This window comes from Urocitellus parryii, chromosome 8 (genome assembly GCF_045843805.1).
Source record: "Urocitellus parryii isolate mUroPar1 chromosome 8, mUroPar1.hap1, whole genome shotgun sequence".
In the NCBI taxonomy this organism is placed as follows: domain Eukaryota; kingdom Metazoa; phylum Chordata; class Mammalia; order Rodentia; family Sciuridae; genus Urocitellus; species Urocitellus parryii.
The window spans coordinates 53,858,427-53,930,515 of NC_135538.1; the positions used below are offsets into that span (position 1 = coordinate 53,858,427).

A 72,089-nucleotide genomic window follows, 5' to 3' on the forward strand; every position below is an offset into this window, starting at 1 on the left:
TGGTGAAACTCAGGCTCATGGCCAGATTATCTGAGGCATTAAAAACTACCTAGAAAGGCATTTTTAGGGGTTCACTGTGGAGCGGTGGGAATGTCAGCTCATGGTTGGATAAGTTTTGTTTACATTTGCGGTCCTACCGCCCCTACCTTGCGGTTTAACTTTTGCCCCCAAACCTCCAAGACCGCTCAGCCCGTTTCCGGCGCCCAGCGACCCCCGCGCCCGGTCCAGACAGGCACCAGGAAACCGGAAGCTCCCGCCCCCGGGCGTCTGGCCCTCCAGCATGCGGGCCCCTCCCGGCGGCGCGCTCGCCCGGTGCATTGTGGGCACTGTAGTTCGTTTGGAACCTGCTCGCTACACGTCCCGCGACGCTGCTTGTACTCAACCCCTTGCGGGCAGTGCCCCTCCCGGTCCTCAGCCGGGCTTCCCGGGCCGGGACGCGGCGTTCCGGCGGGTCAGCTGTTTTTCCCTAGGCACAGAGGCGGAAGCTGGAGGGACGTGGGGTGGAGCTTCGCGAGCGGGGTGAACGCCCGTTCTACGTGCTCGTTCGCTTCGCGACCGCTGCGCGCGAGCCCCGGGTCCCCGCGGCGGGCGGCAGCGGCGGCGTCTGTGGAACGCGGAGTGGGCGGAGGGAGCCCGCGGCGGCTGCGGCTACAGCGAAATGGCGGAGACCGTGGCGGACACCCGGCGGCTGATCACCAAGCCGCAGAACCTGAATGACGCCTACGGGCCGCCCAGCAACTTCCTCGAGATCGATGTGAGCAACCCGCAGACCGTGGGGGTCGGCCGGGGCCGCTTTACCACCTACGAAATCAGGGTCAAGGTGAGACCATCTTTCCGCTCAGCCGGGGGACCCCTCACACCCGCTCAGGTCGCCCCCTCTGGATCAGGAGCGGATCCTCTGGGCTGGCCACTGCCGCCCAGGCCAGGACCCCAGGGAGACGCAGTGGTAGCCTTGCGTGTGGGCTGGGGTCGTAAGCCCGGGCCCCAGTTGTATAGGTTGTAGGGGGGCTGCGGCACTCGAGAAGGTGCTCGAAGAAGAGGGAGTGGGTTGAGCTCTGCTTGCCCCTCTAGCAGCTGATCTGGGAGTGACATTTGAGTTGGAAAGGGGTAGATCTTTCCAGAACACAGTCCTTCACTGGAAAGGGAGTTAGGTGTGACTAAGAAAGGGGTTTGCGTAAAGTTGAAGCGTTTCCTTTCGTTTTCCTGGAGACTTCCCAGAGATGACCAAGTCAAGCTGGTTGTTCCAGGGCCTCCTCAAGCCCAACCATAATAACCTAGGTTGCACACTACTAGTAGAACTTGATGATACTTCACAAAAACCTGACAAATTTTTAATAGGACTGAGCCAGGCATGAACAGTGATGGGAAATGGTTGACCTTAGCATTCTTGGCTGTCAATCCTGCTAAAGGCTGAGGTGTGAGAAATGTCGCCTACCTCATGTCCAAAGCACAACTGCTTTAAGAAAAACCTGTTCATTTAGGGATCTTGCTCTCTTAATTTCAAGATTTGCACTTAACTGAATGAAGGAATCAATTGAAGTAGAAACACACACTTATAATTTCATAACTAGTACTTGTTGGGAAAAGTAATTCAGATGATTTGAAAGATGCTAATTGAGAATAACGCTTCAATTTCACTCTGGTTCAGGATTAAAGATATTGCCCATGTGTAGAAGTGTATTTAAAAATTAATTACATTACACTAATACAGCTGTTAAAGACAACAACAAATTATTTAACATTAAGCATAAAATGATTGTGCCTTTAGATTAACCAAAATTTACATAACAAATTATTTAAATTTAAGTGGAGTAATTTCTTATTAACATCTGCAACTTATTGTGTGTTAAAAATACAACATAAAATTTATCATCCTAACCATTTTTAAGTACCCAGTTCTTTAGTGTTGAGATAGTCACATTGTGAAACTTAGGGTCTTTTAAAAAATGATTATTATGCTGTTAGTGTTGAAAAAAAGTTAATCATCAACTTTAGCAAAAAGATATGAACTAATGGTTGAATGTTACAAACCCTCCTTATCTCTTTGTGAATGTAAAATATGAACCATAAGCTGTCTTGTTAAGGGAAACCGAAAAATTCGAGCTCCAGTATACCCAGAGAAATAGTTGAAAATAAACCCAATGAAAAAGTGAGTATTTTTTTAACTTTAGAAATAATTTTGTATTGTTTTTATAATATGGCAGATGGTTCTCTAAAAAGAACTTCCTCTTTTGCCTTTATTCACTAGCACATTTTCCTTTTTTTTTTTTCTTGAGCTAAAACAAAACTTGGTATTCCTGTTTCTAAACTTCATAGCTAATACTTCCTGTCACACAATTGAGTTAGAATCTCCTGCCTACACTTCCTTCAAGTAATAACTTTGTGTTTATCTTGGTAAGTGCATTATTAAATAGATTCTAGTATGATAATTTAATCCCCTCTCTCTTTTTTTAGTACCTGGGATTGAAGCCAGGGGTACTTAACCACTGAGCCACATTTCCAGCCCTTTTTATTTAGAGACAGGGTCTTGCTAAGTTGCTTAGGGCCTCACTAAGTTGCTTAGGCTGGCTCTGTATTTTGGCAACCCTCCTGCCTCAGCCTCCTGATTTGCTGGGATCACAGACATGCATCACCAGGACCAGCATACCCCCTTTCTTTTTAAATACATCTGACATCTTTTTTTTTTTTTTTTTTTTTTTTAATATTTATTTTTTAGTTCTCGGCGGACACAACATCTTTGTTGGTATGTGGTGCTGAGGATCGAACCCGGGCCGCACGCATGCCAGGCGAGCGCGCTACCGCTTGAGCCACATCCCCAGCCCACATCTGACATCTTATTACCAAATAGTTGATATGACAAATATAAATTGTTTATAAGTGCCATTCTTATGGTTTAGAAAACAATTCTGAGACTCACTAGTGAGTTAGAGAATTAACAAATTATACACTTACTCTGGTATTTTATTTTTATATAAACTAGTTTGCCTGATAATGACTGTTATAGTCATAAATACACGCGCCTCCAAAAAAACATAATTGAGTTTTTAATGCTTATGAAATGTGAGTTTTTCTTAGTATGTAATATGTTAACTTAAAACTGAGGGCACCATGTAGTAAGACATGAGGCCTTACTTAAGCAGCATGTGATTTTTGAGAGTAATTATAGTCTTGTATTAAGGTAGAATGGCCATGAGTTGAATAGGTTAATCATTTTGTAATTTTATTTATTGCTGCTTTTTTAAAAAACTATTGCTGTTTTCCCTAGTTCCTACTGCCTGCCTTTTTCTATTGAATTTGCCACGTGGAAAACCATTTTATTCTTCAGAGTTTGGGCCCTTGAGCTATCTTACAGTTATTCTGTAATTCTGGTCTTGAGAAAAATGTTCAATTTTACAGGATCTGATTGAAATTACTCTAATTCACAGGGTAATTTTATCTGGATGGTGGCACTTTAGAATGCAAGTTTCCCAATCTCCATTTATCTTTTTTGGTTTGAGAATAGTGTTTAAGACTATTAGGATCACTTGATTAGTATCTCTGGGCTTTTGAAAATAATTGGCACTGTGTTAATGTTTTTTTAAATTGTTCTAATGGGTAGGTACAGCAGAGCGCACCATAAATGATTAAAGGTTTAGGAAAGCTCAGGGTCTAGAATTATTTTGGCATATTAAAGAGAAGGCTGAAAGAGAGATATAGTCACTGTTTATGAAGTTTGTGCTATAATTTTAATTTTCTGGGGATTTTAAATTAAGATGTACTGTTGTATCTCGAGACAACAATTTCAAGCAGAAGTGGAGGTAAAAGTCCTTCTTGAGCTTTGAGATAGTCTTGAATTCAGAGAATAGATTTCTCACTGACTAGCAGGGCAAAGTACAGAATTAAAGCTCCACTTCCCCTTCTATGAAATAGATTTGATAATAATAGTACCTGCCTCATAGGACTAAATGAGATAATAAACATAAAACCCTTTGTAGCTCGGTGACTAGCACATAGTACCCATTCAAAGGCTAGCTCTTTGTAAATACTAATATATTTTGAACTTAAGGCCAGTGATCCATTTATATTTTCTGTGTGTTAATATTCAGTTCAGTTACTAAAATTTTCTTTCCATGAAACCTACTTGGAGCCAGGTGTGGTGGTGCACATCTGTAATCCCAGCTACTCCAGATCCTGAGACAGAAGGATCTGGAAAGTTCAACACCAGCCTAGATAACATAACGAGACCCTGTCTCAAAATAGAAAATAGCTGAGGTTGTAGCTGAACAGCAGAGTGCTTGCAAAGCATGTGCAAGGCCCAGGATACAATTCCCAGCACTCACGCACATGCACACGCACCATAAAAAAAGAAGAAGAAACCTACTTGGTATGGAAGTATACCTTTCTTTTTTTCTTTTTTTGGTACCAGGGATTGAATCCAGGGTTACTTAATTGCTGAGCCATGTCCCCAGCCCTCCTTATTTTTTATTTTGAGACACTAAGTTGTTTAGGGCCACTCTAAGTTCTTTAGGGCCTCACTAAGTTGCTGAGGCTGGCTTTGAACTTGCTATCCTCCTGCCTCAGCCTCCTAAATTGCTGGGATTACAGGCGAGTGCCACCAGGCCTGCCTGGAAGTCTGTCTTTCTTGAGGTAAGTGTATAAAAAGAAGCCATCTTGTTTAGTAATTAAACAAATAGTCTTTTCAAGTTGAGCTTCAGGCCAGGCATGTTGGTACACACATGTGATCCCATTGACTTAGGAGGCTGAAGCAGGAGAATGAAAATTCAAGACCAGCCTGGGCAACTTAGTGAGGCCCTGCTTGAGAATAAAAAGGGCTGGGCATGTAGCTCAGTGGCAGAGCACCAGGGGTTCAGTTCTCAGCACTATATAAACAGAGTACGTTGACCTATATTAAAGTGTAAGACTAAATAGTAAAAATGAATTTAAAAAAAAAATTTTAAAGAGAGAGTGAGAGTGAGAGAGAATTTTTTTTTTTAATATTTATTTTTTAGTTTTCGGCGGACACAACATCTTTGTTTGTATGTGGTGCTGAGGATCGAACCCGGGCCACACACATGCCAGGCAAGTACGCTACCACTTGAGCCACATCCCCAGCCCGAATAAAAATTTTCATAGGGAAGATTCTGTTCTAACCCAAGACATTCCCTAAAGAAATAGGGTGGGTATTGGTAATTAAAAAGTAGCCTTGGGCTAGGGATATAGCTCATTTGGTAGAGTGCTTGCCTCTTTGCATAAGGCCCTGGCTTTGCTCCCCAGCACCACCAAAAAAAAAAGTAGCCTTGTTCTTTTATTTATTCATTCACTCATTCATTTTCCTAGTCCTAGGGATTGAACCCTAGTACTAGGGATTGGTCCTCTTTCACTGAGTTATAGCCCCATTTTGAGAAAGAGTCTTGCTAAATTGTGAGGCTGGTCTTAAACTTGTGATCCTCCTGCCTCGGCCTCTCAAGGATCTGGGATTACAGGCGTATGCCAACATGCCCACCTAGCCTCTTATTTTGAGTTATTAAGGGTTCTGTTCTATATTGTTCAGTTTAACAGAAAGGAACCAAGGCACAAAAGGTTTTCTTACCTAGAGTAACTTACCTAGTTAGTGTGAAAGCCAGGATTAAATTGAAGTTTTGGTTCAGAAGTGGTCCATAGCTGCTGTTTATTTAATTAAAAATCAAATATTTTTAAAGCATTTGTATTAAAGCGTTTGTATCTACAGCCTTATGTTGAGGCACTTTCAACTGTCTGAAACTTTTTGAAAGCAATATCAATGTTGGCACCCTGAGACTTAGGAGTTTACATCACAGGTTAAGGTGCACCCAGGAAAAATTGCTAAAGAAGAGTTTACTTATTTGTGCTCTGATGAGTGTGTTAACAGTTTGCTAGTGATGCTTATAATAAAAGGTGAGCTTTTTTTTCTGCGTAAAGCCAAGTGGAAGTGTCTTATCGTTTTGAGTACCTGTTATGTGCAAGGCACTGTACATTTACATTCTTTTGCACATTCTCTCCCTCTATATATATATAATTCAGTCTTTGAGGTAACCAAGCAGAGTAGATAGATCCCTATTTTGCAGATGTGGAAGCTGAGGTCTCATTCATATCCATCCTCAACTCTTGTCTCCCTAATATAGAATCAAACCCAGAGTACTACCACTGAGCTACATTGCACAGCGCCACGCCCCCGTGAGTGAGAGAGAGAGAGAGAGAGAGAGAGAGAGAGAGAGAGAGAGAGACACACAGACCGAGACCCACACCCACACCCACACCCTGGGTCTTGCTGAGTTGTCATTGCTGGCCTCAAACTTGGGATTCTCCTGGCTAAACCTCCTGAGGCAGCAGGAATATAGGGGTGCACTACTGCCCTGGCCTCCCTCCCTCATTCTTACTTTCTGTTCTGGTCCTGAACTACTTTTATTTATCAACTAAGCTGAATTGGTTATGTCCAGGTCTTGTATACACTTCCTCCTTTGTTCCTTTAATAACCTCATCTAACTACTACTTTTTTTTTTTTACAGCACTCGGCTTTTTTTTTTTTTTAATAGAGATCGAATTTTTATTTATTTTTTAGTTTTCGGCAGACACAACATCTTTGTTTGTATATGGTGCTGAGGATGGAACCTGGGCCGCACGCATGCCAGGCAAGCGTGCTACCACTTGAGTCACATCCCCAGCCCAGCACTCAGCTTTAATGTCCTCTTTTTAGAGATTTTGCTGATCCTTTCATTCTAAATTGAATTTGCTTCCTGTATGCCTTCATAGCCCTATTAGGATTGAGGTGCTTGTCTGTGTCTTCCTGTAGTTCCTGTATCTTCCATTAAAAGCTCCCAGATGACAAGGGATGTCATAATTATCCTTACTCAACACCTGATACTGTGCTTGACACATAGTGGACACCTATAAATAAATAAAGTTTAGAAAATTTAATTAGTCCAAGGTTACAGCTAGTAATGGCAAAACTGGGATTTAAATCTAAGTTTTCTGACCTTTAGAGCCCATATGTTTTTGTCCACCCTCACTGAACATTCAGATCACTTGGGGAGATTTTGAAACTGTTAAGATTCTTTTAGCCGGGCATGATAGCACATGCCTGTAATCCCAGTGACTTGGGAGGCTGGGACAGGAGGATTGCAGGCTTACGCAATTTAGCAAGACCCTGTCTCAAAACATAAGGCCAGGTGTGATAGTGCACCTCTATAATTCCATCTATAATCCTTGGGAAGCTGAGGCAGGAGGATAGAAGGTTCAAAGTCAGCCTCAGCAACAGGGAGGAACTCAGCGACTCAGACCTTGTTGCTAAATAAAATAACAAAATAGGGCTGGGGATGTGGCTCAGTGGTTGAGTGCCCCTGAGTTCAATCCCTGGTACCGTAAAAAAGTAAAGAAATAAAAATAAAAGAAATTATTAAAATAAAAAATAAAACATTTTTAAAAAAGAGCTGGGAATGTGGCTCACTGGTTAAATGCCCCAGGGTTCAGTCCTGCTACAGGGGTGGGTGGGGTAGCTCTTTTAATTGGATAAGATGACTTTTGGATAGTAGGAGTTTAAAAAGTACTCGAGCAAGGGCACTTTACTATAGTTAGAATATCTCCTGGTATGCACTATGCTCTCTGTCTCACTGAGAAATATATGCAGTAGAGAAGAATGAGTAAAACATACAAAGCCCCAATTATTGGTAGCCTTGATAGGGTTAAAGAAAAAAGCAGATTCTAAAATAATAATAATAAATACATGTTAAAAAAGCAGATCCTGACAGTAAAGAGGAAAATAATGAAGTTTATCAAAGATGGAAAACTATTTTTGGAGAGGAAACAATTTAAATATTTAGCCGAAAGCACACTGACTTCTGTAGTTTTAAGTTTTGGGGAAGAAGGAGAAGCATGGACTATACTCAGCTGAGCCAAATATTTTTGCTCTTCTTGCGACATGCATGTCTGTGTCCCTGTATAACCATTAAAGTAAACCAGAAGTTGAGGAAAGAAAAGAATAAATCAATCCACTTAAAAAAGGAATCTTTTTATATTTTATGAATATTCCCACTCTGTGCACTTTTGGAGGTGAATACCAGAGATTGAACTAAGGGGCACTTGATCATTGAGCCACATCCCCAGCCGTTTTTTGAATTTTACTTAGAGACAAGGTCTCACTGGGTTGCTTAGCACCTCACTTTTGCTGAGGCTGGTTTTGAACTCGGGATCCTCCTGCCTCAGTCTTCCAAGCTGCTTTGATTAGGGGTGCGTGCCACTATGCCCAGCTGGGCTGTATACACTTTTAAAGGAGAAAGTATAAAATGAGAATGTCTCAAAACGCTTAACTTTTAGCTATCCTGGTGATAATACAGGTTTTCCTGTACTGCACTATTATTAGACATGCTGCTTCCATATAAGCAGAGCCAACAATTTTTTAAACATCACATAAGAAAGATGGTGTCCAAGAAAATCTTGGAACTGCTGTTTATTGATTTGATTCCTGAAGTAAAACACTTAAAGCTTTGAGCCAAAATTCTATTTCTTTAAAGAAATATTTAACTTAGAACCTAGCAATTTGAACATGTTAGTAAAATTTGATATTTACTGTGGCTTGCCAGAAAAGGTCCTGTCAATTAGGATACTGGCTAAATGTGGTGTAGAATGCCTGTAATCCCAGCGACAGGAAGGCTGAGACAGGAGTATCACAAATTCAAAGCCAGCCTGAGCAATTTAGTGAGGCCCTAAGAAACTCATTTAGGCCCTGTCTCAAAGTAAAAATTTTTAAAAGGGGCTGAGAATGTGGTTTAGTGGTTAAAATGTTCCTGAGTTCAATCCCCTGTGCCAAAAAATAAAAAAGTAAAGATTCAGTTTGGGTAAGTCTCACAGAGCACAAATTAAAAAAGAATTTTTCCCTCCCTGTGCCCCATGTGGAGAGGCCTCAGGCACAGACCAGGGCTGGTACAGCTTGACTGACTCCCCCAAAGTAACATCCACATTCTAGCCAGGGGAAGGACTTATTCTTGCACTGGAAGGACACAACCCTAGGAGTTGTTATCATTACTACTTTTGTTCCATTGCCATGTGTTAACTATAGAGGAAAGTTTAGGCTAGCTGGGCAATCGAAGAAGGGAAGAAAAGAAGTTGTTTCTTGTCACAACAACAAATCTTTGGGATTTGCTCTTTTAGGATATTAGCTACATTCATATTATCTATACTTTCCCTTTATTTATTTATTTATTTATGTTGGTGCTGGGGATTGAACCCAGGGACCCTTAACCATTGAGCAACATCCCCACCCCTTTTTAAAATTTTTTATCTTGAGACATGGTCTTACTGACTTTTTTAGAGCCTTGCTAAATTGCTAAGGCTGGCTTTGAATTTGTGATACTCCTGTCTTAGCCTCCCAAATCACTGGGATTACAGGTCTGCACCACTGGGCCTGGCTCTTTCCCTTTATTCTGATATCTACAATTACAGTATAGAGTAAGTTCATTGAATTTGGGAGAACTTGAATTGTCATAGTTTTGGTAATCTTAAATATGAATAAGTTTGATCCCTTCCTGAGAATTAATTTTGATAAGAGAAAAGAGTGTGTGAAGACATAGCATATCTGATAGGAGCATTCAGTAGTATTTAGCTTTGGCCCACAGGTACCAAAAAATAGAGAGTTAACTTTTTTGTCTTAAGTGTTTTAAACTATGTTGGGCTAGGTGTGGTGGTAGGTAGTCTCATCTACAATGGTGGCCGAGATTAGAGGATCACTTGAGCCTACTAGTTTGAGACTAGCCTGGAGAACAGCAAACTCTTGTCTCCAGAAGTTTGCCAGTTCCTGGTGCAGAGTTTATGTAGCACTGAAGTACAGTAGTAGCTAGGTATGGTGGTGCACATCTGTAATTCCAGGTTCTAGGGAGATTGAGACAGGAGGATCTCAGCTTAGAGGCCAGCCTTAGCAATCTAACAAGACATTGTCTCAGAAATTAAAAAAGGGCCAGGTATGTAGCTCAGTGGGAGAGCACCCTGGGTTCAATCTCCAGTGCTGAAAAAAAAGAACAAGAAGAAAAATGAAACATGGTTATGATACTTATCCATGGTTTTATTCCCGTGGTTGTAGTTACCTGTAATCAACAAGGGTACAGTACAATAAGATCTTTAAAGAGATTAAGATTATATTACTTTTGGGCTGGGTATATAGCTCAGTGGCAGAGCGCTTGCCTAACGTGTGAGGCACTGGGTTTGATCCTCTGCACTACACAAAAAAAAAACAAATAAAATAAAGGCATTCTGCTTCTCTACACCTACAAAAAACTTTTTTTAAAAAAGATTATATTACTTTTATTACAGTGTATATTCACATAACTTTATTATAATTTTCTAGTTTATTGTTAGCTGTTAATAATCTGTGCTGAATTTTTATATTAAACTTTATCATAGGTATGCATATGTAGGAAAACAGGATAGCATATATAAGGTTTGGTACTTTCTGCAGTTTCAAGAGTCCACTGGGATCTTAGAACATATACCACAAGGGAAAGAGGGTCTGCTGTACTGAAAATCAAACTACATTGGGAGAATCTAATATCAAAACTGTTGGACTATGAAAAAAAATCTTTCATCTTAGGAAGATAGTAGTAAATGAGGAAATAGTAGTTAATATAACCTAGTTTTTTGATCTTACATTATTAGTTAAATATTAAAAGGATCTTGCCTGGGGGTGTGATTCAGTGGTAGAATACTAGCCTGGCTTGTAGAAGGCCCTGGGTTTGAGCCCCAGCACAGCAAAAAATAAAATATTAACAGAATCTTAATGCACAGGCCTGTTCCTGGGTACTGAATGAAATATTTGATACCCGTTTTTCCTTTTAAAGGCCCAGTTTTTATATAGACTTGCTGCTTTTATTCTTTATATTGAGATCAGCTACAAGGATTTTCAGGTTTTTTTAATAAGATTTATGTTTTAGTTGTAATTGGACACAATACCTTTATTTTATTTATTTTTATGTGGTGCTGAGGATTGAATCTAGGGCCTCCCACGTGCTAGGCAAGCGCTCTACTGCTGAGCCATAACTCCAGCCCGGATTTTCAGTTTATAAAGCTAATTTTCTCACTCGAAGCCTTTTGTAAACTTCTTTGAATGACCATGTAGAAAAAATTGAGGTTTGTGGTAGTTTAGTGTGAGTCAGCAAACAAGTGGAAAAACTAAAGATGATGCCTGACAAAATTGATTGCAGTTAGTTTTAGCCAGGATCATTGTTTAAATATTTTCTAGCTCAGAATTAGTTTCTTATACCATATCACCATTTACTATGTGGTGTTCATACATGTTAACCTCCTACACAGTATGGCAGTGTGCCATTAGTGATTTTTAATCATTAATATGATTATAAATTATACAAATATTTTAAATAATTACATCAATATAGATTGCATATAGATTACCTCGAGCATTGCTGTAGGTAATTTTAATGTCTGAATTATAGAAAGGGATTTAAGTTGAAAATTGAGAAGCTGTGACATCGGCTATAAATGGAACAGTGTAATTAATTGGTAGAATTCTTAGTTTAGAAGGGCAGATGATACTGATATAAGTTGGAATAAATTATAGAGCTTTTTGCTTAGACATCAAGATGATTTTTTAAATGTCGTACTTTTTTATACCTTTATTTTATTTATTTATATGTGGTGCTGAGGATCAAACCACATACTAGGCAAGTGCTCTATCACTGAGCTAAAGCCCCAAACTGTCAAGATATGATTTTTAACTGCAATGTTACTTGCCCATTTCTTTTTTCTCAACATGTGTTGGTTTTTTTTTTTTCCCTAACTAAATTTTTTGTTAGATTTGTTGACTTAAAATTTGAGTAGCTCATGTGGGCCACTTGCTTTATTGAGCTCTTGGAATGCTAAGTTGAATAAAACTGACAGCTGCATTTATTAAATTCATACCATTCTGAAATAGGACTATAAGATTTATCTGATTATTGAAAATCAAATAAATAAACATTTAAGAACTGTTAAGTCTATGTCAGATACTATACTAGATGCCTAGCTGAGAGATGAATAAGACATGCTTTGCTCTTAGAAACTTAGAACACTGGAGGTGGGGAGAAAGGTAAGTTCAATTCAGTTTGGTAGTAATTGGTAAAAATATGCATAATGTGTTGTGGGAACCCAAATCTGCCCTCTGGGGCCAGGAATGTGAGAGCAGATGATGGGCCAGCAAAGAGAGCACCTTTTTGTCTTTTTTGTCTTTTCTGTGCTTCATTGCCAGCATCTGATGTTGTCAATGACCTACCCAAGTCACACAAAAATAATACTGCGTTCTGACCAGTAAGGACCCCTTACTACTGTCTGACTCAAACATTTCTCTCTTTGTTTTACTTATAGGTTATATTTTGTTTAAAGCATCTCTTGAGTCTGCTATGTTCAGACAGTATGGTAGGCACTTGCCCTTGAATTTCCTTTGATATATTATTTTCTTCTTTTTTTTAAGTTGTTTATGGACATAATACCTTTGTTTTGTTTTTATGTGGTGCTGAGGATCCAACCCAGTGCCTCACATGTGCAAGGGAGCACTCTCAGCACTGAGCTACAACCCCAGTTCATCCTGCCTCTTCTTTGACACTCTAGTGGCTCTTAGTTCTAGTTAAAACCAATCATAGATATAGCTCAGTTGCTAATTTTTAAAAATTTTTTTGGTGGTGCAGGGATTGAACCCAGCACCTCACACATGGTAGACAAGCACATTCCACCACTGAACTGCACTTCCTATCCCCAGTTACACATTCTTACCTTTCATTCTTATTTCTCTTTCAGCAAAATTGTGCTTTATGATATACTTAAGACAGTCTAGCAGCTCTTTCCCCAAATTTAATCCTAAAGATCTTCCCTTATTCCTCTTGCCAAAAGCTAATTCAAATATATGTACATAGCATAGGCTGGTGTTCCCTCTGAACAATGTTGTGTCAGTTATCAGTACACAGCAAACTACCTTAAAACTTAATTGTCATAACAGTGGCTTGTTTCCCACCATTATGAATATGAAAATGAGTACACAACCATATGAAATTATGATATACTAATAAAAAGACATTTTTTTAAAAAAAAGAAGAAAAATACTATGAATTAAGCTGTGCATGGAGGCCCGTGTCTGTAATCCCAGCTGAAGAGGACCTGAGGCAGGAGGACCACAAGGCTAACCTGGGCAAGATCCTGACTCAAAAGAAAGAAAAGAAAAGGGCTGGGGATATAGCTCAATTGTAAAACACCCTGAGTTCAATCTTCAGTATCACAAAAGACAAAAACAAAACACTATCAAAATTGTATTCATGGGCGGGGAGAGTAACAAAGATTATGTGATTCTTTCACACTCAGTCTTTTAGTTTGCATACTATGGATTAAATCCAATCTTTGCTTGCTAAGCTACAGTCCCAATCCTTTTTTTTTTTTTTTTAAAGAGAGAGTGAGAGAGGAGAGAGAGAGAGAGAATTTTTTTAATATTTATTTTTTAGTTCTTGGCGGACACAACATCTTTGTTGGTATGTGGTGCTGAGGATCGAACCCGGGCTGCACGCATGCCAGGAGAGCGCGCTACCGCTTGAGCCACATCCCCAGCCCCCCAATCCTTTTTTTAAAGACAGGATTTCACTGAATTGCCCAGGCTGGCCTAGAAATTCTGGGCTCAGGTGATACTACTATTTCAACCTCTTGAATATCTTAGAGTATAGGCATGTACCACTACATCTGTCTTGCTCAGTTAGCATTGTTAATCTCCACTTGGCAGCCAAAGTAACCTTGTGGTAATTTCTTCTTTATTTTGGAAAAATAACCCTCATCTGCTCATTAAGAAGTATTCATTCCCTTCCTCTACTCTGTTGGTTTTCCCTCTATTTATTTTTTTAATTTGTGCATTATAGTTATACATAAAAGTGGAATTCTTTGTAATATATTTATACATGCACATAACATAATTTGGTCAGTTTTATTCTGCAGTTCCTTTCCTTTCCCATACCTCCTTCCACTCCTTTACTTCCTTCCTCTACTCCACTGTTCTCCCTTCTATTTTATGAGATCCCCCTTTTTAAAAATTCCTCATTTCTCTCTAGCTTCTACATGTGAGAAAATATTTGTTGTTTTTTTTTTAAATCTTATTTTTTTTTTTGGTGGGTTTTTTTTTTTTTTTTTTTTTGTCTTTTTTGGAACTGGGGGTGGAACCCAGGGCTTTGCGAATGCAAGGCAGACGCTTTGCCACTGAGCTACATCCCAGCCCATGAGAGAAAATATTTGACCCTTGACTTTTTCTACTTAGCATGATGTTCTTCAGTTCTATCCATTTACAAGCATATGACATAATTTCATTCTTTATGGCTAAGTAACACTCCTTAGTGTATATATATCACATTTTCTATATTCATTCATCTGTTGAGGGATACCTAGTTTGGTTCCATAACTTGGCTCTTGTGAATTATGCTGTTATAAATATTAGCATATACATATCACTATAGTATGCTGACTTTAGTTCTTCTGAATAAATATCAAGGAGTAGGATATCTGGAATGGTAGGTCCATTCCTAGCAATTTTATTTATTTATTGATTGATTGATTGATTGATTGCTACCGGGGTTTGACCTTAGGGGCATTCAACCACTGATGCATATCCCCAGTCCTATTTTGTATTATGTTTAGAGACAGGGTCTCTGAGTTGTTTGGCACCTCACTGTTTCTGATGTTGGCTTTGAACTTTCGATCCTCCTGCTTCAGCCTCCGAGCCACTGAGATTAGTCCCACCCACAATGCATGGGTATGCCTTTTCCCCCTACATCCTCACCAGCATTTATTGTTATTTGTAGTTCTGTTTTAAATATTTTGTTTAGTTGTCAATGGGTCCTTTGTTTATTTACTTATATGGGGTGGTAAAGATTGAACCCAGGGCCTCACACATGCCAGGCAAGCTGTCTACCACTGAGCCACAACCCTAGCCCCTTGTTTTGTTTTTATTTGTTATTTGTGGAGTTTGTTTGTTTTGTTTGGGGTACTAGGGATTGAACCCAGGGGCTCCTCACCACTAACTAACTCCCCAGCCTTTTTATTTTTTATGTTGAGATAGGGTCTTGCTAAATTGCTGAGCTTCACTAAGTTGCTGAAGCCAACCTTTAACGTGGAGTCTTCCTACCTTGGCCTCCCAAGTACACCAGCTTTTATTTTTATTCTCAGTTGCCATTCTAACTGGAGTGAGAGAAAAATCTCAGTGTAGTTTTAATTTGCATTTTCCTGATTGCTAATGATGTTGAATTTTTTTTTCATATATTTGTTGGCCATTTGCTTTTTTGGAGAAATGTCTTTAGTTAATTTGTCCATTATGTTCTTTGGCATTTTTTGAGTTCTTTATCTATTCCAGATATTAGATAGAATTTTTTTATTATTGCTATTGTGATCTGGTGCCCTCAAATGAGAAATGCTAATTTCTGAGACTAGATAAGTGTAAATTTTTGAGTATTAGATGATGAATACTTTTGGTTATTGGTTTAATTAAAATTTAACTTAGAAAATATTTCAAACTTTATTGTCAGGCCTTTGAACCATCATAATTCCAACAAGTTCAAGCAGTAATATCTTCCACACATTAGGAAAACAGTACTTTGACTTTTGCAACTTGTGATCCTCTCAGAGTCTAAAATACATTCAGGTATTTCAGACAATAATTATATAGTCACACAATGTTTCTGAACATTAAGCAGTTATTTAAGATAAGCAAGAACCTGTTCTCAAAATATCCACATCCATTTGCATAGGATAGAATTTAAAATCCAACTTGAAAAAATTATGAAGTTAACAAAAAATAAATGTATCAAATATATAAGGAGGCTAAAGCTTCTGTATAAAGTAAGTTCAAAAATGTCAAAGCTGGGGGCTGGAGTTGTGGCTCAGTAGTACAGTGCTCGCCTAGCAAGTGCGAGGCCCTGGGTTCAATCCTCAGCACCACATAAAAATAAATAAATAAAATAAAGGTATTGTGTCCAATTACAATTAAAAATTAAATATTAGAAAAAAAATGTCAAAGCTAAGCTGGATGCCATGGCACATGGCACATGCTTATAATCCCAACAGTCCTGGAGGCTGAGGCAGGATGATGTCAATTTTAGGGCCAGACTCAGCAACTTAGTATGATCCTGTCTCAAAATTTAAAAAATGAAAAGGGCTGGGGATGTGGCTCAGTGGTTAACCATCCCTGGATTTAATCCCTAGTTTAAAAAAAAAAGAATGTCAAAGCTAAGGGAGCATTGTAGAATCATAATTATGTAGAATCTGATAAAACTAAGAAAAACTTTATAGGTTTAAAAATGCCATCACTTATGAATAAAGGTAGTTCTTCAGTAGATCATTTAGAAAGAACATGTTCTTTGACTACCCTTCTCTAAAATTGCAGTAATACAGTAGCCGTAAGCCACAGGTGGCTATTTAAATTGAAGTGTTATCTAATGTATGATATGTCAAGAGCTTTGTAATGTTGTGAACAACCAATAAAAAAAATTTGTTTATTAAAAAAAAAAAAAATTTACACAGAAAAAAAAATAAATTGAAGTGTTAAACTTCCAAATATCCCTGTGTCCAGTTTCTTTGGAATTGACGTTGACTTATTTGATTTTACTTGTCAGAAGTTGATCAGAAGTGTTATAAGCCTCTTCTCTGAAATACACAGGATTACTCATATATGAAGGGATCAGAGTAGAGAAGAGTTTGTTTGATGTAATTGTCTCAGTCCCACTGTGTTTCTAGTTACTGGTCATTCAGTCGGGTCTCTGTTACTCATTTGCCAAATTCCAGTTATGGACTGCCTTTACACACACTCCATTCTTAAAAAAAAAATAAAAAGATTAAGAGCGTGGTCACATATGCCTATAATCCCAGTGGCTCAAGAAGTTGAGACAGGAGGATCTAACATTCAAAGCCAATTTCAGCAACTTAGTAAGATCCTATCTCAACAAAAAGTGCTGGTGATATAGCTCTGAGAAAATACCTATCTAGCCTTTGATTGCATTAAGAATGCTTTTTTTTTCTTCTCCTTTTTATCTTGAATGAAATATGAGGAAGCAGGACAGTAGTTCAGCGCCCTAAAGTAAATTTGGTTCTGTACCTGTTCAGTTAAGTAGAAGAGAAAGTGCTTCCCAAATTCTCTTACTTCCTCACATCCCATTCAAGGTAAAGAAAAAAGGTTTTCTTTGTCCAGCCAAAGGTTAGAGACTTATTTTCTTTTTCTTTCTTTTTTAATTATTATTTTAAGGTGGACACAATATCTTTATTTTATTTTTATGTGGTGCTGAGGATCAAACCCAGTGCCTCATGCATGTCAGGCGAGCACACTACCACTTGAGCCACATCCCTAGCCCCTAGACTTATTTTCTTGATAGGAACATTTTGTTACATTAAGAACAAACAAACAAGCAAAAACCTTTTAAAAACCTTGGGGGTGGTGGGGTGCCTATAATTTGAGCACTCGGGGAGAGTGAGGTAGGAGATGCTCTTGAGTCCAGGAGTTCAAGACCAGGCAGGGCAACATGGCAAAACCCTGTCTTCCAAAAAAGTAGTTATGTGGCATGTGAAGCATGCTGCTGGCCAGGGCTGGATAGGAACTCATGGGCACCCTCCCTTCCAGTGGTCTACAAGTTTAGATTCTCCCACTTAGCTTACATTTGAGGGGATCATAGAGCCATTTGGGCCTGCTGGGCAGCTTTTAGGGTGCTGCTCTGGCTTTTTTTGGGACTGTGGTGTTCACTACCTTCAAAGAGGTGTGATATGCAGTGGCCATAGTGCAGAGGGGTTGTCTTTGACTCTGCCTCTGGGTCTTCAGTAGATTGCATTAAGAAATTGAATGCAAATTTATAAGCCATAGTTTACATGGATTGTAGTTTAATTAAAAGAACTGGAATGAGAATAAATAACATCTTTCAGAATGCATAGTATCTGCCTCCTTCTCTTTAGTTCCATCCAGGTTACATGTTAAAGTAGTGAAAGTGTCTAGTCGCAAACAGATTTCACTTGTATGTGTTTTCATGTCTGTTAAGAGCTCCAGGCTTTTGCAAGATACTTTAGCTCAGAGACCTTGAAGTAATTTCCTGTTTTGTACCTGTACTGCAAGTGGAAGAGGAAGTACTTTCCAGATTCCATTCTTGTTCTTTATAAAGGTCTCAGGAAAATCCATCATATTAAAACATGGAAATCTTATGATTTAAGTCCTTGCTGTAGTTTGATTTTGAATGTCCCCTAAAGGTGCATGGTTAAAGGCTTGGTTCCTAAGGTGGTACTATTGAGAGCTGGGGCCTTGTTCTTAGGTCATTGGGAGCCTGCCTCTGAAGGGGATTGTGGTACCTTGGTGGCCTCTTTCTCTTTGCTTCCTAGCTCATGTAGTATGAAGTTTGCTTCACCATGTACTGCTGCTGTGATGTGCCGTCCTCTCAAGAGACCCAAAGCAGTTGGCCACTGGATTGTAGACTGGAAGGTCTGGAATCAGGACCCTGAACAACAACTTTCTTTTTATAATTTAATTGCCTTGGTTATTTCATTAGGACCAGGAAGCTGAGTAATAGTTTTTGTGTTGGCAAGCTTAAGATAACTCACCAGTGGATCTTTTTTTGTTTGTTTTTTGTTTTGTTTTCAGTTCTGGGCATCAAACCCAGGTCCTCACGTTTGCTGTGCAAGTGGCCAACCACTGAAATATACTTCCAGACCCCTTTACTTTTCTTCTGAGATAGGGTCTTGCTAAGATCATAGGCATGCATCTAGGTGTTTAGTATTAAGTCTTCTAAGGCAGATATGCTAATTATGAATTTTTGCTGTCTTTGTTCATCTGAAGATATCTTATTGCCTTATTTATCTTTGGACTGAGGATTGAACCCAGGGGTGTCTACCACTGAGCCACATCCCCAGCCCTATTTTGTATTTTATTTAGAGACAGGGTCTCACTGAGTTGCTTAGGGCCTTGGTAAGTTGCTGAGCCTGGCTTTGAACTTGTGATCCTCCTGCCTCGATTCCCGAGCTGCTGGGATTACAGGTGTGCACCACTGTGCCCTGCTGTCTTATTTAATCTTTGTTTTAAAAGGATAGTTTTTCTGGATTTATTATTTATTTATGGGTGTATTTATTTGCAATACTGGAGTTAAACTTGGTTGCTCTAATACCAAGCTACATACCCACACCCTCCCTCCCTGTTTGTTTACTTTTTTAAACATAATTTTGGTACTGGGGATTGAATGCAGGGGTACTGTACCTCTGAGCTACATCCCCAGAACTTGTTATTTTATTTTTGAGACAAAGTCTTACTAAGTTGCTGAGACTGGCCTTGAACTTTTGGTCTCCTGTCTCACCTCCGAGTTGCTAAGATTACAGGTGTGTACCACTGCATCTGGCTAGTTTTCCTCGATTTACTAGTTTTCTGTTGCTACATTTAAAATTACCAAGCATGCATGAGGCCCTGGGTTCAGTCCCCAGCACTGGAGGGGGACGAACACATAATCTAACATCTTAAAACACCACCAGATTTTATCCCACCGGTTTCTGTAAATCAGAAGCCTGAATATGGTTCAGTTTAGCCCTTTATTTAGGCTTTCCCAGGACCAAGAGTTGGTCAAGGTTGCAATTTATCTTATCTTCTTGGCTTACTTAGTTGTTGGCGGAATTAATTTCTTGCAGCTATAGAATGTATAGCAGCTTTCCTCTTCATGGCTGGTGGGGAAAGCTTTTTGAGTTCAAGGGAGACTAAAACTTTTTTCCTAAAGCTTTCTTTTAAGGGAGTCACTCACAAAAATCTCCCGTTTGATAAACTGTAAGTCGAACATCACAGCCATTAATTACATCTGCAAAATGCCTTTGTCTCTGCCATATGGTGTAACCTAACCCTAGAAGTGGCATCCATCATATTTATAGACCTCAACCATAGCCAAGGGGATGTGTAGGAGGTTAGAATTTTGGGAACCATCACAAAAGTCTACCTACCATACCGAATATGAAATTTTTTGTTGGTTTTTCTTGTTTCTTTTAACATTCTAAATAAGCCCCTGTTTTCTGGTTTCCATTGTTTCTGTTTAGAATTCAGCTGTTAATCTTATTGTGGTTCCTCATATGTGATGAATCATTTTTCTCTTGCTAGGATTTTGCTTGTCTATAACTTTCAACAATTTGATTTTTTTGTTGTTGTTGTTAGGTGTAGATCTCTTTCTTTTTTTCCTACTTGGACTTCGTTGTGCTTCTTGGTTGTGTTGTTACTGTTTTGTACTGGGGAGTGAACCCAAGGGTGCTTTTCACTGAGCTACATCCTCAGTCCTTTTTATTTTTTATTTTGTGACAGCATCTCACCAAGTTGCTGAGGGTCTCACTGAGTTGCCTAGGCTGTCCTGAACTTGTGATCTTCCTGCCTTAGCCTCCTGAGTTACTGGGATTATAAGCATATGCCACTGCACCTGGATGGGTTCCATATTTTAAAGAGAAAAGTCTTTATTCATATTACTGGGCTGTTAATGTTAACTTCTGCATTATCAGAAGCACTTTTTATGTAATGTTTAAATTTTTTTTTTCTGTAGTACTGGGGACTGAGCCCAGGGTCACACACATAATAGGCAAGCACTCTACCACTGACCCACATACCCAGCCCTTTTTAAATGCTTTTTAACAACCTTGTAGCTGGTCCTTTGCACATAATAGTTGTGTTCAGATATTTATTAAATGATCTTTCAATGAATGTTTAAATCTTTAACATCTGCTTTAAGTCAGATACTGTAACCACACTGTGCATTAAGAGCATGGACTTTGAAGTTGAGCATAGAATTAAATCCTCTCTTTGCCTATTAGTAGACATATGACCCTGAGCAAATTCCTTAACTCCTTTCTTTGAATTCTTTGGCTATAATATAAAACTTCAGAGGATTAAACATGACATAATGCATAGATTTTCCCCACCTACAATAAGTAGCTAATAAATTATAAAATGTATGAATTATGATAGTTCTTATTTCATTATTGTGATAAGTAGTAATGTTTTCATTTAATGGAGGGTAGCGCAGTGGTAGAGCATTGTGCAAGGTCCAGGGTCTTGTTCCTAGCATTGAAAATAAAAGATAAAACCCAGAAGGAAAGTAACTTGACATACTATTAATGAATTTTATAGAAGAACTTGAACCCAGATCCACTTGACTATCTGTTCACTGCTACTTCCAGGAATCAGACTGTAATTAGCTACTACTATGCTAAATTTACCATAATGGTACAAAACAAATTCTGAATTATACTAATATATAATTGCTTGCTTCTTTTGGATGGGGGGATTGGAGATCGAATCTAGGGGTGCTTTATCACTGGGCTACAACCCTCGTCCTTTTCATTTTTTTTTTATTTTAAGACAGGGTCTTGATAATTTGCTGAAGGTCTTACTAAGTTGCTGAGGCCAGCTTCCAACTTGCAATCCTCATGTTGTAGCCTCCTCCTTCCCAGTCTCACACATTTTCCCCCTAACAATGCAGCATATCAGGAACTTCCACCACAAAAATTTGAACCTTGATTAGTATCTTTTATAAAATGCAGTCTTAATAAATATATCTTTAGCTTTCTCAGGTGAATGGGAAAAAATAGACTTTTGTGGGGGTACTAGAGATTGAACTTGGGGGCACTTAATCACAGAGCCATTTTTGTATTTTATTTAGAGATAGGGTCTCACTGAGTTGCTTAGAGTCTCTCTGAGTTTCTGAGGCTGGCTTTGAATTCGTGATTCTCCTACCTCAGCCTCCTGCGTCACTGGATTCTAGGCATATTCCACAGCATCTGGCAAAACTTGAACACTTTCGATACATAATGGTGTAACAGCCACAAATTTTCTGATAATATTAAAGCCTCTGAGCCTAAAAGATTGTTCATACCTTTCTGTATGGCTAATGTATTCCCAAAATTATATAGTATCTTACAGAAACTTCCCAACAATATTCCCATATCCTCAATTTTTTTCTCCTTCCTTGGCCTATCCTTATCATATTGAAGCATGTATTTCTACTTTGGTATCCTCCTAAACTTCCTTTTTTTTAATTGATTTTATTTTTTAAATTCATGACAGCGGAATGCATTACAATTCTCATTGCACATATAGAGCACAGTTTTTCATCTCTCTGTATATAAAGTACGTTCACACCAATTCATGTCTTCATACATGTTCTTTGGATAATGATGTCCATCATATTCCACCATCATTGCTAACCCCTTGCCCCTTCCCTTCCTCTCCCACCCCTCTTCCCTATCTAGAGTTCGTCTATTCCTCCCATGCTCTCCCTCCCTACCCCACTATGAATCAGTCACCTTATATCAGAGAAAACATTCGGTATTTGGTTTTTGGGGATTGACTAACTTCACTTAGCATTATCTTCTCCAACTCCATCCATTTACCTACAAATGCCATGATTTTATTCTCTTTAATTACTGAGTAATATTCCATTGTGTATATATGCCACATTTTTTAGATCTATTCATCTACTGAAGGGCATCTAGGTTGGTTCCACAGTTTACCTATTGTGAATTGTGCTGCTATAAACATTGATTTGGCCGTGTCCCTGTAGTGTGCTGTTTTAAAGTCCTTTGGGTATAGACCAAGGAGAGAATAGCTGGGTCAAATGATGGTTCCATTCCCAGTTTTCCAAGGAATCTCCATACTGCTTTCCATATTGGCTGCACCAATTTGCAGTCCCACCAGCAATGTGTGAATGTACCTTTTTCCCCACATCCTCGCCAACGCTTATTGTTGTTTGTCTTCATAATAGCTGCCATTCTGATTGGATATTATAAATATGGCTAAGGCAGGGACCATGTGTATCTTTAGTATTTTTCATAGTGTGTGTTCACAGATTCTTAATGCCTTATATGTTCTATTCTTTTGTTGTTGTTGTTGTTGTTATTGTTGTTGTTGTTTTTGTGGTGCTGGGAATTGAACCCAGGACCTTGTGCATGTGAAGCATGCACTCTACCAACTGAGCTATATCTCCAGCCCCATATTCTTATTACCCTTTTACATTTTATAATTTATGAGATTTCATAGTATTTACAAATGTCATAACTTAAAAAAATATACCATACTTACAAGTAAGTTTTGGGGGAAATCTTAAAAATGTAGAGTGTTTCTTTTTCTTATAAGCTTTACAACTCAGGATAGGCAAGGAGTAAAGAGTATAGGGAGAAAGGAAGCCAGACAAAATACTCAGAATGACTTTAATTTAGGGAGAAGCCAGAATATCCTGCTCTCCAGCCCCACCTCAAACACTAAGTGCACCTAATTAGTAAAGAGGGTGTGCTGGCCAGAAAATATTTTAAATTGTGTTTTGTTTTTTACATTGTTGGGGACCAGCCCAGGGCCTCACACATGCCTCACACAAACACTCTGCCACTGAATTTATACAGCCCAATCCACTAAATTAATGATTAGCATTGATACCTTTGATTGTAAGTTGCAGTTCCTCTTGTGACCTGTTCACTTATCCATGGTTTACTATGTGGATTATTAGACAAAGAGTTTTCTTCTTAATATAAAGAAGGATTTTCCCTGGCATGGTCACACACACCTGTAATCCCAGCTACTTAGGGAGCTAAGGCAAGAGGATTGCATGTTCGAGGCCAGACTGGGTAACTTAGACCCTACTCAAAGTAAAATAAAAAGGGCGGAGAATGTAGCTCAGTGGAAGAGCACTTGTGTAGAATGCTTAATGCTCTAGGTTCAGCCCCCAGTATTGCCTTCTCCCTTACCACCCCCACCCCCACAGGAAAAAAAAAGAGAGAAAGAGATTTTTATGTTAGTGATTGGAGGCTGTGAGAACAATAATCTTTTGGGGGCTCAGTGATAGACATAGCATATTATAATGGCACTGATGTCAATCTGTACATTTAAAGACTGTGTATGCATAGTGTTTGATATTGTCTAGTTAATCTTATCATAGCTAATTATTTTGACTAGAAGAGAATGAAGTATATTAATATATGTATAACTCATGTCTGAGAGAATTAAGATTCATTAAACATCCCTTTTTGTATGTTTTTTATAGTTTTCCAGGTAATATATTGTGCTTTAAAAAAAATAGCTCTGCTTCATTCTCTTATAAGTGGCAAATCATATTGTAATATCTATTATTAGAAGTTTATCATGTTATTTATTGTAGAGAGAGCAACTCAGTCTTAAGTTACTTTTATTTCAGAATCTTGCCTTTGTTTAAAATATGAAACATGCAGTTCCCTTTATTGGTTTCTTGTGGTAGAGGTGTATATGTATGTGTAAGTTTGTGTGTATGCTACTGAGGATGCACCCCAAGGTCCTATACCATTGAGATACATCTCTAGCCCTTATATTTTTATTTTGAGGTGGAGTTTAAGTTGCCTAGCCTGCCTCGACCTTGTGATCTTCCTGCTTCAGCCTCCTAAGTAAATGGGATTCTAGGCATGTGCCACCACACCTGGCCTTGTTTCATTCTTTTTTTTTTTTTAATATTTTGTTTTAGTTGTAGTTGGACACAATACCTTTGTTTTATTTTTATGTGGTGCTGAGGATCCAACCCAACGCCCCACAAGTGGCTAGGAAGCACTTAAGGGCTAAGCCAAAACCCCAGCCGCCCTTGTTTTATTCTTTACATGTGGAAATCCAGTATTCCCAGAATCCCTTATTAATTAAAGAGACTCTCCGTATCCCATTTTATCCTCTTGGTGCAAATAATTAGTTGTCAAAAAAATTAGTTTATCATATGTTTGTATTTATTTCTGGGCTGTATTCTGTTCCACTAGTCTATGTTTCTGCTTTTATGACAGTATATATTGTTCTGATTACTATAGCTTTTATCCTATAATTTTAAATCAGAAAATTTGATACTTCCACCCTGATACTTCCCAGAAATTCATTGACTGTTTGGGATCTTTTGTGGTTCTGTATGAATTTTAGGATTGTTGAATAGAGCTAGTTAACTATTAACTTCTTTCACTGTTTTTCTTATCATAGTATAATGTCTTTGCATCCATTTCCAGTTCAGTATTTTCATAGAATTAGTTCCAAATCATTATCCTTATCCAGGTAAAATATTGCCACGTGTGGTAGTAAACCCCTATAACCCCAGCTACTCCAGAGGCAAAGGACTGGAGATACAGCTGAGTGGTGGTGTGTCCCTGGAGTCAGTCCCCAATACTGCCCAGAATGAATTAATGGATGAATATTATTGCCTATAGCCATCTCTGCTAAACCAGAGTCACTTGGAGATCTGAACACATACCCTTTTTCATATTTGGCAAGTCTTCTAGGGCAGTGTTTCTTAACCCTGGTTTTACCTCAGAATCACTTAAAAATGCTGGTGTTTAGACTCTACCCTGAACCAATTGAATGAGATTGTAGGTGAAGACACTTGAGGAGCATGATTCTTAAAATTAGGCAAGTTAGGAACATAAATATTAAATATACTTTTAAATCATCCAACAAAAGGTCTTAGGCTATTAATAGTCATTCCTTTCAGCATGAGCTTGTAAAATTATGTAAATGTTCATGAACTATTGTGAATGAATTTTGCTTTAAAATAGAATCATTGCACAATTCTATTAAAAGTTGCTTACTGAAAACCTTGCATGAGCTCACAGATAAGTCTTGTTGCTAATTCACAAAGAATATGGAAAAAGTAGGAAAAGTATTGGAATTAGTTGGCTTAATGCATTAGATTAATTTAGATACTTTCTTGTCCACTGTTTTAGAAATTATACCATAAAAGATACTTCTTTTAAAATAACCAGGAATTGTATCACTGGAAGGCCATGTCCTTATTTTTTTGAAAAAGAAGGAAACTAAATACCTTGGCTTAGTGACAATCTACATTTCAAAGGTTCTCCAGACTAAAAGCTTATTCTTCATTTAAATGACTTCTCCACAGCCATATTTAGGAGTTCATCTAGGTTATAAACCATATCTCCAATTATTCATGCTGTTCCAGATTGGGTAAAACAGTATCAAAAGTACTGAAGGAGAGGTAATAGCTTAAGCACTTCTCAGCTTATGCTTTATCTCTAGATGTAGATATTTGGAGAAATGCAACTGTTTAATGAGAACTGTAGTGGGGCATCCATTTACATCTCTTAGGATTGGTTGAATAGTGTATGGCCTATTGAGTATACTTTTGATGTTGTTGCCAGTCTCTTTTTCAAATGTACACGTGACACTATCTGAAGAAATACTAGAAACACCTAGTAAACATTTTTCTAATATCTATTGTTAAGCTATTTTCAGGTGATTGCATTTTGAAGCTTGGTTTTCTGCTTGGCTATCAGTGATAATCAGGTTACATATAGGGTATCTTTGACTTTAATAGGTCAGCCTGTGTAAGTGTATAAGACCTAGCTTTTTGGAGACCAATAATATGGCAGTTTCCTCTGCTTAGACTTGAAGGGAGCACTTGTTTTAGACCTCTATACCATGGTTTCAAAAATCTGTTCTTTGGTATGTAATGTCCTTTTAGTCTCCTGATGATATTACTCTGTGTCATTAACAGTGCTTTTTGTGAAAAATGGCTGGTTTCTGTTTTGTATAAATTGCAGTTGAAAAGTATCAGGCATACAGACATCTCTTATGACATTTCATCTTTGGAGTTTTGTTTCTGGTATGCTATTAGAGGAAATAAATACCAACAAAATCCCTGTTGGTTTTTATTTTTTTTCTTTTATAGTTTCCTGAATGTCACAGGATCTTGTAGTTAGTTCATCACTTTGTTATGAGCTAAGCAGAATACATTATCATCTTGGAATTGAAAAAGCAACATACATAGAAGCATAAGAATTGCCTTGAATTTCTCCTAAGGCAAGTGCAAATATTCATCTTTTCATTCCAGCCAAGTAAACTATAAACTCTTTCATTTTCTGTTTATTCAAATAAACAATTTGTGAACATAATACATTTACACACCTACATAATCACACTATTTGTCAGAGAATTGGTCTTTTCTGCATTAAACTAGTATATCTTCTGTTGGTTAAAATCAGACAAATTGAGGTGGGAAGGCATGTAACTCAGTGGTAGAAATTGGTTTTAATCATCAACACTCAGAAAAGAAAAAAGAAAAGAAGGGGCTGGGGTTTGGGCTGGTAATGTAGCTCAGTGGTAGAGCATCGGAATGTCTGAGGTCCTGGATTCAATTCCTGGTACAAAAAAAAAAAAAAAAAGTCAGTGTCTTGAATGGCAAAAACAAAAGGTAGGAGAATTGTAGATTAAAAGGCTGTGCTTGATTCTTTTTAAAAATATTTTGAGGGGATGGGGCTGAAGCTCAGTGGCAGAGCACTTGCCTAGCATGTGTGAGGCACTGGTTTCGATTCTTAGCACCACATAAAAATGAAACAAAATAAAGCATACTGTCCATCTATAACTACAAAAAATTTTTAAATATTATATTTTATTACAAAGAAACACATAAATGATTTGTCCTGTTTATTATAATAGGGTATAGGTTGCTTAAGTCCTAGGCAGACTACTTCAGGTTCAGTGTGTATGTAGTATGTTATTGACTTATTCACTTGCACATGAGCTTAATAAAGCAGTAGCTGTTAACAAGTCAGGTCCAACAGCCATTTCCCTCCTGTCCTTCAACAGCAGTTAAAGATAAACTATTATAACATGAAAATGGCAAGCCTTGGGCTATTGCAAAAGGCTTATCAACTATACTTTTATCTAACTTGGACAAAATAGAGGGAAGCAGAAATATAGGGTACTGATTTATACTATAATTTTGTCTCATGTGGCATGTCCCCAGTTGCATATTTTAAAATTACAAAATTAGCCCTGTAAAACAACACTGCTTATGTGAAAGTGAAAAATTGTCCAAAGTTCTCCCCCCTACCCTACCTAAGGCCGAGAATCGAACCTTAGAGATGAGGAGTGATCATGTATGCTGAGCCATATTATACCACTCGGCTCCAGCCCCAGCCCCAGAAGTCTTTCTGTTGAAAGACACATTAAGAGTTTTCCTCACAGAAATAAGTGGATACTTAGAAACCTTAAGGAATTCTTTAAATAATAGAAAATATTGGGCTGGGGATGTGGCTCAAGCAGTAGCACGCTCGCCTGGCATTCGTGCAGCCCGGGTTCGATCCTCAGCACCACATACAAAACAAAGATGTTGTGCCCGCTGAAAACTAAAAAAAAATAAATATTTTTAAAAAAAAAAAAGAAAAAGAAAATATTTAGGGCTGGGAATATAGCTCAGTTGGTAGAGTGCTTGCCTTTCATGCACAAGGCCCTGGGTTCAATCCCCAGCACCAAAATACACACACACACACACACACACACACATTTTATATATATATATATATATATATTTTTTTTTTTTTTTAATTTAAAAAACAAGAGGGCTGGGGATGTGGCTCAAGCAGTAATGTGCTCGCCTGGCATGTGCGGGGCGCTGGTTTCGATCCTCAGCACCACATAAAATAAAATAAAGATACGTCCACCGAAAACTGAAAAATAAATATTTAAAAATTCTCTCTATTAAAAAAAAAAACAAGAACTAGAACACGGTTAAAAAATAGATCTTTTGTTAAAGATGATTGCCCTCTTTAAAGATGGATGTCATATAAAATAGGCAAATATATCTTACTATAATCCTTGCTTGTATGTAAAAGGTAGATAAAAACCCATCTTTGTTCTCATCTTTTTTTAAAGAAGTTTTAACTGATAAATAAAAACAAAAATTGTACCTAATAATGGAATACTGTTGTTTTGATATATATGTACTTGTGTAATGTTTAAATCAGGTTAAACATGTCTATATCAAACACTCATCATTTCTTTATGGTAAAAACATTTCAAAATTCTTTCTTCGAGCTTCTTTCTTTGAGCTTTTTGAATTATCTAATTGCTGTCCTACTCTACAACACACCAGAACTTCTTGATGCTAACTGGAACTTAGTGTTCATTGTGCAACCTTTCCTCATCCTCCCTTCTTTCTTTTCTTTCTTTCTTTTTTTTTTTTTTTTAAAGAGTGAGAGAGGAGAGAGAGAGAGAGAGAGAGAGAGAGAATTTTTAATATTTATTTTTTAGTTCTCGGCGGACACAACATCTTTGTTGGTATGTGGTGCTGAGGATCGAACCCGGGCCGCACGCATGCCAGGCGAGCGCGCTACCGCTGAGCCACATCTCCAGCCCTCTTTTCTTTCTTTCTTTCTTTCTTTTTTTTTTTTTTTTTTTTTTTTGTACTGGGGATTGAACATTGAGCCCCATCCCCAGCCCTATTTTGTATTTTTATTTAGAAACAGGGTTCTCACAGAGTTGCTCAGTGCCTCGCCTTTGCTGAGACTGGCTTTGAACCCACGATACTCTTGCCTCAGTCTCCTGAGCCACTGGGATTACAGGCGTGCCCAGCTTATCGTCCCTTCTCATAAAAAGATGTCTTCATTGGACTGGAGATGTAGCCCAGTAGTACAGTGTACGCCTAGTATGTGTGAGGCCCTGCATTCAATCCCTAGCCCTGCAAGTCTTCATCTTTCTGAAATAGACTATGCACCAAAATATTGTGACTATTTTTTTTGGTGGTCCTGGGCATTGAATCCAAGACCTCATGCGTGCTAGACAAGCTCTACCATTAAGCTGTATCCTCAGCCCTTTGTATGTATGTTTTTAATTATTTATTTGGTGCAGGCTACTAGGGATTGAACTCAGTGGCACTCAACCACTGAGCCACATCCCCAACCCTATTTTGTATTTTATTTAGAGACAGCATCTCACTAAGCTGCCAGGGACAACCTTGAACTTGTGATCCTTCTACCTCAGCATCCCAAGTAGCTGTAATTACAGGTGTGGGTTATTGAGCCTTGACTGTGTGTGTGTGTGTGTGTGTGTGTTTAATACCTTTATTTTATTTATTTATTTATTTTTATATGGTGCTGAGGATCGAACCCAGGGCCTGCACATTCGAGGCAAATGATCTACCGCTGAGCCACCACCCCAGCCCTTGACTGTGTTTACTGTCATTCACTACCTCACCATAGTCTTCTAATTCCTCTTTTAAATACACTTTAACCTCAGCCTTAGAGATTGGCCAGTCATTAAGGTCTATTTCTTGGAATGTTTCATGGGATCTTGTTTTACTTCAAATCGCCAAGAGATTATTGTTGAATATCAGTATACTCTTCTTTCCTATATAGTACAATATGATGAGCTTTTTTTTTTTTTTTTCCCCTATATGATGAGCTTTTTCTCCTATGCACATTCCCTTCAAGCCCTGGTCTCAACTATTGAAAGCCTTCAGGTTGCCCAAAGTAAACCAAATGGGCTGGCTGTTGTGAGTGGAGTGAATAAGGAGCCATTCTATTTCTAAGTAGCCTAAGAGTGAACCAGCATCACATCCCCTCTGTTGGTCTTGTGGTAGCAAGTTTTCATCAGTGTTTGATTCTTCATTGGATTCTGATTTTTAAAATATTATAAAAGATATCATAGGGACAATTAGTAATATTTGAGTATGGCTCTTCTTCTGCACACAGTTGAGGAAACTGGTAGGCCTAGGCCAGTTTTGCTGAATGATGCCAGGGAAATTCTGTAGCGACACCAGTTTGGAATCAGACACAGCCATGGAAAAGTTGGAGACCCTGAGAAACCAAAGCGTGAAGAAAGATAGAAAAGAGAAGCCAAGTCTAGCAAGACTGAAGAATCTGCAGAAGAAAAGGAAGAAACTGTTTGTCCCAAAATTTAAAAAGTTAAAAAAAAATAATATCTAAATATGGACCGTATATTTAAATACCCTGTATTTGGTTCTTGTTCTTTGGTTATGTAAAAGAATAACATCTTTCTTAGAAAATACATAATGATGTGTGCAGTTTACTTTCAGCAAAAATAATTGTAGATTTACCAAATTGACAAATAACAATTGGTTAAAGATACACAGTTTGTTAGAATAATATTAGAACTTTTTTTTTTAATTTTTTTTTTTTGAGAGAGAGAGAGAATTTTTTAATATTTATTTTTTAGTTTTCAGCGGACACAACATCTTTGTTTGTATGTGGTGCTGAGGATCGAACCCGGGCCGCACGCATGCCAGGCGAGCGTGCTACCGCTTGAGCCACATCCCCAGCCCAATATTAGAACTTTTTGCTAACTTGAAAGTTTAAAAAAGACAAGATCATATAAGAAAAATAAATAACAGACTTTACGTTTATTGTGTGCTAGGCACAATTTTAAGCAATTTTTGATGTATTATTTTATTTAATCACTACAACAGTAGTTAATTTCAAGGTTTCATGAACATGATCTTCAAGTGTTACATATTTCAAAAAATTATAATTTGTATGACTTCAAAGTAATAGAAATAATGTTTAAATTATTTTAAAGTAATGTTTAAATTCTAAAACATCTTTATTTCAGTGTGCTTTTACAGTATTATCCCCACTTTATAGATGAGCAAATTGAGAAACAGATTGATTTTCTCAACTCGCCTAATTTAGTTACATTGCTGCGATTTGAACCTAGGCAGAGTCCAAGCTTTTGTTCACTATACTAATATAGAGTATTAGTAACTGTGTACTTTTATACTGAATGAAATTTGAAGGGAAGAAAGAAAACAAGAGAATTAGTAGGGTTACTGACTTTGATTTTCTTCTCCCATAGAAAGATAAACATGACTGAATGTCAAAAATTTTGTAAAACAAGTTATTAAAAATAATCCCAAAGGTTCAGTCTTCAGAAGTCTCTCTCACAAGTCAGGCATGGTGGCACATGCCTGTGATTCCAGCAGCTCAGGAGGCTGAGACAGGAGGATCGCAAGTTCAAAGCCAGCCTCAGCAAATCTTCAGAATGTTTTTCTTTTGTTTTCCTATTCTCTGTTCTTACTCTAATCTTTATCATTTTCTTCCTTCTATTTGCTTTGAGTTTAATATGCCATTTTTCTAGTTTCCTAAGGTGAAAGTATAGGTTATTCATTTAAGGTTGTTCTTCTTACTTACCCTTACACTGCTTTACATTCTTTGCTGGAGATTGAACCCAGGACTTATGTGTGCTAGGCAAGCACTCCACCACTGAGTTACCTCCCCAATTCTTTTCTCCTTTTTAAAATATAGATAGTTACAGCTGTAAATAACCTTCTGAGCACTTCTTCAGCTGCTTGTATGGTTCTTTGAATCAGACATAATCTGGTAGTAGTTTCTACCAGATTATTAACCATCTGAGGAATTTCATTCTATTTATTTATTTATTTGGCACCAGGAGATTGAACTCAGGGGCACTTGACCATTGAGCCACATCCCCAGGCCTATTTTGTATTTTATTTAGAGACAGGGTCTCACTGAGTTGCTTAGGGCTTCACCAAGTTGCTGAGGCTGGCTTTAAACTCACAATCCTGCTGCCTCAGCATCCTGAGCTACTGGGATTACAGGAGTGCACCATTGCACCAGCTCTGAGGAAATTTTTAAAGGGACCATTTGAGTTAGTTGATCTGAGGTTTAGGCCTCAAGACTTTATAAAAACTACCCAGGTTTGCTAAAATCATGTGAAAACTCATTGAGATGTATCCTTAATGTGTTATACCTCCATTTAAACACATTGTTTTAAGCTATCCAGGTAATTCTGAAACATAATTCAAGATCCAATGATATCTTTGAGTTCATTGGTAGGGTAGGAAATAAAATGTCTAGTAGCTAGGAATAAAATTGTGACTTCTACTATATGCTCAGCCTGGTTTTGAGCAACTTACATTAAAATTAGAGGGAAAATATGAGTGTCAGAGTAAGCAAATAGTAAATCTTGCTTTTTTATGTTATAAAAGTTTTCATCATCTTAAAGTAACCATGTTGTCTGATTTATATTTAATTTCAGAATATAACACTCTACATCTGTGCAAATAAACATAAAAAGCATTTTAAGTGACATCCAAAGTAAAACCTCTGTTTTAGTCAGCTTTTACGCTGCTGCAACCCCAAAACCTGACAAAAACAATTAGAGGAGGAAAACTTTATTTTGAGGCTCATAGCCTCAGAAATCTCAGTCTATAGATGACTGATTCCATTCCTTGGGTCCTGAGATGAAACAGAACATCATTGCAGAAGTGCATGTGGAAGGAAAGCAACGGGGAACATGGCACCAGGAAACAGGAAGAGGGAGGGAGTGGGTAGTGGTAATTGATCTAGTCAACAAGGACAAAATGTGTACTGTAAGGGCATGCCCCCAAAGACCTGCTTCCTCCAGCCATACCTTACCTGCCTATAGTTACCACCAAATTAATCCCTGTCAGGAAATTAATACACTGATTAGGTTAAACCTCTCATAACCCGATCATTTCATCTCTAAACCTTATTTCATTGTCTCACATAGGAGCTTTGGGGGTACATCTAATATCTAAACCACAACAACCTGTAAGGAATTTTTTTGTGTGTAATTTACCTCAGTAGGCAGTCTCTTGTCCATATACATCAGGCAGATTAACTGTAAGAATCACTAGCCTAGCTAGGGCACTGAGGCCATAGCTCATTGGTAGAGCACTTATTACCATGTGTGTGAGATCCTGGGTTCAATTCCCAGTAAGTGGGAGAGGACAAACTAGGACCAACTGTTCTCTTAAACATACATGCATACAAGCCACATTTTGTAGGTTGTGCTTTTTGGGGGGGTGGTACTGGGGGTTAAACTCTGGGGCAGTCTACTACTGAGGTGCATCATAGTCTCACCCATCCTTTTTATTTTTTGAAATAGGGTCTTGCTAATTGCTTAGGCTGGCTTCCAATTTGTAGTATACTCCTTCCTTAACCTCCCAGATTGCTCAAATTACAGAGTACGCACGCCTGGTTTGTGGCTTTACTTTGGCAACTTCTCTTTTCTTTACTTTTTTTTTTTTTTTCCTGTTTCAAAGATATTACTTCCTGGTGCTCCACAAAGATGCCTTAGTCAGACATTCAGGGCTCAGTTTTAACCTTTGGAGTTTGATTTTTAATCACCTCCTACCAAGAATTACTTCCCAAATAAACTCTGCACTTGTTTCTTCTTTGTATTTAGTTCACACTATTTTTACCATTTTCAGTGGTCTTCCTGTTGTATAGCTAGCTCCCTGTGTTAAAGTAATCCTGGTTAAATCAATTGTCAGCTGTCAATTCCTTTATGTTTTCTGTGTGAGAGAGAGAAAGAGAGAGAGAATGATTGTGTGTGTGTGTGTGTGTGTGTGTTGGTGCTAGGGATGAAACTAGGACCTCGCACATGCTAGGAGGCAAATATTCTACTACTGAGATTTATGCCCAGCTTTTCAAAATTATAGAAATGGTACTAATGTAAATTTCTGTGCACTGTTATCTTTTTGTTTAGTGTTTTTTTGTTGTTGTTGTTGTTGTTTTTTTTAATGTGGTGCTGGGGATCCAGCCCAGTGACTTACACGTACTAGGCAAGCCCTCTACCACTGAGCCACAAACCCAGCCCTCTTTTTGTATATGTGGAAATATTTGTAGAATTAATTTCTAGTGAAATTGTTGGCTCAAAAGATATGTGCATTTAAAGGAAGCAGTAATATGAAGAGCCTACAGAATGTGAGGAAATCTTTACCACCTGCACCGCAAATATAGCATTAATCTGCAGTATATATATATAAAGAACTCAAAAAACTTAATACCAAAAAAAAACCCACAAATAACCTAATCAATAAATGGACTGATGAACTGAACAGACACTTCACAAAGAGAATTACGATCATTCAACAAATATATGAAAAAATGCTCAACATTTTTAGCAGTTAGAGAAATGCAGATTCAAACTACACTGAGATTTTATTCGTCAGAATGGCAATTATCAAGAATACAAACAAAAATGTTAGCAAGGATGTGGGGGGAAAGGTACACTCATACATTGTTGGTGTGACAGCAAATTGGTACGACCACTATGGAAAACAGTATGGAAATTCCTCAGAACATGGAATGGAACCACCATCTGACCCAGTTATCCCACTCCTTGATTTATACCTAAAGGACTTAAAATCAGCATACTACAGTGATTCAGCCACATCAATGTTTATTGAAGCTTAATTCATAATAGTTAAACTATTGGAATTAACCTAGGTGCCTGTCAACAGATGAACAGATAAAGAAACTGGTATATGGAGAGGATGTGGGGAAAAAGGTACATTCATACACTGCTGGTGGGACTGCAAATTGTTGCAGCCAATATGGAAAGCAGAATGGAGAGTTCTTGAAAAATTGGGAATGGAACCAGCATTTGACTCAGCTATTCCTCTCCTTGGTCTATACCCAAAGGACTTTAAAACAGCATACTATAGGGACACGGCCACATCAATGTTTATAGCAGCACAATTCACAATAGCTGAACTGTGGAGCCAACCTAGATGCCCTTCAGTGGATGAATGGGTTAAAAAAAAAAGTGGTATGTATACACAATGGAATTTTACTCAGCATTAAAAGAGAATAAAATCATGGCATTTGCAGGTAAATGGATGGAGTTGGAGAAGATAATGCTAAGTGAAGTTAGCCAATCCCCCAAAAAACAAATGCCAAATGTTTTCTCTGGTATAAGGAGGCTGACTCATAATGGGGTAGGGAGGGGGAGCATGGGAGGATTAGATGAATACTAGATAGGGAAGAGGGGTGAGAGGGAAAGGGAGGGGCAGGGGATTAGCAAGGGCAGTGGAATGTGATGGACATCATTATCCAAAGTACATGTATGAAGACTCAAATTGGGTGTCAACATACTTTATTATAAACAGATATGAAAAATTGTGGTATATATGTGTAGTAAGAATTGTAATGCAAAAAAAAAGTACATGTATTAAGGCATGAATTGGCGTGAACATACTCTGTATACAAAAGATATAAAAAATTGTACTCTGTGTGTAATAAGAACTGTAATGCATTCTCCTGTCGTATTTAAAAAAAATAAAATCAATAAAACTAAAAATAAATAAATAAGAATAAAAATGACCAATAAAAAAGAAAGAAACTCACGGAGAAAAAAGGAAGTTATAAAGAGTAGAATTCAATGGCGTATTATACATAATATGTTATAATACTGTTATATTTTATATTACATATAATTTTATATGTGTATATGAGTGTATACATGCCGCAGTCTGGCTAGGCACAATTCAGGAGCCACTTGTCAAAAGAAACAAACTTTATTTTTAAAACTACAAACGCCAAACAAAACAGCTCCTCAGGAAAAACCCTCAGAGCCCAACTGCCACCACTGGCTTCCACAAGCCTCTCCTCACACCCCACACCACCTCCCACAATCCTCCTGCTCTTGAGGCCGATTGGCTGGGTCGCGTGGGCGGAGCCAAAGAAGTCCCCCAATGAGCAGTTCCATAGTCTGAAGGGCAGGGAAACAGCCCAATGAACATGACCGCAGAGGAGCCAATCAGCTAGATGTTGCTGGGGCCGCTGTGAGCCAATCATCAGCTGGCAGTCTGAAGGGCAGGGAAACAGCCCAATGAACATGACTACAGAGGAGCCAATCAGCTAGATGTTGCTGGGGCCACTGTGAGCCAATCATCAGCCGGCAGCTGGAAGTTTGCTGGCAGCTGGAAGTTTGCTGGGGCCCCTTTGGCTGTGGCTCTCAACATCTCCCCCTCTCTGTTTAAACAACAAGCATGTGGCTTAGGGACCGTGCCTGCCTTAGGTTGTCCAATACTACATATGGTCCTTACCCGTCTTCGGATGAGCTGACCTCAGGGCGTCAGCCTCCTGTCTTAGGTTGGTACCATTGTAATTGGATCTTACCTGTCATTGACTACCAGTCCGGTATACAGCCACACCTGTGGAGAGGTACCAGCGGGGGGGGGGGTGAGGTTCTTTGCCTCACCTCTGTTGGCCCCCAAATAGCTGAACGATCATGACAAGCAGAAGGGAGGAAGATATACCAAGCCAATCGACAGCTCTTGTTGGAAAAATTGTACCACCGATGACATCATCAGCAAAAATACTCCAACACTACCACAAGTCGGTGCACCAACAGATAGTTCACAATGCATACAAGTGAGTTTACAATGCATACAAGTGACACATAGTTTAGGCAAGTTCTGTAAGCGGTTCAGTGATGGCTATTGCAGAAACTGTAGATTAGTTTTATCTTTGTCTTCACCGGCACAGGGATGAAGATAATGGCTAAAGAAAACATTGTGTAACATTCTAGAAGGTACTAAAAGAAAACAATTTTCTTAACAATTTACATTGTCTTCACTGGCACTGGGATGAAGATAGAAATTCTGGCAATAATGGCTAAAGAAAACATTGTGTAACATTCCAGAAGGCACTAAAAGAAAACAATTTTCTTAACAATTTACATTATTTTGAAAAGAATTATTAAATATAATGAAAAGAATAGGTGAAAGTAAACAAACAGATCTGTTAACCTTCTTTTTTGTTTACATATTAAAATAATTCTTAACAGTTATTTACCCAATTTAAATTAAACCATTTAAATCACGTGAATAAAAAAAATTTTTGGATCCATTTTTTTTTTTTATGAGCGCTCAATCATATATGATATATGGACATATGTACATTCAAACATATAACACAAAACACAAGTGTGCACACATAATATAATACATACAACACATAACATAATAGTAAAGGCCTTATAACTTTTTACAGGTGAAATCTCCATTGCAATGTTTAAAAACTCAATAGTCAAAAAAGAAAACAAATAGAACTGATCAGCAAAACATTAACCTAGGTCTGTATGAGCTCAAAAAACAAAATAGAACTTCATGATATGGGAAAGGGCAATAATAAAACAGATCCTGGTTCTGTCGCAGATGTAAGGATAGCCAAATTGGAGTTTTGGATATCAGCTGTTATTGATATGAGCCAAATCATCTTCTTTTTGGTCTGTAGAATTCGCTTTAGTTAATCTCTCTGGAATCCAAATTGGCTGCTGTTCTCCCTGTGGAAACACACAAACAGACCCCCGACTCCAGACAATCACTGGGTCAGGATTTTAGTTAATCTCTCCGGAATCCAAATCGGATGCTGTTCTTCCTGTGGAAACATATAAACAGGCCCCCGACTCCAGACAATCACTGGGTCAGGACCTTGGTTAATCTCTCTGGAATCCAAATCGGCTGCTGTTCTTCCTGTGGAAACACACAAACAGACCCCCGACTCCAGACAATTACTGGGTCAGGACCTTTCCATTGTCCTGTTAGAATATCTTTCCAAAGTACCTTGGGCTTATGTACATTTTTTGGACACATATGCCTTTCTGCAGCACTAAGTCCTGATGAATCCAAATTTAAAAAGTTTAGAGTAAAAAGGGTTATTTTAAGTTTATCTTTGGGGAATATATACCCCTTCCCAATTCCGTCTTTTTGCTTTAATAAGTACATTTTAATAGTTTGATGAGCTCTTTCAACTATGCCTTGTCCCTGTGGATTGTATGGGATTCCTGTTATATGAGTAATGCCAAATGATGAACAAAATTGTTTAAAAGAAGTAGACGTATAACCAGGGGCATTATCTGTTTTTAACTGTTTTGGAATGCCCACAGTGGCAAAATTTTGTAAGCAATGAGCTATAACATCTTTAGTTTTTTCTCCGGCATGAAGGGAGCCCATCAAAAATCCAGAAGAAGTATCAACTGTAACATGCAAATATTTTAATTTTCCAAATTCTGGCAAGTGTGTGACGTCCATCTGCCAAATATGGTTAGGTATCAATCCTCTAGGATTGACTCCAAGATTAACTTGTGGTAAAAAGGTCACACAATTTTGACATTGTTTTATTATTTGTCTAGCTTGCTCCTTAGTTATTTTAAAACGCTTTTGTAAAGTATTAGCATTGACATGGAACCTTTTATGAAAATTTATAGCTTCTTCTAGTATAGAGAAAATATGTACGTCATGTGTAGTTTTATCTGCTAAATCATTGCCCAAACTAAGGGCTCCAGGCAATCCTGTATGTGCCCTGATATGTACTATAAAGAATGGATCTTTTCTGTCCCAGATTAAACTTTGTATAGTGGAAAACAAAGAGAAAACAGTAGAAGAAGGGGAAATCCTACCAGCATCTTCAAGGGATACTATAGCATTAACTATATACTGACTATCAGAAAATAAATTAAATACAGAATCTTTAAACATCACAAAAGTTTGTAATACTGCATTAAGCTCTACCTTTTGAGCTGATTGTTTGGGTACTAAAAATGTAAAAGTTCGATCAGGTGTAACTATTGCTGCTGTACCATTATTTGACCCATCAGTGAATATATTTGGAGCATTCATGACATGGTGTTTTTCTTGTCATTTTTGGAAAAATTACAGGATGCAATGACCAAAAAGACAATAAAGGATTAGATGGTAAGTGGTTATCAAATGAAACATTAGATTTGCACATGATTATTGCCCAAGTATTCAACTCATTAGCTAATTCATCAATTTGATTCATAGTATATGGAGTAATAATTTTATTAGGAGAAATTCCAAACACTGCCTTTGCTGTTTTTATTCCTTTGAGTATTAATTGTCCTACAGCCTCAGGATACCTAGTAAGAATAGTGTTAGGAGAATAAGATAAATGTGTCCATAATAATGGACCTTCTTGCCAAAATACTCCTGTAGGAATATTTTTTGTTGATAGTATAATAAATAATAAAGGCAAACATATCAATTCTATCCAAATGCATATTTTCCATATATGTTTCAATGATTTTTAATGCCTTTCTTGCTTCAGGCGTCAACATTCGGGGTGAATTTGGATCTGATGGACCTTTTAGGATATCAAATAAAGGTCCCAATTCTCCTGTTGGAATACCTAGATAAGGCCTTATCCAATTTATGTCTCCTAATAACTTTTGAAAGTCATTAAGTGATTTGAGTTGATCTACTCGTATTTGAATTTTTGGTGGACGGACCATGGTTGAGGATAATAGAACTCCCAAATAATTAATTGGAAAATTTAATTGTACTTTATCTATTGCTATCTCTAGATTATAATTTTTTAATAAGTTTGTAAGTGTGGCATAACATTCTAGCAATGTGTTTTTAGCTTTGTGTGCTAATAATATATCATCCATATAGTGAAATATTTGTAGCTCAGGATTTTGATTTCTAAGTGGCTGGATTACTCTGTTAACATAAATTTGACACATAGTTGGGCTGTTAGCCATCCCTTGAGGGAGTACTTTCCATTCATATCTCTGATCAGGACCTTCATGATTTAGTGCAGGGATAGTAAATGCAAAACGTGGACTATCCTCAGGATGAATTGGAATTGAAAAAAAACAATCTTTAATATCTATAACTAAAACATACCAAGTTTTTGGCAAAGCAGACAATTGAGGAATCCCCGATTGAGCAGGTCCCATAATGACCATTTCATTATTAATGGCTCTTAAATCTTGCAATAATCTCCATTTACCAGATTTCTTTTTGATGACAAAAATGGGAGTATTATGGGGAGATACAGAAGGTTGTATATGTCCTTCCACTAATTGTTGTTTGACCAGATCATGGGCTACTTGTATCTTTTCTTTAGTCAAGGGCCACTGAGGAACCCATACTGGTCTTTCTGATTTCCAGGTAATTTTTATTGTCTCAGTGGCCCTTTGTGAAAATCCAACCCATGTCTGTCTGTTCCTTGATTTATTTGTATTGGTGCTGCTATACCTTGTTCTTGTTTTTCTAATCTTTTTCCTTTCCTAAAACCTTGTCTAGCCATAATAGTGGGTGCATTATTGATATTATTTGTTAATGTTAAACCTAATTGATCTAAGACATCTCGTCCCCATAAATTTACAGGAAGATGATCCAATACATATGGCTGTATCGTTCCTTCACATCCTTCAGGATCCTTCCAATCTAATACCATTGCACTTTTATCGGGATTATTCGCCACTCCTAGGCCTCGAAGCGTTTGAGTGGCTTGTTGTAATGGCCAATGTTTTGGCCATTCTTGACGAGAGATAATGCTAAGGTCTGCACCTGTATCCAGTAACCCATTAAATTCATGTCCTTGAATATTTAGTTTTAGCATGGGGCGAGAATCTAAATTTAAAGAAAGCATAGCCCAATCTACACCTGTGGAGCCTAATCCCTTGGAACCTCTTTCTACAGCATAACTGGAAAATTTATCATGTAGGCATGGTATTATTAGTAACTGTGCTATTCTATCTCCTGGTGAAATTACTGATATACCTTTTGGAGAACTGGCTATAATTTTTATTTCACCTTCATAATCGGGATCAATTACCCCAGGACTTATCAAAAGTCCTTTTAGAGTGGAAGAGCTGCGTCCCAATAATAAGCCTACTGTTCCTTTGGGAAGAGGTCCTTTCACCCCTGTGGGAATGATTTGAACTCCCATCTCTGGAGTTAGTACTGATTTGGCGGAGGCGCAGATGTCCAACCCTGCGCTCCCTCTAGTCTGTCTGACGAGGGATCTGATGCCCTGGGCACTACCCTGATGGGGTTGCTGGGTTCCTCCAGAGCTCCGTATATTTGTGGTTTGGGGCCCCGGAGCATTGGGGGCCCCTGTCCGTTTTTTGGCAACGGAGCCCGATGCCTTTGTCCACGATATTGTGGATAAAAACCTTGTCCTTGCTCGTTTTTTTGATAATGGAGTACCCTCTATGGTGGTTTGAGAACGGCATTCATTAGCCCAATGTCTCCCTCTACGGCATCATGGGAAAATACCCGGTATTCTATTCCTTTGATACCTAGTATTGTTAAACCCTCCTCCTATGGGGCAATTCCTTTTAAAATGTCCTGCTTGTTGACAATTGTAGCATGTTCTTGGCCCGGCATCTAAAGCCTGTTTTACTGCAGCTGCCACAATTTGCCCTTGTTCATTAATGTCTCTGGCATCTAAAGCCTGTTTTACTGCAGCTGCCACAATTTGCCCTTGTTCATTAATGTCTCTGGCATCTAAAGCCTGTTTTACTGCAGCTGCCACAATTTGCCCTTGTTCATTAATGTCTCTGGCATCTAAAGCCTGTTTTACTGCAGCTGCCATGACTTGCTCTTGTTCATTAATGTCTCTACACAATTTAATATATTTGTTTAAATCTTCCTGTTTCCATGGTCTAATGATATCTCTGCACCAACGATTCGCTTAGTCATAAGCCAGTTGTTTTATTAATGGCATTGCTTGTTCTGTATTCCCAAAAACTCTGGTAGCTGTTTGAATAAGCCTATCTACAAATTCAGCATAAGGTTCATTAGCTCCTTGTATTATCTTAGATAATTGACCTTGTAAACCTCCATGTCCTTGTAAAGTCTTCCATGCCTTAAGTGCATCTACAGCAATTTGTGCGTATACACCAGGATCATATGCAAGTTGTTGCTGCCGATCCTCATAAGGTCCCTTTCCTAACAACATATCTAGATTTCTCTGAGGATAACCAGCTGCTGCATTTCCCATAGCCGTCTCCTTGCAAAATTCCTCATTAGCAACCTTCCATAACAGGTATTGTCCTCCAGTTAGCACAGCTTTACACATATTAGCCCAATCTGCTGGCGTCATGTTTAAGTTGGTAATGGATTCGATCAAGCTTACAGTGAAGGGTGCTTGAGGACCATAGGTTGTTACAGCCTCTTTTAGCTCCTTCACTGTTTTCTTTGGCTGTGGCTCTCAACATATACACATAAAATCAGTGAAAACAAAAATCTGGTTCTTTGATAAGATCAATAAAATGGATAACCTTCAGCTGGGCATATTAGAAAATAAAGTGACCTAAGTTATCAAAAAAGAAAAAGAAACTGGTATATATACACAATGGAATGTTACTCAGCCATTAAAAAAAAAATTATGGAGTTTGTCAGTAAATGGATGGGACTGGAGAATATCATGCTAAGTGAAATAAGCCAGTCCCCAAAAAACAAAGGCCAAATGCTTCTGATATGCCAACACTAATTTCACAACAGGGATGGGGGAATGGGGGAGGAGAATAGAAGTACTTTGGATTAGAAAAGGGAAAATGAAGGGAATGGAGAGAGGTAATGGGAATAGGAAAGATAGTAGAATGAATCGAACATTACTATCCAATGTGCATATAGGATTACATGACCAATGTAATTCTACATCATGTATAATCAGAAGAATGAAAAACTGTACTCATTTGTAAATAATATATTAAAATACACTCTGTTATAACTAATCATGTATAACTAATTAGAACACATTTTTTTAAAAAAATATGTGCATTTAAAAGAGTGGTAGATTCATCAATATGCTGTCCTTAAAAATGTTGTACCAGTTTCCATTACCTTTAGCAGGTTTTTTAATTTGTTGTTCTTTTTAGATGTACATGACAGTAGAGTGTGTTTTGACATATTTATATATGTGTGTGTATATATATATGGGGGGGATATGAATATTACCTACTCTAATTAGGATCACATTCTTGCAGTTGTACGTGATATGGCTTGTCACTGACCTGTATTCCTATATGAACATGGGGAAGTTCTGTCTGATTCATTCTACTGTCCTTACTATTCCCATCCCTTCTCCCTTACCTTCCTTCCCCCTTGTCTAATTCACTGAATTTCTATTCTTACCCTCCTCACTAAACACTGGATATTACAATTTAAAAATAGATTATTATCATTTTAACTAGTACTGCTTTTGTGAGTGAAATTGAACATTATTGTCCATTGGTTTTTTTCTGTGTTCTCCCTATTTTGTTAGGTGTGTTTATCTCACTAGTTTCTATATTCTTTACATTTTTTTAATATTTATTTTTTAGTTGTAGTTGGACACCATACCTTTGTTTATTTTTATGTGGTGCCAAGGATCAAAACCAGGGCCTTGCATATGCTAGGCGAGCGCTCTACTGCTGAGCCACAACCCTGGCCCTGTTCTTTACATTTTAATGAAGTTTTTTTGTTAAATGTTGTAAATATTTGTCTATAACTTGTTCTTTGTCTTTCAGCTTTGTTTGTGGTTAATGGGTTATTATTATTATTTGTGTGTGTGTGTGTGTGTGTGCGCGTGCGCGTGTGTGCGCGTGCGCGCGCGCCAGGGAGCTTTAGCCTCACACATGCTAGGCAAGTGTTCTATCTTGAGCTATACCCTCAGCCTCTTGGTATTTTTAATCATGTAAATTCAGCTTTTTATATGCTTATCTTCTCACCTCCTTGGTATGTTATAAACTTCATGAGGGCTAGCAGTACTTTTTATTAGTTATTGTAAACAGTGTTCACCCACCTTATCTATACTATTGCCTTTTTATAGATGCTCAGTAAATAATAGTTGAGTCCTCCCCAAAACTGTAGGGGAAAAAATATTCTTTTTGACACTCATATACTTTATAAGGATTAAAAAAAAAGTGACCAACCACAAGAATTTGTAAACAATGGTGATTGTTTAGAGATTGAAACAAAATGAGCAGTTTTTCATTTGTTTTTTTTTTTAATTAAGTAAGTTGAAATGACCTTATAATGATCAGGAAGACGTTTAATAGGCACTTATTACTCTAAATGTAAAGAACAAATAATTAAGAATTTCTGTTTTCTTTCTCTTTTCTTCTTCTTTTTTTTTTTTTTTTGTGATGAGTTCAAATCCCAGAGCCTCATGCATGCTAGGCAAAGTTCTTTACCACTGAGCCAGAATTTCTTGATGTGACTTTATCGGAACTCTAAAGCACAAAAAGAAATCATAACCAACTGAGAAAACAAAATGAATTTTCTTTAACTGTGATTCTTTTAAAAAGTATACAATCTAGCCAACTACTAATCATAGAAAGGCAGCCCCTCCCCCATTAGAGTGAATCAGATATAATCATGATTGTGTCAAAAGTTCAAAAGGGAAAATGGAAGGTAAAATGAGCTGAATTGGCACTGTTCTCTCAACATTGTACCTGTAAGCTTGATATGTTGTTTCAGAGATTAACTTTGTAGACTTCCGTACCCAGAAGTATGAAAATTCTTAGGGAACTCTTTTCACAAGCTTGATCTTAACATACTGAATAAAGAGAGCAGTTAATCCCTTTTGTAAAGTAATTTGAGAGAAGGGAATTCAAAATGTAAAATCTCACCTGCAGAAAATACTTAACTCTGTAAAGGCCTTTCTATCTTTAGACACTTACAAAGACTTAATATTTTAATGCGGAAGTATGAACTTGGTTAAAAAGCCAATGGGTGAAATTAGAGAGAAATAATCCATTGCTTTCTTTTTTGGGAATTATCGTTCTGCTCTCCAGGGGACCTAATTTTATTACTCAGAGGAATGAGAATACCTCTCTGTATAGCAAGCCAGCATCTCTAAATACAAGCTTGACTTTTAGTATAATGAGAGTCTTGTTAGATGCAATTTTGCTCTTAGTCATTAATACAATGAACAAATGTTGTGGTTACCTGGGAAAGAAAATTCAAGTGCTTTTAAACCTCTTGTGAGATTTGGTTTCATGCTTGAAACCTATACACCGTTGTACCCAATAGCATCCGTAGAAGATTCCAGGCTCTAAGGTGTACAACACAGAGAAGTTAATACACTTTGGAAAAAATTGACACCACTACAAAATGGATTTAAGGTCTTGAGTAAAAAACTTTTCTTTTGCTGTATGACAACTATTTACTAGTGGCATCAAGTTTAACAAATGAGTAGATTTTTCTTAGGAGTGAATTTTTACATGTCCCTCTCTATCCAAAGTAAGAAGCCAGTCTTTCCTTCATTTGGCAATGAACTTTTTTCTTTTTAGTTATAAAATGGTTTAAAGTTCTCTAAGTTTAAAGACTGAATTTAAGACAGAATGTATTCTGAGAGAATACATAGTATTAAATATTATTTTTGATAGAGTATGGCATTCATTGTGTTAAATCATTTCTGTTTTCTACAAGCATTGTGATAAGCACATTTAAAAATCTGTTCTTGGGGCTGGGGATGTGGATCAAGCGGTAGTGCGCTCGCCTGGCATGCATGCGGCCCAGGTTCGATCCTCAGCACCACATACCAACAAAGATGTTGTGTCCGCTGATAACTAAAAAGTAAAATATTTTAAAAAATTTAAAAAAATAAAAATCTGTTCTTGATAATAAGTGGTGGTATCCTACTGCTTCTTCTAATAGACCTTAATCATGAAACCATATTTTATTGGATTTGGTAGCTTTTTAAAAAAAAAAAAAGAATAAAAATATAGGAATTTTTTCTTTTAAGTTTAGAAGTTGACAGAAGTAGCAACAACTAAGTAACTTTTGCAATCTTGTGCAGAATATAGTCTCCAAAAAATTTATTAATTTCAACTAATCTCATGAGACTGAGCATTATGTTTTTAGTTCTTAAACTTGCTTTCTTTCAGGAACAACCTGAATCTAGGAGGCTGGTCTGCCAAGTAGTGTGACTCTACTTTTAGTCTGATCAGGCTAACCCTTGAGCTACATTCCCAGCTCTTAATTTCCTATTTGTTTTAGTTATTTAAAAAAAATTTTTTTTTTCCTTCCTACTTGTGGTAAGAGAGGAGAGACATTGCAGCACTTTCCCTGTTCTTTTTTGGAATTTTTTAGAAACCCATTAAGAATAATTCTTTGTATTTCAAATGGGAGAAATAGAGAACAGAATGGTGTTTACCAGAGGTTGTGTGCCGCAGTCTGGCTGGGCACAATTCAGGAGCCACTTGTCAAAAGAAACTAACTTTATTTTTAGAACTAAAACACCAAGCAAAACAGCTCCTCAGGAAAAGAAACCCTCAGAGCCCAACTGCCACCACTGGCTTCCACAAGCCTCTCTCCCACACCAACCTCCCACAATCCTCCTGCTCTTGAGGCCGATTGGCTGGGTCGTGTGGGCGGAGCCAAAGAAGTCCCCCAATGAACAGTTCCGTAGTCTGAAGGGCGGGGAAACAGCCCAATGAGCAGCTCCGTGGAGGAGCCAATCAGCTAGATGTTGCTGGGGCCGCTGTGAGCCAATCATCAGCTGGCATTCTGAAGGGCAGGGAAACAGCCCAATGAACATCACCGCAGAGGAGCCAATCAGCTAGATGTTGCTGGGGCCACTGTGAGCCAATCATCAGCCGGCAGCTGGAAGTTTGCTGGGGCCCCTTTGGCTGTGGCTCTCAACAGTTGTGTATAGGGGAAGTGGACAAATAAATGGGAAACGATGGTCATCAAGTATAAAGTCATCGTTATATGGGAAGAATAAATTCTGGTGTTCTGTTGCACAAGAGGTATTAATATTAAAGTATGTTCCAAAATACCTAAAATGGAGGATTTAACCATGATCTCACAACAACAAAAAATGATAAATATCTGAGATGATGGATATGTTTATTTCTTAGATTTGATCATCCTACAATGTATATACATGTATTAAAATGTCACTTTGAACCTCATACATGTATGTCAATTAAAATAAAACTTTAAAATAATGCTTATTCATTTCTTCTATTATGCAAGATCTAATCTAGTCCTAATAACAGAATACTTTGTATTTTATTTAAAAGTCCGTAAGGTGTTATTCCTCTTATGAGAACTATCTACTAAGCTAGGAAACAGTCAAATCCGCCTCCTCCTCCCACCGTTTTTCTTTTTTTTCCTTTTGCTGGTATTGGAGATTAAGCTCAGGGCCTCAAGCATACTAGGTAAGTGCTCTGCCATTGAGCTACATCCCTAACCCAGAGCTAACCTTTTCTCACCACCCCTCAATTAACATTTTTACCAAAATGATAGAAAAAAATATATTTATGTATGTAAATAACCCTCAAGCAGAATGATATCCAAAAGCATACATGCAAAGGTACATTTTAAATGTTATATTCTCATTTAAAGTATATACTTTTAAACAATTAGCAGAGTTTCATTGTAATCAAATGTTTTTTTGGTACCAGGGATAAACCCAGTGGTGCTTAACTACTGAGCCACATAACCTGACCCTTTTTATTTTTTGAGTCAAGTCTCACTAAGTTGCTTTGGGCTTCACAAAATTGCTGAGGCTCACCTCAAACTTCCAGTCCTCCTGCCTCAGCCTCCTGAGCTTTTTGGCATTCAGGCATGTGCCATCACACCCAGCCGTAATTAAAAGTTTTAATAAATCATTTTCTTATTTTAAGGTAACCCTGCTTGTCATATTATCAGTTTGACAAGCATTGCTTTCCTCCCCCAGCTTTGAGGTCTCCTTAATGTGCTTCCACTTACAAGTGATTTTTTGTTTGTTTGTTTCAGACAAATCTTCCTATTTTCAAGCTGAAGGAATCTACTGTTAGAAGAAGATACAGTGACTTTGAATGGCTGCGAAGTGAATTAGAGAGAGAGAGCAAGGTAAAAATTACCTGTAATGCACCTTTGCAGAATATTTCAAGTTTTAATGTTCTTCTCAGGAAAATTATCTTAATTAAAATGAGTAAAAGCAAACATGATTTTTTGTTTTCAAATGTTTCATCCTTTCAGCCTTGTGCTATTTCATGGGAAATAGAGAAAGAGTCTTGTAAGTTTTTCTCAGAACTCTTTTCTTATCTACTTTAGTGGCCCAATTGACACCTTTGCTGACTCACACTTGAATAACACTTTTTAGAACCTTCTTGCTATTACTTTCTTCCTTCTCTAATACTATTCCATCTTCTCTGTTCCAAAAGTTTTGCTTCCTCAGTGCATCTCATGTCAGAGTATTTCCAATTTTATCCTACTCATCATAATATATGATGATAATAATATATAATAATATATTTTCCCCCCCACAACACTGAGTGTTCTTGAACCCAGGGCCTTGTACATGCTAGGTAAGCACTCTACCACTGAATGGTTCCCAGTTCCCCCTGCGCCTTTTTAAATTTTGAAACAGGGTTTTGCTGAGTCCCAGACTGACCTTGAACTTGGAATTCTCCTGCCTTAGCCTCCTGAGTAGCTGGGATTACAGGTGTGTACCTGTGCACCTGGTGTGTTAGTCAGCTTTGTATTGCTCTGATCAAAGTCTGACAGTAACAACTTAGAGGAGGGAAAATGTTATTTTGGTTTATGATTTCAGAGATTTAGTTCATGGTGAGTCAACCATTGCTTTTGGACCCAAGGCAAGGTTAGCACATTATGGCAGAAGGGCATGCCAGAGGAAACTGCTCAGGTCATGGCCACTGAGAAGTGGAGAGGGAAAGGGCCACAGGGAGAATACCCCCTTAGTGACCTACCTCTTCCAGCCAAGCCCCATCTGCCTACAGTTACACTCCGTACATTCAAACTAGGGATGGATCAATTAGATTGCAGCTCTTGTGATCTACTCATTTTCCCTCTGAATATTTCTGGATTAACACAGGAGTTTTGGGGGACCTGGCTACATTTTTTAATTTTGGGAGACTTGGCTACATTTTTTTTTCATCACACATACATACATGCATACATATGTGGCAGAGTTTCATAAAACAATAATCTTTGCATGATACATGCTGATGTTCTTCAGGTTGGCTTTTTAAAATTTCCTTTTTTAAAATAAATTGTTCTTTTTAGATATGCATGACAGTAGAATGTATCTTGACACATTATATATACATGGAGTGTGACATACTCTAATTGGGATCCTATTTTTGTGCTTGGAGGTGATGTGGAGTTTCACTTGTGTTGTATTCATATATAAACACAGGAAAGTTCTGTCCGATTCATTCTACTCTGTTTCCTATTCCCATCTCCGCTCCCTTCCCTTCCTTCCCCTTTTAGTAATCCACTGAACTTTTATGCTTCCCTCCCTCTACCCCCCATCACCATTGTAAAGTTGGCTTTTTAAATGGTGGTCATGATCCACTGATGGGCCACTACCTGCAGTTTGAGAAACACTTATTATATACCTTGTAGAATTGTCTGCTTAAAAGAAAATTTAGTGATTTGGGATGCAAAATGGATTCAAGGGAACAAAGCCCACTCTTATGTCCTTCATTTCAACCTTACTTCAGAATGACATTAGAGGCGTGGAGTCATGGAAGGTAATGGTATGCGTAAAATGATGAAGAGTTAATTTTGTGATTAGAATGTAGTAAAGTGAGTGTGTTAGGAGTGCCAAGGTAGATTAAGTCTAGGTTATTCCATTTTTCTAAAGCTTAATAAACTAGAAAAGTGAAAGAAAAAACCTTAACCAGATAAATATGACTGGATACAGGAGCATTATGCACAAATATTAACATATTGATAAAGGGAAGGCAAAAAAATAGTAAGATATATAGTATGATAGATGATAGTAAGCTGTAAAAAACAAAAGTTAAACTAGAGACCTGAAAATAGGTAATATCGCCTATTGCACACACACATTCATAAAATCCAAATAGAAGTCTCAGTTGGAGTCCTTATAAACTTGGAGGTTTGTATATATGAACTTTAGGATCAGAATGCTCAAGATTAGATTAGTCACACTTTTTCTTTATCTGTTGAGAAAGTATTTTACCAGGCATAAGAGCATATCTTAAAGAAATAGTAGTTAAGGAACTGGGGCTTTTAACTCGGTGGTAGAGCACTTGCTTAGCATGAGGGAGGCCTGGGTTCAGTTCAATAACTGAACTGAATAACTGGGTTCAGTTCAATAACTAACACCACCCTCAAAAAAGTACTTAAAGCTTTAGAGCCTGGGAATATCTCAGTGATAGAGCACTTTTTTACTATTCATGAGACCCTGGGTTCGATCCTCAGGCCATCCAAAAAAAAAAAAAACAAAACTTTCAATGGATATTATTGCTTTAGAATTGGATGTACAGATTAACAGGCTCTAGTAGGATTTAAAAGCTGACGTGTTTTAATAGGAGATTTTAGTTCATAACAAAATTAACGTTGAGGGCTAGGACTATAGCTCAATGGTAGAACATGTGCTTAGTATGCACCAGATCCTAGGTTCAATCCCCAATATAAAAAATAAAAATAAGAAATAAACTACCATTTCGGAAAGGAATTCGATAAATGGAGTTGAAACGTCTGGCTCTTTGGAAATAAAAATGTATAACTCAACTACATACAAATTACAGATGTATAAAACAAAGTTGGGGCAATTCTGGGTAATGAAGAAAAGTTTTTTTTCCTCCAGTTTTTTTAAAATTTTAATTAGTTACACATGACTGTACAATGATCTTGATATATCATACATTTGAATCAGATGGGATATAATTTTCTCATTTTTCTAAGTGTACAGGTTACAGAATCACATTGGTCATGCAGTCACATACATACACACAGCAATAATAATATCTATTTTATTCTGCTGTCCTTCCATTCCTCCCTTCCTCTCCCCTCCCCTCCCATTGAATAAGTTTTTAATGACCATGGAGAAGTAGTTTATGATAGGCTCTGGCCTTTACTTAACATTTGCTGAATGAATGTATGTTTTGCCTTTTTTTTTTTTTTTTTTTTAAAGCAACAGCTTTATTGAAATAAGATTTACATCCTATACAATTCACTTTTTTTTGGTACTGGGGATTGAACCCAAGGACACTTAACTATTGAACCACATCTCCAGCCCTTTTTAAAAAACTTTTTTTGACAGCCTCACTAAGTTGCTGACTCTGGCTTTGAACTCACAATCCTCCTGGCTCAGCCTCCTAAACTACTGGGATTATAGGCATGTGCCACCAAACCCAGCCCAATTTACCAATTTAAAATGTACAATTCTGGGTTTTTTTGTATATTCACAGAGTTGTACAACATAACAACATAACTATTCCATTTTAGAACATTTTTTTCACCCTATAAAAGAAATTCTGGGGCTAGTGTTGTAGCTCAGTGGTAGAGCATATAAGTAAATAAGATAAAGGTTCATTGACAACTAAAAAAAATATTAAAAAACAAACAGTTCCTACCAATTTTTCCCCAGCCCCTCCTCACCCAGCCCTAAGCAGTTATTAATCTATTTTCTCTAAGGGCTTAACCTATTCCAAACATGTCATATAAATGGAAACACAATATATGTCATCTCTTATGTCTGGTTTCTTTTACTTTCCATGTTTTCAAGGTATCAGTACTTCATTTCTTTCTTTTTTTTTTTTTTTTAAAGAGAGAGTGAGAGAGGAGAGAGAGAGAGAGAGAGAGAGAGAGAGAGAGAGAATTTTTTAATATTTATTTTTTAGTTTTTGGCGGACACAACATCTTTGTTGGTATGTGGTGCTGAGGATCGAACCCGGGCCACACGCATGCCAGGCGAGCGCGCTACCGCTTGAGCCACATCCCCAGCCCAGTACTTCATTTCTTTGTATTACTAAATAATATCCTATTATATAGATACACTTCATGTATTCCATTCAATTTGTTGTGGAGTGTGCTCAAACTTGAACTTTGTGCTCATGAGACAAATAAGTACTCTTTCACTGAATACCAATCCCAGGGCTTTTTACATGCTTTTTACATGAATATCAATCCTGGTATTAAAAAATTGTGCATAGGTTGGAGATGTAGCTCAGTGGTAGAGTGCTTGCCTGCTACACATAAGACCCTGTGTTTGATCCCTAGCACCATGAAAAAGGGAAGGAAGAGAAAAAGTTATACCCAAGTTTTTGTTTGTGAATATGTTTTCATTTCTTTGGGGTATATATCTGGGATTGTGTTGTTGGGTCAGTTAACTTTTTAAAATTCTGAGGAACTACCAAGTTGTTTTCTGAAATAGTTGCACCAGTGTTTTTTGTTTTTGAGACAAGTTCTCACTGTGCTCAGTCTGGCTTCTCAACTCCTGGGATCAAATGATCCTCTCACTTGCGCCTCCCAAGTAACTGGGACTGTTGGACCCAATACAGTTGCACACTTCACATTACCACCAGCAGTATTTGAGCATTGTACTTCTCTCCATACCCTCTTATTTATTTCTGATATTATTGTTTATGAAGTGTTCTCTCACTGTGGTTTTGATTTTCGATTCTCTTGGATCACCTGTTCATGTACTTATCAGCCATTTATCTCTCTTCTTTGTATGTGGGCAGAGTGCAAGGGATTGAACCCAGGGCCTTTTACATGCTAGTCAGGTGCACTACCGCTGAGCTACATTCCCAACCATTTTTTTTTTAAATATTTATTTAGTTGTGGGTGGAAACGATACCTTTATTTTATTTATATGTGGTGCTGAGGAATGAACCCAGTGCCTCACACATGCTAGGTGAATGCTCTACTGCTGAACCACAACTCCAGCCCCTAGAATAGGGGATTTGGGAGAAAGTTGACATTTTTTAGCTTTAAGACATGGAAAAAATGGCATCAAATAGTAGTGGATGATAAGACATTGAAGAAACCACAGAGTTCTTATCTATCATATTGCAGGAAGAACATGTAGATAATATTTTATTTCTTTTGAGACAATTTTGAATTCTGTGGTTTTCATTGCATGGAAGCATTATTTATTTATTTATTTTTAAGACAGAGAGAGGGAGAGGGAGAGAGAGAGAGAGAGAGAACTTTTTAATATTTTTTAGTCCTCGGCAGACACAACATCTTTCTTTGTATGTGGTGCTGAGGATCGAACCCGGGCCGCACGCATGCCAGGCGAGCGCGCTACCGCTTGAGCCACATCCCCAGCCCAATGAAAGCATTCTTCTCCTGAAGTGTCTGAGAGGCATGATAACCTTTTATTTAAGAATCAGATAATTGAAGATTATTGCTTTTGTGTATCTGTGATTTGATAAGACTAAGAAAAGTGCTGTATCCAAATAGAGCTCTGGGACCTGTCTTTTTAGAACTACAGTGTGATGAGCTTTTTCTGCATTCATTTGTCTTGCCTCCAAAACATTGAGCTTTTTCAGAATATATATACTTTTACTAATTCTCTTTACGTTTAAATTAGTTTGAGAATGGGACAGCTCTCATAATAAGGGTCTACTGTTTGACATGTTGTGTTTTATAAATTTTCACAACCTAGTTAGCATGATCAAGAATTCACTTTCTTCATATTGTTTTAGGTTGTAGTTCCCCCACTCCCTGGGAAAGCATTTTTGCGTCAGCTACCTTTTAGAGGAGATGATGGAATATTTGATGACAATTTTATAGAGGAAAGGAAGCAAGGGCTGGAGCAGTTTATAAACAAGTAAGTTCTCTCTGTTCTTGAGGGGGTGAGAGGGAGCTGTTTTGAGACTACTTGAGTTGACCACTTGTAACTTTAACTGTTAAGTTAAATCCTGATATTGCCTTTCTTTTGATCATTTTCTAACTTTTTGTATCATTTAAACAAAGTAAAAGTATATGACAAGTTGACTATCATGTGATAAATATTAACACACTTGAGTGATTGAAATAAGTAGCTTTGTGTTGACCTAAGTTTTATATTTTCTTAATTTATGCAAATTACATTTAAAATTGCAGCATTTAAAAACATAGTTTTACCTTATGATTCTTTCTGATTTGGGTATGTTCTAGAATGAACAATAAAACATACAATACGGTTGCAATCATTTTGTTTGATTGCAGAAGGAAGTATTATCAACATGTCTTGTGTAAAGGTGTACATTTTTTATTTCCCTTAAAAAATGTTTTCTTTTGAAAATATAAAAAGACTTTAGGGTTGTCTTTTAGAAAATCTTGAAAAGCTCAAATCAATATGTCTAGCATTTAATTTTACTCATCTTTGAAATAATAATTTTTTATTTTTTAAGAGATGGGGTATCACTGTTTTGCCCAGGCTGGCCCCAAACTGGGCTCAGATGATCCTTCTACCTTAGTCTCCTGTGTAGTTGGGACTGTAGGCATGTGCTACCACACCCAGCTAAAATATAATTATTTTTAAGAAGCCAAAGAAATAGAAAGATTATGCTAAGAAAGGGATCACTTTAATTATGAAAACATGGTTTGTGAGCTTACATATTAATTTTATCTTGTAATTTGAAGATCCATGAGTAGTAAACAAAAGAGAAAGGGTTACACAAAGCCTTTAACTTGGTTATCTATCATAGCACACAACATTTACTTGTCTTATTATGAACATACTTTGTTTGGGGGAAGGCATTGCTATGTCAGATGTTTTTAAATTCTGAAATAGAATTCTAGTTACCCAGTCTGGTTTTGTGTTTAGCCTGTGATAGAAGACTTTAAAAGCAGTGAAAAAAGAAATGAGAAAAAAAGAAACAAAACACCTGAAAGTTGGTCCTGTTTCTTAGTATGGAGGCTTTTATTGAACTTCCCTGTATTTCTAACTCTAATCATGTATCTCTTTTTAAAATGGATTCTTAGAATCCAGTGATACATTTCACTTTTAATGTTAAAATTCATTTGTTTCTAATGAATACACCGACTAGTACTTAAGAAGCCAATTGGATACACATTATGAGAAGCAGTGCATAGTTAATCCAGTAAGAATTGTTTTCTAAATTGCTAATGTGAACCCAAGGAAAGCATAGTTATTATTAGTTGACAAAGCATAGCTTTATGGGTAGACCAGAATAATACTTACTTTTAGTAAATTTTATATATATCTCAACCTCAAACTCCTGTTTTTATGAAATATTGAACTAAATTTGTATTTTTTTTTTTTAATTCCCAGGGTCGCTGGTCATCCTCTGGCACAGAATGAACGTTGTCTTCACATGTTTTTACAGGATGAGATCATAGATAAAAGCTATACTCCATCTAAAATAAGACATGCCTGAAATTTGGTGAGAAGAGGCAAAAATGTGACCATTAATGATTCGTATGCACCAGTGTGAAGAAGTTCTAAATAACTTTTAGCATGCTGCACAGAAACTGGTATAACATGCCTTCAGTATACTAACACTCATATGCTCTGTTTTGTTTTGGCAGTTGACAAGAAGTTAATTTGCTTTAGTGAAAATCCCTCATTCCAGCTTTTCTATATAAATAGCTTTTCTTGCTGTTTTAATGTGGTGCACACTATAGCCTCACAAACCTTCCCTTATAATCTGCAATGTCCTAACTAAAGTTACTGACTTGGTCTTATTTGCACAGTTTTTGTGTCATGTTTGCTTCTTGAATCGGATTAACGACAATATTTCTCTTCTCCCCCTTTAAACTGTAATGTCACTTGATCTAATTTATGTGTAGGAGCACTACACCATTTGTTTCCAGTGCCGCACACAGAAGATACAGACTTGTGTGCAGAACATATCTTCCTTCCAGTCTGTAATACCCTTCACATGGAAGATTAATGAGGGAAATCTTTATATTCTGTATAAAAACAAAATCAAATTTATATACTAAAATCATTTGTCTAAAAATTTAAGTTGTTTTCAAATAAAAATTAAAATGCATTTCTGATATGCACTGATTTGTGGTGCCTCTAGCTTTTCTTTTCTCCCTTATGGCTTTACATCATAACTCACTTGTTGAGAGGGATTATTTACTAATTACACACTTCTCATTCCTGTAACTCCATTCCTCTTTAAACAGTGGTGATATCAAATATGCTACCCCCTTTTGAATGGGGTATTTTCTTTTTAAACAACAAAAACATGATGCCCTAGAAAAGCATTCCTTGACGCTTATTGAATCATTTATGAAGCACTTTGTGTTTGAGAAATGCTTTATAATCTCAAGTCATTCTTTAAAAGACCTTTTAAGATAAGTCAATACCATGCCTCCTGTTTCTCAGAATTTTTTCCCTAGTCCATCTGAGTGAATTGTTGGAACTTAGCAAGGGTATAGTAAGTCAGCAGGTGCATGCTTTCTCTTTTATTAGGCTTGGGCTTGGGACACACACTATCCTCTTTAAGGGAAAAGGGCCAGTGTTGTAGACTGACTTGTTTAAATAATAAGAGGCTGTACAACACAGAACTCCTTGCTGTTTCTGGTTAGACCTTTGCAGCCAGAATGTTGTTTCTAGTTTGAATCTGCACAATCTGTTAGTGTGTTTGGGGGACCCATCATGACCCCCAGTTAAATCCCAAGATAAGGACAGGTTGTCCTCCCACCCCAGATGCATCTCCTCTAGAGACAGGTCAGTACATTTAAGAGGAATTAAGTTTAGGTCTTGTTCAAACTGGGATCTAGAAATCAGAGGAAGATTTCAAGCAATCTAGAAATCAGAGGAAGAAGTCAGAGCTGCCTTATAAGGCCTTTTGTTGCTCAAACAGTATTTCATAATTCCATAAAATTGGTTATATAAGAAAATATATAACTAAACATGCAAATTTTATTTCAGTGTGTTAGAAAATTAAAATCAAATGCTGTCACTTTGGGATGTTCAGAACAGAGTAATGGTAGCTCTTCTAAACTAAGTAATTCCTCTGAAACAATGGTTTTCAGCCAGGGTAATTTTATGACAGTGCTCAGATATTTTGGCTGTCACAACTAGGAAATGCTACTGGAATCTAGGTGGATGAGAGATGCTGCTAAACTTCCTGCAATGAAAAGCAGAAAAACGTCAGCAGTATGAAGGTTTCCACTTACCATGGAATTCTTTTGATTTTGTTTCTTAAAGGGAATAATGTTGAGGATGGTTGTAATGTCTTGCTTACTTTTAATCTCTACTACAATTTTCTCTAAGGGCAAGCATGCTCTTGACAAGTCACAGGTTGTAAACTAGGGGAAAAGTTGTTTATTCCAGGTATAATTTTTTGCCTAATGCAAGAAGGTACTTTTTAATGTTGTCTCTTAGGGAACTGAGACCATGGTGATAGTAAAAGTTTACTGTTAGCCAACTGAAGTAAAAATGCAGGCACTGTTAATTCTAATCACAAAAGGAAGGGTTCTAGAAACCCTCGGGAGTCTTCCTAAGAGAACAGTACTTAAGTTGGCAGTGAGTTATAAAGGATTGGATAGGAAATATACAAGATTTTCAGGCTTTATGTCTACTTAGAGATAGCCTTGTCTCACCTCCTGCCAGCTGTAAATGGTGTTTAGGAGTAAATGTAAAATCTGTGGAACAACGGTATCTAAAATGTGCAAAAGCTTTTTAATAGTTAACCTGATGGCAGTCACAGCCTATGTAGACAGCTAGTAGTAGCAGCAAATGGTACCGCTAATCCTGTTGTCATAGTGTTTCAGGATTGTAATGTTTAGTTTCCTGCTTGGAAGTTCTGCCATTGTGACCCTCTACTGGTTTTATGACCTTGGGGAAGAGGAGCTGAGGAAGGAGCATCTCTTTTATTACATCCTATGACTTTTCAACTTGGTCCTCTTGTTATGGGCTACTCTAGAGGAAAAGTCCTCAACCTGTTACCTCAACTTGTTTTGCCTTTTTTGTTTTAGGGGTAGGAATCAATATGCCCAATGAAAGGAGGAGGCTGCTGTCCCCTGAGTCTTTTTTTTTTTTTTTTATTGGTCGTTCATAACATTACATAGTTCTTAATACATCATATTACACGGTTGATTCACGTGGATTATGAACTCCCGCTTTTACCCCGTATACAAATTGCTGTATCACATCAGTTTCCCTTCCATTGATTGACATATTGCCTTTCTAGTGTCTGATGTATTCTGCTGTCTGTCCTATTCTCTACTATCCCCCCTCCCCTCCCCTCCTGTCCCCTGAGTCTTTACAGATAAAATATGTTGGAGGTTTGGATGGACAGATAGAGAGCTTAGTATGCTGCCTGGTTTGTAGATTAAATGTTCAGTGGGTGCTAGTGGTGATTAGTACAATATGCAAGTGTTTGGACTGGGAACAGAGTTGGAAACTGTTTCAGGAGGGTAGAGAGTATCATTCTTTATTTTTTCTGCTGTGATCTCATAATAGAAGTCCCTTATGAAGTAGGTGATATTCTTGACAGATGAGAAGACAGGTTCTAAAAGCTCAAGGATGTGCTCAGGTTGCCCAGGATGGAGTGACGCTGAATTTAGACTGAGTATGTTTTACTCAAAGGCCATGCCTTGGCATAGTGGATAGGGTGTGTGACTCACTGCAGTTATTGAATGAATGAAAGAGGGAGTTTTCAGTAACATTTCCTATGTCCTTTAGCTAGGCTCTACATGATAGAAAGAATGGATAGTTTTATTTTGTTTTTAAGTTTGAGTGCAAATAACTCTTTGGACATGAAGAGCTTGCTTATTGGAATATCTTATTTCTCTAAACATAGCATAATTACTCACTAAGACTGAGTCTATAGGCGTTTTTGTTTTTTTAAAACTTCCCAGGTAATGCTGAAACCGCCAGGTTAAGGTATTTAGCTAGGAAACTCTTTGATTTCCTGGAGTTTGGTCAGATTCGAACTTAGTTGACTACCTTAGCCAATACAAAAAGAAATCAGGAAATTGAGGAAAAAATGTCTTATCAGATCTTGAGGTACTACATTTATAAATCTTGATTAACACTGAAGTTTCCGGTATTCTAACCTTGTAAAGGAATTAAGACTTTGATACAGGGACCAGGAAAATTAATTCAAAAAAAGCAAAAGGGAAATTCAGAAATGCTCTTCACTGTCCGAGTGAGTGCCATAAATGGAAGTGACCCAATAAACTCACCAGCAGCACTGAGCCCTTTAAATGTGCAAAGTTCTAACATAGCCAGGAGACGTCAAGCACCAGCCCTTTTCTCAAACAGTCTTAGTAAGACCCTGTTGTGAAAAGGCTCTATATGGCTATACTATTGTTTAGAAAGTACACGAGGCAATGTGAGAACTATAAAGAACATGGAAATCCAGATGGAAGCAAGGAAATGGTTATTCAAAGTCAAACACTCCATATTTCAGCCCAAATGTAAGCAGCTGGAAAATTGTTACCCTGGTTCTTAAAACAAAAAATAGCTTGGCAGGGGGTATAGTTTAGTGGTAGAGTGCTTTCCTGGTATGTGCAAGACCCTGGGTTGAGTTCAAACCCCAGCACCAAGAAAAAAGAAAAAGTTGGACAGACAAAAATCAATAACTTTTTTTGGATCCGTCAAATTTTAAACCATTCTCCAAAATGGGGAGTGACAAGCTCATCTGAGAGAAGAAAACTCAAATTGGCTTACTGGCAATAGAAGTCACTAGAGCCATAACCTGTTTAGAAACACTTTTCATGATTTGATGGAGGCTAAATGTGGACTAGTGTAACTATAAGAAATCCCTGGAGATTGCATTTTTAGAGTGGCCCCTACAGTAGTAAACTTCACTTCTAGGAACCCTATCAGAGTTTCACGTCTAGAGGTATCTCTTTGTGACTCTGGCAAGGAGGATAAATTGGTACAACCTCCATGAAGCGGGGGTGGGGGGCAATTTGGCAATAATTATCAAAACTATAAGCTGAGGGTTGGGGTTGTAGCTCAGTGGGAGAGCACTTGTCTAGCCTGTGAGACACTGGGTTCAGTCCTCAGCACCACATAATCATTGTGAAACAATACCCAGAACCCCCTACTCTCTAGGGTAAAACATAGCCAGAGTCTTATCCCTGTTAGGAAAAGGGCATTCCCACTCCAGCTTTACACTAGTCTTCCTTCCTGTCTTACCTAAGGGAAAAAAATAGTCAGCAGGGATCAGGACTTCAAGGAAATAGATCGGAAATGCTGCAGCCAGGGATGGGAGGATAGAAAAGCCGTACCACTGGAGGAATAATTGGATAGATCATAGACCCACTGAAATACAGATTTAATCTGGAGTTTATGGAATACCTCCCCCCACTGCCACAATACCAATGGGTTCCAGTGTAGTCACAGTGATTATAGCTAAAAGCCCTTCTCTGAGAAGCAGTTAGGGAAATTCAGAGTTGAGAGGCAAAAAACAGACACTAGAGGAAGGTGAAGCCTCTGGTGCCTAAAACACCACAGACATGAAACAGTCTCAGCTCCCTGGCTAGATTGCCATAAACCTTCACACTTGTGGCCTGTCTCTTTTCAGTTTACATTTCCCAGTGTTTCATGTGTGGCTTTTAACAAGAAATTAACAAGAGGTATGGTCACAAAAGTTATCAATTTAAAGTAACTGTAATTAATACATCAAAAGGTCTAATGAAAAGAGGCAACAAGGAAGAACAGATGGATGATAGAAGCGAAAACTTAGAATAAAAAAACAAATGCTAAAAAGCACAGTACTAGAAACAAAGATTGCTCTCAGGGGACCCATTAGTAGACTGAACATATTTGAGGAAAGAATCAATGGATTTGAATATAGGTTAATAGAAATGTCCCAAAACGAAATGTGAAGAAAAACCATAGGAAGAAACAACAGAACATCCAAAAACTAGGATCATTTCAAAAGGTATAGTGTACATGTATATGGAAAAAAAATGTACATTTGAAGAGGAAAAAATATATATTTGAAGTAATGACTGAGACCTTTGACACCAAATCACAGATCAGGGAAGCTGAGAGAACACCAGGCATAATAAATTTTTTAAAAAATAACATCTAGGGGGCTGGGGTTGTGGCTTTTTATCAAGAGAAGAACTTATCTTTTATCAAGAGGAGAACTGAGACAGAGTTTACTTTGTCCAATGTCACACAACCAGTAAAAAGTGAAACTAGAATTCTCACCCTTATCTTTGTGATCCTAAAACCTGTGCCTGTGTGATGGATACTGCCGCCATTTGGATTGCAAAATTTGGCCAAAGCCCATGCCAGAGCATTCACCCCAATAGGTGGTGCTTGGGGACTCTGGTGTGCCAGAGTCTCTGACTTGCTGGATATCAGTGCCCCGAGTGCTCTCACAATTGCCTTGATTCCAGCATTTTTGAGGAGGCCAATATGAGCAAAGACTCATTAGCATCAGCCAAAGGAAAATTTAAAATTTAAGTGAATTTGGTTACAAAACTGGGATGGCCATCCTTGCTCAGCAGAGGTAAACACTGCAGCTTTGTCATTACTTAGCTTTCTCGGTACATTTCCTTTCCTTTCTAGCTAGATTACTTTAATCCAGTTGTTTTCATGTTCAGTAAATCCAAACCATGTTTAACCGGTTTATTCATTGGAGTGTCTGAGGTGAAGAAAGTTTTGTCCTTTCAACTGCACTGGGGATTTGCTGTCTTCATTCTGCAATGGGATTTTCCTGGACCTGTAATCTGAACACTTTGACCTGTGGGATTTTTTTTCCCCCCCTCTAGGAGCAAATGTGAGACTTGACCCTTTGTGTGCTGTGGAGCAGAAACAATACCCTTCTTCTCCCCTTGAGGACAGTAGTAATTGATGGCAGGAATGTTAATCATTTGGCTATGGCTTCTTCTCAGCCTTGCTGTAGCCAACTCCCTGCTTGCCTATGCTACCTCATTGAGAACAGACCTATCATTTTGTGACAGCGTTCTTGAGGTTTTGCTCAAGAGAGTTGACAGTGTGACAAACTGAAGAGTGAGTTGGTCTCAGTAGTCTTCAATTGGTGAGACCATTGGTCCTTGTAGACATTACTGGGAGGATAAATTGGTACAACCTCCATGGGGCTGGGGTGGGGGGCAATTTGGCAATAATTATCAAAACTATAAGCTGAGGGTTGGGGGTGTAGCTCAGTGGGAGAGCACTTGTCTAGCACCTGTGAGACACTGTGTTCAAATCTCAGCACCACATAAAAATTAATAAATGTGTTGTGTCCACCTACAATTAAATATACATACACATTAAACTATAAGCTGAGGAATTGAACTTCTAGAAATTTATTTCAGACATACTTTGTTTTGAGAAATGATACTTAAAGAATATAGATGTTTTCTTTTGAGCATTATGAAGCAAATTAACATTTTTTCCTGTTTTGGGGGTACTGGGTGACCCAAAGACAGAGGTGAGAGCAACATTTCACTGTCTACCCTTTAAAAAACAAACATCAGGGACTGGGGATATAACTCAGTTGGTTGAGTGCGTGCCTCACATGCAAAGGCCCTGGGTTCAATCCCCAGCACCACCAAAAAAACAAAAAAATTTCAGGGCTGGAGTGGAGTTCACTGGTAGAGTACTTGCCTAGCAATGTGTGAGGCCCTGGGTCCAATCCCCAGCACTGCAGAAATAAAAGGTAAAACATAAAAATCCTTTTTATTTTAAAATAATTTTCAATTTATAGAATAAGTATAAATTTATAAAGAGTTCTCATAACTTCCTTACCCAGTTTCTCTGCATACTGACATCTTATATGACCACAGCACATTTGTTAAAACTAAGAAACAAATATCAGTACATTATCATTAACTAAACTCTGTACTTTGACTTTCACTACTTTTTCTACTAATATCCTTTCTCTGTCCAGAATCTATTTCAGGAAACCACATTGTGTTTAGTAGTCATGTGTTTTTGGTCTCCTGTAGTTTGTAACATGTGTGTCCTTTTGGACCTCGTATCATGTGACTATTGACTAGTCAAAAATAAGTTTTTAAAAAGAATCAGACTTTGTAGAGTCATGGGGTGTTAGAACTGTAATGAATCGTAGAAGCAACCAAATCTGAGCCTCTCCTCTGCTTGCATTTGTGGGAAGGGCAGTGAACAGGGGCCTCCCCTAACAACAGACCCAGAGCCAGACTAGAAACCAAGGGGAGGAGCTGGGAACCAGAGTGTCCTGGGGAGAAATTGAAAGAACATATGTTTGGGTTTTTTGCTTTTGTTTGTTTGTTTTTGTACCAGGAATTGAACTCAAGGGTGCTTAACCATTGAGCTGTATTCTCAGCCCCCCCCCTTTTTTTGGTGGGGAGGTGGGTACTAGGGATTGAACTCAGGGGCACTCAACCACTGAGCCATATCCCCAGCCCTATTTTGTATTTTATTAGAGACAGGGTCTCACTGAGTTGCTCGTTTTTGTTGAGGCTGGCTTTGAACTTGTGATCCCCCTGCTTCACCCTCCCGAGTGACTGGGCCTTTTTATTTTTATTTTTGAAACAGGGTCTCACTAAGTTGCTTAGGGCCTTTATAAATTGCTGAGGCTGGTCTCGACCTTGCAGTTCTCCTGCCTCAGACTGTGGAGTCACTGGGGATTGCAGGCATGTGTCACTGCACCAGGCTTTGAAGTTCTCTAATCTTGAGTTCAGTCCTGGCCCTGCATCATTGTCATCTGGCTGCTTATGTAATTTTTTAAATTTTTTAAGATCTACCCATGTTATTGCGTGTATCAGTAGTTTGCTTTAAAAATTTAAAGAGCAGTTCCTTGAGAAAATATTTATGATTTCTAAAAACTTATGTTTTTCCATTTTTGATCTGTACTTAGGCAGAAAAGTTACCCACTGACCAGTCTCTTCCCTTCCAGGACACACTAGCACATTGCAACACCAAGTAAAAACTTGCTGTGCCCTTATTCCAGGCCAAGGTACTGCTGCTGGGGAGAGTCTGAGGGGGAAGCAGTGGGAATGGAGCATTGTGAGATGACACCGTCATTCCTCTGAGAGGAAGTCGGAAGAAAGTTCCAAAAGTGAGCACTGCATAAATGCCTTCCATATTAAGCAGGGAACTGGGGGCTGAGGCACACACCTGTAATCCCAGTGACTCAGGAGGCTGAGGCAGGAGGATTAAAAGTTCAAGGCCAGCTATTGAATGAAACCCTGTCTCAAAAATTAAAAAATTTTTTTAAAATTTTTAAGTGGAAACTGACCCAAAAGGGACTACCAGAGGCTCTAATGCAACCTAGACCCAGAAGCACTCGACCAACTGAGCTATATCCCTAGTCCCTGATGTTTTTTTAAAGGGCATACAGTGAAATGTTTCTCTCACCTCTGTCCCTGGGACTGTAAGATTACTTTAAAGAGCATTCTTCCAAATAGCAGTCCTTGCTCCCATTTTCCTAGGAAGTCCCCCTGCAATGGGGGCTGGTATCGCAGACCTGCGCTCCTGTCCACAGGAAAAACTGGGGATCCCCAGACATGGTGCTTCCACCTCAGTGGTCTCTGGGAAGATGTCCTGTCTGCTGATGCCACCCCCTGCACGTGCTGGCACTGAGGTTTGAAGCAGGTATCGTAGTAGACTGGTCTCTAGGTTGCACTAGAGCCTCTGGTAGCCCCTGCTTCAGCTCTTGCAGAATACTGACCCCTGAACCTCTGCTAAGTTCTCCAGGCGATCATAGACCCAGTGGTCACCCCTGCCCTCTGCAGAGGAGTCTGTCACTTTGCCCTGCTTTGGTGAGGCCTTAGCTTTTGGGTCAGCTTCCACTTCCCAGGTGTTTTACCGCTGTGACCAAAAGACCTAACAACAACACAAAGGAGGAAAGGTTATTTGGTGCTCATGGGTTTCAAAGGTCTCAGACCACAGACGCCAACTCCATTGCTTTGGGCCTAAGGTGAGGCAGAACATTCCACGGTGGAAGGGTGTGGAAGAGGAAAACAGCTCAGGACATGGCAATGAAGAAACAGAGAGGGACCAAGCTTGGCACACCAGGGACAAAACACATACCCTAAAAGCACACTCCTAGCAACCCACCTCCTCCAGCCACACCCTTTCTGTCTACACTTACTGTCCAGTTAATCCATTCAGGCGGATTAATGCACTGATTAGGTTAAGGGTCTCAACCCAATCATTTCACCTCTATACTTTCCTGCCTTATAAGTTTTTGGGGGACACCTAGTATCTAAACCATAACACTAGGGAACTGAGAATATTAAACTTGGGACCTTGCTTGTCTTTTCACAGGGTGTGGCCAGGTTGGTTTGGCCACCTCAGATTATTGTTGGTTAGCAGAATCCAAACAGGTCTGGGGGCAGAAAGCTTACCCCAAAGTTACCCTCACTTCCTGTCCCTCCCTGTCCCCAGGTCAGAGGCCTGAGGGAAAACTAGGACACCTATGTGAGCATGATTCACCTGCCCTCACACACTGGAGGACTGTGAAAGAAAGAGCTTTCTTTTCACTTTCTCTTCTTTACTTCACCCATTCAGCAGCAAGCCTGTGGCTTCACTGTCAGGCCAAATATAACGTTTTCTTTTCTTTTTTTTTTTTTGAATTTTTTAACCTTTATTTATTCTAATTTGTTATACAGGACAGCACAATGCATGTCAATTCATAGTACACAAAGTTTAGAGTCATACCATTCGTGTCTTCCACGCGTACTTAGGGTCATGATGTCCATCTCATTCCACCATCTTTCCTACCCCATGCCCCTTCCCTTCCCCTCCCTCCCCTTTGCCCTATCTAAGGTTCCAAGTACAATGTTTTCTACAGGCCAAATGCAATAGGTCTCACTTGGTTCTTCAGGTGCTGCCCGCAAAAAAAGGAGAAAATAAAGGAATTTGTAATAATTATAGGCTGGCTTTGTGATATTATTATATGGTTTAAACCAATATCAGAAGCAGATCTTGCCTCCTCTTCCTCTTCTTTCATTCCTTTTTTTAAAAATATTACTTGTAGGGGCTGGGGATGTGGCTCAAGCGGTAGCGCGCTCGCCTGGCATGCGTGCGGCCCGGGTTCGATCCTCAGCACTACATAAAAACAAAGATGTTGTGTCTGCCGAAAACTAAGTGAAATAAATATTTTTAAAAAATATTACTTGTAGATGTACACAATATCTTTATTTTTTTATTTCTATGCAGTGCTTAGGATGAAACCCAGTGCCTCTCGCATGTGAGGCAAATACTCTACCATGGAGCTACAGCCCCAGCCCTTCTTTCATTCCTTTTTATAACAAATCCTAACATTTCTCTTAGGCAAATGAATGCATCAGCCAGATGAGGGCAAAACGAAATCCTCAGAAAAGCATGCAAACACAAAAACTTAATGAACCATTTTAAAATATTACCCATAGCCATCAGGGTTCCAGTAGAAAACAGCTGGTCACTTGGATTTAAATTTTATAATTTGAGGAGAGTTTGAGAAAAGAACTATCTACATAGATGAGGGCAAGTTATAGAGAAGCCACAGGGACAGAGCAGCTTCCCAAGGCTGTAACTGTGGAACCATTGTCACCTGGAGCTGGAAAAGAAGGTTCTGGGCAAGAGCTGTGGAAAGGAACACCTGGCCTATAGTTCCAGAAACTTAGGAGGCTTAAGTAGGAGGATCACAAGTTTGAGGCCATTCTCAGCTACCTAGTAAAACCTGCCTCAAAAAATAAAAGAACTAGTGATGTAGCTTAGTGGTAAAGCACCTCTGTTTTCAATCCCCAGCACAAATACATATATATATATATATATATATATACATATATATATATATATATATATATATATACACACATACATATATATTTTATTAATTCAAATGACCCTCTAATTGACAAAATGTTGGAGTAGGCAATTGTACAGAACTGGTCCTATCCAGTTCCTAATAAAAGAGGAGAAAGCTAGGTTGATCCCAAGGGGGGGAAAACTCAAATTGGCCAAAACTTGTCTTCTGAGCTTGCCAAGCACTTGCCTGCAGCACTTCTGAGGAAGGAGGGACCAAAAAAGGGTGAGGCCCAGGCTTCCTGAATCTGGGGCTCAGTTGTGATGCTTCCTTGTGCCCTCTTCAACCTCTTTCTCTCCAGAGATTGGCAGTGCTTCTCAGAGTGAATGTATGCAGTATGAAACTTACTTCAAAGCCATAGAAATTTTATAAAAGTTACTAATTCCACTAAAATGTGCATTTGCCGATCCTTTTTGAAATAAAGGACAAAAGGACTTGAGAAAAGTGCATTGACTTTTCAAAGATGATATAATCTAGCTACTGGGTTCATGGTATGTCATTTTACCCTTGATGCTGTGCTATTACAATAATAAGGTAATTAAGAGAGAAAACTAAAATTCAGCAAAAATTAAGACAATATGAGATAGGAAGCTGATTGAAAAATGTATGTTGGCAATATATATCTTTTAAAGTATCATCGCAATTATTAATCATTTATAACTCTTCTCATAACTCATACTTAAAAGGAAAACAAGGTCAAGAATAAGCTCGTGAATTGGGCACAGTGGTGCATGCCTATAATCCCAGCAGCTCCAGAGGCCAAGGCAGGAGGATGGGGAGTTCAAAGCCAACCTCAGCAAAAACGAGGTGCTAAGCAACTCAGTGAGACCCTGTCTCTAAATAAAACACAAAATAGGGCTGGGGATATGGCTCAGTGGTTGAGAACCCCTGAGTTCAATCCCCAGTACCCCCCTAACAAAAGAATAAGCCCATGATATACTCTATGCATGTATAATATGTCAAAATACACTCTACTTGGGGATGGGGTTGCAGCTTAGTGGTAGAGCACTTGCCTAGCACATGTGAGGCACTGGGTTTGATTCTCATCACCACATATAAATAAATAAATAATAAGGGTCCATCAATAACTAAAAAAAATTTAAAAAGATATTCTACTGTATCTAAAAAGAAAAAAAAAAGAGAATAAGCCCATGATCAGAGCCCTGAAACAAAACAAAACACAAGGGCTGGTCAGCTTGACTCTACTCTTCAGCAACCAGCAGAAAGTTAGACAGTCATTTTTCCTGTACAACTGAAACCCAGTGTTAAAGAAAGAACAGATTAAAAGACTGTCAGATGGCTTTGGCTTGGGAAAGATGGAGGCTGTCATGTGAAGCCTATGTATATATAGGGCTGGGCTGCCAGGAGCCATGGAGGACCCAATGGTAAGTCGAATCATCCTACACTGACCCCTCCACTAAGCTGCCTGCTTAGTTCGCCCACTCTTACTCATGCAGGTAGAAGAGACAGATCCCACCCAAGTGGCTACCACTGGAATATTGATTCCTGGAACAAGTCACTAGGGGATTCACTATGAGTTCCTTTTGTGACTAGAGCTCACTTGCTGTTGACACATGTCTAGTGACACTGCCTTGTGGGAGAGCCAATGCCCAGCAAATACCAATGAACAGCCAGGTGGGAGAGAAGCTACAGTGTGACCCACTTTTTGAAGAGACATTTACTCCAATCTTGTGCTCAATCCTGGTGCTAATTGGAAGAGCTCAAGATGAAAGAAATTTCTCTTGGTGTCTCTTGGTATCACTGGTGTTCCCTGAAGAAATTCAGTGCAAGCCTCAGGGAGTGTTTCAGGAAGTATGGAGCCGGCAATAGCTATATCAGGATTGCTAGATGCAGATTCCCAGGTCCTACCTCCAACTTGGGTCCCAATCTCAAGAAGTAGGAACCAGGAATCTGCAAGTTAGACAATCTCGAAGGGTAGGTCTTATTCATACTATTCCATGGATTGTGCATTTATTTTGTTAGACATTTTTGTTGAGCCTAATTGTCCAAAACAGCAAATGGCTGGTAAATCATGGCACATACCAAATAACAGAATTATATGAGAACACCAAAAGGAATTCTGAGAGTTTATAGCTGCTAATAAAAACTGTCAGTGATAGAATGTTAAGAGGGCTGTCAGAATGCAAAACACGTTCACTTTGATTACAAAGATGTTAACATATATAGGTACATGTGCACAAACTAGAAAAATAGGCAAAGTGAAAATGTTTGTATTGGAGAGGTAGAATTTGTAAGTGATTTTTCCCCCTTCAAGATTTGTGTATAAAAGAGAATAAAATAAATAATAAAAGAGAATAAAATTATGGTATTTGCAGGTAAATGGATGGCGTTGGAGAAAATAATGCTAAGTGAAGTTAGGCAATCCCAGAAAACAAATGCAGAATGTTTACTCTGATATAAGGAGGCTGGGATAAGGAGGGGGAGCATGGGAGGAATTCATAAACTCTAGATAGAGCAGAGAGGGGTGGGAGGGAAAGGGAGGGAGCAGGGGATTAGCAAGGATGGTGGAATGTGATAGATATCATCATCCAAAGTACATGTATGAAGACATGAATTGGTATCAACATAATTTATACACAACCAGAGATATGAAAAATTGTGCTATATACATGTAATAAGAATTGTAATGCATCCCGCTGTCATTTATTTTTAAAAAATCAATAAAAATTTGAGAAAAAAATAAATAAAACAACAAAAAAAGATTTGTGTATAGTATTATCTTAAAAAAAAGAAAGTTGGGCTGGGGTTGTAGCTCAGTGGTTGAGCGCTTGCCTCGCATGCGTGAGGCACTGGGTTCAATCCTCAAAGCCACAGTAAATAAATAAATAAATAAAAGATATTGTGTCCACCTAAAACTAAAAAAAAAGTTAAAAAAAAAAAGAGTCACTTTGCACGTTGTTAAAGTGTTGTATTTTAAAGAAAATAGCCATCTCCTCTCCTCTGGCCCACATACTACCCACCATGTATATATCAAGTGTTCCAGAAGGCATTTCGTGTGTTATCAAGGAAATCAGGCAGCCCAGCTCTCCCAGGAGGGAAACAGCCTCTTCCTAGGAATAGTCTCATCATGCAGCAGTAAGAAGCTTGGGGTTACCTGGGCTGCACAGAGGGGGCCAAGTATGCATTGCTCTGGGCTCAGTTGTAGTTCATGTGGTTCCAGAGTATCACTAAAAATGGGGTCCAGTTAGGTATGTATCACTCTCTTGGGTCTTATAACCTCAACCTCCCTTCTGAACTACAGATCATCTGAATCCACTGCTCTTCCCCAACCACACATGGGTTGCCTGGTGTGTAGAAGGACACTGATCTTCCCCTTTCCAAGGATGCTGGGGAGACCCTTGCTCTTGCAGAGAGTTTAGGTTGGGGAAGAACTGGCTTTCTCATTTTGACATTCAGGGAAGACAGAAGACTGCAGTTTGCTAGTCCCTGGGGGAAGCTTTGGGAGTCAGCCCGGGGACAGAGCGCCTCCCTGCACACCAGGCCCTCCCCTTTTCCAGCCTCCCACAGACCCTAGATGCTCTGCTCAGAATCACAGGCTGCTGCCAATTACAAAAGGACTCTTAACTCCGTTTTCGCAGCCCCTTGATTGATAGCACTGGTGAGTGAAATTATAAGCCTTAATGATCACGTTAATTTCTGGGGAAAGGGAAGCGGTCAGAAGAGGTTCTCAATCACAAGCGCCACAATCAGCTGGGTGAGTTCAATGACAGGCCAGAGCAGGAAAAGAGGGGGAAGAATTAACTTTTTAAAAGGTCACCAGAGAGTAGGGGGAGAGAAGCCAGGCATGAGGGACGAGGGTCACTCACAATTCCGGAGTCTGAAGATATACCTTCTTTTCTAGGTTCTGACCCCTGGAGTCACTTAGGGGGCTTTAAAAATACTGAAGGTAGAGTGTGGGCTTATCATGCAAGAGATCCTGGATTCACTACCTCCCTTCTACCACCACCCCCAAAACAAAACAAAACAAAAAACCTTGATGCCTGGGCGCCATGTAGAGATGCTGGTGCGATTGGTCTGCAATGTAACCAGGACAGTTTTGAAATCTCCCCAGGTGATACCATGTGCAACCAGGATTGAGAAGGATGTGTCCAAATGAAAAAACAATTAGTAGATTAAGTAGCCAAGATTGAGTACATCTGGAAACGTCCTTACTCTGATTAGTTCTTGCCACCAAGGAGAATTTTCTGATAGTCTCCTGGCTCCACAATGAGGTGTTAGATCAGAAGGAGGGGAATTAGACATTGAGCCTAGTACTCCCTTTCACAGATGAAACCCCAGAGGAGCAGACAGCTGATTTGCCCAAGATCACATTGGTCCTAACTAGCACCCCGGCCTCTTCACCTGGGCTGGTGCTCCTTCTCCTGGGCTTATGGCTGGGGAGAAGATGCCCTGGACTGATCATTGGTGGGTCAGGAGCTACAGCTTGTCTTCTAGACTTCATGAAAGAGTAAGCCAAATCTTAGTGTCCTGGGACAGTGTGATTGGCCCGTATTAGAGATACATTTAATCTTCATTCTGAAAATTAAACCCATGACCTTGGCATCCTCAATACATTGACTCCACTCATGGCTTCCCAGAAGAGCACGACAGCACTTTGTCACATCACAAAGATGCCCAGGATATGTGGCAACATCCTGGTTTCTTCATCCAAGAGTCTGCTCTCTGCCACACTGCTGACAAGCCCAGCTGACAGTGTGCAGCTGAAAGTGTTGATGACCTGCTTGAACAGTGTCTGTGAAGGTCAGCAGTATTCAGAGAAAAAGGCTACTTCATGTTCCAAATGAGTTCCAAAAATCTCACAACATTAAAAATACAGACTACATGGAAAATAAGCCATTTTGGCATTTGTGGTAAAAGTTATTTAGAGTTATTTAGTTATGGAGAGTTAATGTTCTTTAGTTTCCACCTAAGCTAGGAATTAAATCCAAGGCCTCATATATGCTAAACACATGCTTTACCGCTGAGCTACACTTAATCCCCATGTAACTGGGCTTCTTAGATCAGCATCTTAGTTACAGAAAGCATCAGACAAGCTATTTCTACATTTTCACTCACCTACTTTGTATTGACTTCATTGTGACATGGATACTCCCAAAATTTAATGAAGAAGAGGCCTGGGGTGGAAATATGGGGAAACCAAGCTCTGACCATGGGTACAGGGTGAGACCTACTTAGCCAGTCCAATAAGCATTGTAAAAGAGGCATTTTCATAATAGAAACATATGCATTCTCTGTATTTTTCTAATAGCTTCTGAAGTGTTCATCAAGCCTGTGTCTGATTAAGCACTTTTAAATTCTGAGCAATGAAATGGGCCCTCTCATACCCTCTTGGCAGGAGTGC

The 72,089-nt window shown here is 38.4% G+C and overlaps 1 protein-coding gene across 2 annotated transcripts; it reads left to right on the forward strand.

Moving 5' to 3' along the window:
- Positions 1-479: 479 nt before the first annotated feature.
- Positions 480-56,033, forward strand: Snx3 (sorting nexin 3). Of its 2 annotated transcripts, XM_026389618.2 has the most exons (5): positions 480-820; positions 48,048-48,143; positions 53,723-53,847; positions 55,297-55,408; positions 55,815-56,033. In XM_026389618.2, the coding sequence occupies exons 1-4, from the start codon at positions 659-661 to the stop codon at positions 55,400-55,402; spliced, it is 489 nt and encodes a 162-aa protein (XP_026245403.1). In that variant the 5' UTR covers positions 480-658; the 3' UTR covers positions 55,403-55,408; positions 55,815-56,033. The 2 variants fall into 2 exon arrangements, with proteins under 2 accessions (XP_026245403.1, XP_026245402.1); XM_026389617.2 differs by having other exon boundaries at positions 484-820; positions 55,297-56,033.
- Positions 56,034-72,089: the final 16,056 nt, after the last annotated feature.

Excerpts from the sequence above, each read along its gene's own strand:
- Snx3 (XM_026389618.2), top strand. The coding sequence starts at position 659 with ATGGCGGAGACCGTGGCGGACACCCGGCGGCTGATCACCAAGCCGCAG. Across the intron at positions 821-48,047 it reads CCTACGAAATCAGGGTCAAG|ACAAATCTTCCTATTTTCAA; the intron begins GTGAGACCATCT and ends TGTTTGTTTCAG. Across the intron at positions 53,848-55,296 it reads CTGGAGCAGTTTATAAACAA|GGTCGCTGGTCATCCTCTGG; the intron begins GTAAGTTCTCTC and ends TTTAATTCCCAG.